This window comes from Pinus tabuliformis, chromosome 6, assembly GCF_031772625.1.
Source record: "Pinus tabuliformis cultivar Carrire ecotype Pingquan chromosome 6, CPIR1, whole genome shotgun sequence".
Lineage (NCBI taxonomy): Eukaryota > Viridiplantae > Streptophyta > Pinopsida > Pinales > Pinaceae > Pinus > Pinus tabuliformis.
Genome location: NC_142292.1, coordinates 467,394,580 through 467,466,668, shown reverse-complemented (window position 1 = coordinate 467,466,668; position 72,089 = coordinate 467,394,580). Strand labels below are relative to the sequence as shown.

The 72,089-nt window shown below is 35.3% G+C and overlaps 2 protein-coding genes and 1 pseudogene across 3 annotated transcripts; all 3 read left to right on the top strand.

Annotated features, from left to right (window-relative positions):
• Positions 1–8,170: 8,170 nt before the first annotated feature.
• On the top strand, positions 8,171–8,982 carry LOC149259342 (G2/mitotic-specific cyclin S13-7-like). The gene is made up of 4 exons (XM_089453915.1): positions 8,171–8,272; positions 8,387–8,548; positions 8,748–8,807; positions 8,902–8,982. Exons 1-4 carry the CDS (start codon positions 8,171–8,173, stop codon positions 8,980–8,982), a joined length of 405 nt encoding a protein of 134 aa, XP_089310041.1.
• Positions 8,983–9,883: 901 nt separating this feature from the next.
• LOC149259341 (serine carboxypeptidase-like) lies at positions 9,884–11,309 on the top strand. Its single transcript, XM_089375522.1, has 4 exons — positions 9,884–9,985; positions 10,127–10,385; positions 10,550–10,683; positions 10,770–11,309. Exons 1-4 carry the CDS (start codon positions 9,962–9,964, stop codon positions 10,917–10,919), a joined length of 567 nt encoding a protein of 188 aa, XP_089231648.1. The 5' UTR covers positions 9,884–9,961; the 3' UTR covers positions 10,920–11,309.
• An 8,224-nt stretch (positions 11,310–19,533) lies between these two features.
• On the top strand, positions 19,534–23,938 carry LOC149259340 (CSC1-like protein ERD4; annotated as a pseudogene). Its single transcript, XR_016247144.1, has 6 exons — positions 19,534–20,176; positions 20,543–20,700; positions 20,792–21,067; positions 21,798–22,627; positions 22,780–23,035; positions 23,243–23,938. The product of XR_016247144.1 is annotated as a CSC1-like protein ERD4 (transcript).
• The last annotated feature ends 48,151 nt before the right edge of the window (positions 23,939–72,089 follow it).

Genomic DNA, 72,089 nt, shown 5'->3' with positions numbered 1-72,089 from the left:
GAATATTCAGATGAACAGGAAACAAGACCTACTCCAGGTACAGATGAATACTTCAATGAAATGATATATTGCAGTTGCAAAATGTGCCAAAATAGGAAACTAAAGAAGCGAAGGCTTGTTGGTATCCATAGATTGGAACATGGAGTTTATATAGAAGAGGTACATTATAAGTAACAAATTGTTATTCTTATAATAAATAAATATGCACATTATTTAATACATTATTATTGATCATTTCATTTGATTTTTTTATTTATGAAAAGCCGCTTCTAGTTCCCAATATTCGTGAAGAACCAATGGATGATATTGATAATAGCGACTCTCAAGATGAAGGACAAGACACATTTATGGAAGAAGCCACTTCGCAGATAAATGAGGCTGGTGTCAATGAATTTATCCAAGACTTCTACACATCTTTTGAAGAAGTTGTTGATTCACCCCTAGCTCATTTGGCTAGGACACCTCTTTATGCAAATGCTGAATCTTCTATATTGGCGACACTTATGTTGTTGTTGAACTTGAAGGTTACACATGGACTGACAAACACATGCTTTACTGATATATTAAGGTTGGATTGATATTCCTATAAATTAATTCTCTAGATGTCTTAAAAGTTTTGAATATTGTGTATACTTATAAAAATCATTTGTTGCACTATGCAGACTTTTGGCAAACAAAATACTTCCAAAGGACAATAAGTTGCCTCATTCTCATAGAGAAGTATCTTCAATAATGAAAGACATTGGAATGGAGTACAAGACATATGATGCATGTCCAAATGACCATATATTGTACTATGGAAATAATGCAAATTTACAACAATGCCCAAAGTGTCACACAAATAGGTATCGTCAAGATCAATTATCCAAGAAAAGTATTACGACACATTCCACTAAAGCCAAGGTTTGAGAGAATGTTCAAATGCAAGGAGTTGGAAAAATATATGGATCATCATGCACAAGGGAGGAGCCAAGATGGTGTCATGCGTATGGTTGCGGATAGTAAATGTTGGAAAGATATTGAGGTAAAATGGCCACATTTCAAAAATGAGCCAAGGAATGCAAGAATTTCTCTAGCAATGGATGGCGTAAATCCTTTTGGAGATCTTAGAACAACATATTCTGTTTGGCCAGTGTTAATTATAAACAACAATCTCCCCCCTTGGATGGCAATGAAAAAGGAACATGCAATGTTAACTCTTATCATACCAGGTACTAGAACATGTGAATGCAATGTTTTCTTGAAGATTATATAAAAATATTTCAATTCAGTTAATCCTAATAAATAACTCTTTGTTCACTTAGGGAAATATCAGGTAAAGGATATGGATGTATACATGGAGCCCCTCATTGATGAGCTTCGTGAATTATGGGATGGTGTAAATATGTTTGATGTATCAAGACCTATCAATGATAGAAACTTCCTATTTCATGCGATTCTTATCTGGACAATTCATGATGCCCCGGGGCTCTCTATTTGTTGTGGTAATATAATATAAATTACATTTATAATTATTATGTTCATTTTAGCATTTACTAAATATGGGTTCCAATCTTATTTTAGGACTACAAACAAAGGGGAAACATGGCTTTCCATCATGTGGGCCAAAATTGTTGCATAGGCAGTCAAGGGATCTCAATAAAACTGTCTATGATGAGTATCGACAATTCTTACCACAAAATCATCGCTATCGAGTGCGTGATAAACATATGTTCAATGGAAAGGAAGTGGAAATGAGGAAGCCAATAAAGATGAACCCTGCTAGGTGGAAAGCGATGTATGACAAAAAAGAAGGGACAGGCTTTCCCCTAGGAATGAAAAGACTCTCTATTTTCTACAAATTAGAATATTATGAGAGCTTGCCAATAGCCCACCTATTTGATACTATGCACATCGGGAAAAATGTGGCAGAGTGCTTGTGGAAACATCTAAATGGAAATAACATTGAAGCACAAATAAAGTTAAGAAAGGACCTTCGAGTTGCCAATATCATGCCGAACATGTGGTTGCACGAAGACAACTCATATGTTCATGCTCCATGGACATTTACATCAAATGAGAAAGAAAACATAATTTCTACTATGAAAAGCATAAGATTTCCTTTTGGCTTTGGTGCGACATTAAAAAACTTATTCACAAGAGATGGATCAGAGTTCTCAGGCCTAAAAACACATGATTGGCACAATTGGATAAAGGTAATGTTGTCACATGTTATATTTGTTGGAAACTTAATTATAAAATTGTATATCCTAGTGATAATATCAGTTCATGCATATTTGAACATGGTTATTTGTTAATAGACATGCTAGTATAGTGATGAAATTAGTTCATGCATATTTGAACATGGTTATTTGTTAATGGTCATGCAGTATGTGTTTCCTACAGCAATACCAAGTACTTTTGACCACACTGTCACTTTGACTATTTACAAATTATGTAAATATCTGAGGTATTTTTCAATCCATCATGCATACTCTTCCATTACTCTTATCATTTGAAGTGCAACATTGATTATGCCTTTATATGAGTTTCTACTTTTGGTTTACAAGAAATAACAAGTCTTTATTGTAATACTTGTAGGTGGGTCTCATCTAAAGAGATACATCAGGATGACTTGAAGTATTGGAAGAGGAATGTTTCACTTTTGATGTGTGATATTCAAATGTGCTTCCCTCCAAGCTTCTTTAATTCTCAAGAGCACTACCTTGTACACCTAGTAGAAGAGATTGAACAGTGTGGTCCTATTCATATTCGAACAATGTGGCTCGTGGAGAGATATATGAAGGTATTGAAACAATTTGTGAGGCAAAAGGCTCGACCAGAAGGGTCCATAGTTGAGGGGTACATGGTTTTCCAGGCCATGGTTCATTTGAGTGAGTACTTACCTCAATTGCATCTTGAAGCTCCGCGATTATGGAATTATAACCAATCTCAATCATTTGAAGGAGAAAAATTAGAGGGAGAAGGGACTTCAAATAGGATAAAAGGTATTAAAAAATGTTAGGAGTTATTTGTATCTTAAGTTTTACATTACATGGCTTTAACTAATTATTAATTCATTGAACGAAAAAAAATTTCATTGTAGATGCGAACGAGTGGGAGGCATTACATTTGTATGTTGCATACAATTCTGACTTTATGTTGGAATGGATGGAGAAGTACGCTGAAAAAAAAATAAATAAATAAAAATAAATAAAAATGAAGATGAAAATGCATGGGCCAATATATATAATAGACATGGTCAAAACACTACTCGAGCATTGCCTGCAAGCCATAAAAGAAAGTGGCCAGAGAGATGCTCGTGGAATTGGCTAAAGGCCAATATTGAACATGAGGCAACAAAAGGGAATAATAGAGTAACACAAAAACAATTGAATTTCATTAAAGGATCCATAAATGGGGAGGTGATATATATTAATATATTGCATATATTTAATAAATTTTTTGTTAGATTTCATATCCTTGAATCTAATTAGTTGATATTTATATGAATTTAGGTAAGATATTACAAAGGAATGTGGAATTTTGGTCATCATTTTCGCATCAGAAAAGTTGATGAAAAGAGAAAAACTTATGATTGTGGAGTTTCAGCATCATTTGAGGTGGAATGTCGTTCACATGCAAATGATAGACAACCAATCACAAGAATACTTCGCTACTATGGAGTGTTGGAGGACATTATTGAGCTTGATTTTATGTCTTTCAAGAAAGTTATTTTTCGTGTTGAATGGTACAAGCTTATTGAAGTGGGAGAAGAAAAAACTATCTTGCTCCATGATAATGGATTCCACATGATCAATACATCTAGGTTTGAAGCCACTTCTGAACCTTATGTGTTTCCAAGTCAATGTGACCAAATTTTCTCATTCCAAATTTAGAACAACCTGGTTGGTCATTTGTGATTGATTATGATCCAAGAGGACGAAGAGTAACATTTGTTCAAGATGTAGAGGACCATGATTTACTTGAAGATGTAGAAGTTCCCCCTGAAGACATAGATGGCCAAGATGGAGATGATGAAGAATTTATTGTCAATGATGCATATCACCAAGATGAAGACCAAGACGAGTTTATTGAATTTTTTTAAGGACATGAGCAACCACATGGGCATCAAATCCATGAAGATGATGAATTCATTGATTTTAATTTACCTGTAGTTGAAGGTGATGAAGACTATGAAAATGATGGTATTAATTTATTTGTGGATTTAGGGTCTATTAATGATGGGGTATATATGCCATCAGATAAGGAGATTTCATCCGAGAATGACATTTTATGATCACTATGTATACTTTAAGATAGTTTTAAGGATTCACTACAATATATTTTTTCTTTACAAGTTAGACATATGAGTTTTTAATTGTAATGAACATTAAGTAATTTGAATGTTTAATGTTTTACTTGTGAGGATGACATTTTTCGATCACTATGTTTACTTTAAGATGGTTATAAGGATTCGCTGCAATATAATTTTTCTTTACAAGTTAAGTATTGAGTTTTTAATTGTAATGAACATCAAGTAATTTGAATGTTTAAGGTTTTACTTGAAAGACATATATATTTGGTGTTACCGATTCTATTTTCTTATCAGTTTTTTGATTAAGGTTTTCTTATTTTTACTTGTGTCTTAATTCGAAACTAAGACTTCTTCTTGGCTGCCACGAAATGGATTTTGTTTGAGTGAATTATTTACCTAATCAACTACAAGGAAAATATTCTCATTGGACCTAATAGACACAGGATTCAAGACACAGATAGGAATAAAACACATAATAACATAATAACATAAAAATAAGAATGGGGGATTCAATGATATTCACTACTTTTATGGAAATATTCTAATGATATTTCCATAAAAGTAGTGAATATCATTGAATCCCCCATTCTTATTTTTATGTTATTATGTGTTTTCTTAAGAATGTACCCATGGGTGTTACTGATGCTACTATGGGGGATTCAATGATATTCACTACTTTTATGGAAATGTTAACAAATGCACGAGGGCAGGACGCTGCTATGATGATGCATGAGGTAAGCTTGAATATTGTCTTTTATATGTTCAATTATCTTATATTCCTTATTGTATTATCTAATTTATGTTTGTGGAATGCAGGCAATCGCTAAAGTCATTCCAACCCCTATAACACCTTATAATACATCTAAGGTAATGATAGTGGTAAAACTTGATCAATATTTTTGTGCATTTAGTTAACTTATTTCACTATATATATTTATTAATATTTGTGTTTTTACTAAGCGTGCATTTTGTTGGCATGCAAGATTCATTTATGCCCCTCAATACAACCAATGTTGGCATGCATGTTTCATTAATGCCCCCATATACATCTAATGTTATGCAAAATGTAAGATTCAACCATTTATTTGTGTGAGTTTGATTATGTTATTTGTTGAGAAATCTAGGGAATATATTTAATAAAGTTTTTGCACAACGACTCCATGATTTATGAGGTGTTACGAAGAGCTACATCATGCCTTCAAATGGATCACCCCATCCATTCTTTTCTTCTTGGAAATACAATATTATTTTAACAAGTAACCCAAGCAATATATTATTCCAAAACATGATGTCAAGTTACTTTTCTAGGGTTTTTATGTAATCAAGAGGCCTTTTTGGGGTTTCTTAAATTCAAACCTTAGATCATACGCTTTTCCCTTTATGTCATTCTAGAGTTTATCCCATGCCCTAGAAATCAAATCATATGGAACAAATACTTAAGATTAAGGTTTCTAAATACTAGGGTATTTCTTAAAATATAAACCCATAAATTCAACCCTACTACATCTTATGATGGATCCTTTAAAAGAAAATTATTATACATACCTCATGGACACCTATCTGTACTGATTAGTATTTAGTAAACAACACATGGTAAACAACAGAGGCCCCTTCATAAAAACCACTTACAGCCAGTACTCCCCTCCGCTAACAGCTTGTGGTTTCAACATACAGCTGTTACAACTCAAGGAGGACAGGAAGTTGTAAATCCATGTGGTCAACCAGAAATAGCCCAGCTTATTCATCGTGATCCTAAAAGGTGTGCAAGTGTTTAGCTAATCCGACATCAAGATGTTGACAACCGTAAGGTTGGAGGGCCATTGTTGCTCAAATTCATCAATGTAGATATGTTGATGAGGGTATGACCAGAGCTTACTTATATTGAAGCATGTGAAGGGATTCAAGGGAGAAATGGTGACCAAATCTTCCATAATGTTGGGTCTTGAAGAATCTGATAAAGAGATAAAGCAAACAATGAACGACACATGTGCTGTGGGTGTTGATATCCTTACAATGGAACAGTATTTGCAGCCCATGGCTTTCAAAGAATGAAATTTGTTTAGTATTGTTGATACAGGCTCTGGAAAAACAATGGCATATCCTTTACCTGCTATTGTTCATGTTAATATGCAACCTTATCTAGCTTCAGATTCTAAACCCTGAATGCGAGCATTCTTGCATTCATAGTCGCTGCATTATTATTTGCAGAAGCTTACGCACACCTTTCATGAAGAAAAGATTATGGTGTTATTACTATTGAGGAAGCTAACTCCACGACAATCTCCTGATTGTTTTGATTCACATCGCTGATTCTTTGGGTGATAGTCAACAATTTGGATGAATTTCCTAGCGATAGATTAGAATCTAGATAAATATGATGCCAAAAAGAAACTACTTTGAGCACATTGTAGCTAAACTCCAATTCATGTGTAAATCACACCAGTTCTGGATCGAGGATTGTGAAAGCAGGTTTACTATGGAATAGTTTCTGGTGTTGAATCATTAGGTCTCAAAAGATACAGGCCTGTAATATTGGTTAAGAGGTGCCTCAATTTCCACTATTTTGGACCTGTAGCACTCAAAGGAAGACATAAATCATGCCAAGAATATTGTGGCCAATAACACTGGATGGGTGAGGAAAATTGCACAAGTATAAACTTGTAATGTCAATAGAGAAGGGGTTAAAATATGTAGAGTGCCCCAATATAGATCCACCGCATCTATTCAGCTACCACAGCTTTATCACACAGGCTACTCAAAAGAATATCTCAAGTAAGTCTTCTAGTTCTCAAGGCACCATGCTTAATGAGTTTAACCTTCCAAAGGATACTTACTCCTAAATATCTTAGGAATTTCCATGAATTACACAATCTGTAGATTATATATCCAAAACCTAGTGGACCTGCTACAGCACTAATTTACTGGCAACCTGTCTGAAATTGTATATAATTTTACATATGGGAAAGATTGACAAATGTTCACATCAAACTGTCTGGGGTGTGTGCACATTTAGTTAACCCTGTGCATTGTTAAGGAATAATATTTGATTTACTTGTTCCAGGGAATGTGCAAACTTCATGGTTGACTTCCACTTAAGTGCAGGAAGAAATGAGCTGAGATATGTTCATGAGAAGTATTCAGATCCATGTCATGGCTATGTTGCTTTTTTATGCCTTGCCAACTTACCCAATGATGACAGTTGCACCACCAGCAATGACGTTGTCATTTGTATTAGTGATAACATCGACTCAAGTGCACAAGAAGGGGGATTAGAAAGACCTAGCCAACTGAAAGCCAGGAAACACACTGCACCATCATTGACTACAATGCTAACATCTCAAAGTGAGGTCTGTGTCACTCTCTTATACTTTTCTTGTTCTTGTTCAACAAATATACACAAACCAAAGACTGCAATGCTAACATCTCAAAGTGAGGTCTGTGTCACTCTCCTATACTTTTCTTGTTCTTATTCAACAAATATACACAAACCAAAGAGTATCCAAGTCCACTCCAAATTACTAGCAAGTTTTATAACCTTAAGATAGCTTTGTCTTTAGTCATGTTGTAAGTTGGATGAAAATGATTAGTTATCTTGATAGCCTCAAGTTAGTGTTGTGTTTATTTATGATGTAAGTCGGCTGAAAATGATTAATAATCTTGATGAATGTATTTCAGGATGCATTCAGGGATTCCCATCAGGTGCTTCCTAGCATTGATGATGGAAACATTGAAAACCAATTGGCAGTTGTTGAATACGTTGAAGATATATATAAATTCTACAGGACAATTGAGGTATGTTTCTCTGTCAATGATTGCAGTTTCTTGTTAGGGTGAAGGTAAAGTTTTATTTTCCTTAACTAAAATTTTGCATTCATGTATGCCCAGGACGTGAGTTGCATACCTCCAGATTATATGAGAAACCAGGTTAAAATCAACGCAAAGATGAGGGTAGTCGTGATTGATTGGTTGGTGGAGGTACAACTTTGTTCCTATGCTAGTTCCAACTTCCATTTGCTGTCAAACTTAGATCTAAAAGAGATTTATATGGTCTATCTCTTAGGCCTGACATCAAAATCTTAAAATTTTCAGGTGCATTTGGAATTGGAATTAATGCCAGAGACGTTGTATCTCACTGTGAACATCATTGACAGATACCTTTCTATTCAGAGTATTGCAAGGAAGAATTTTCCATTACTTGCTATCGCTGCAATGTTTATAGCTAGCAAATATGAAGAAGTCTATCCTCCACAGGTAGGATGACTTGCTGACATCTGTAAGAAAGGATGTGTATATATCTAATTAAAAGAACACTTTGTTGGTTGTATAAAAGTACATACACCAGCAATATCTACTCCTACAGAAGATTACGCTTTATGCTGGAATCAGCACAAAAATTATATTATAATAGGTAACACAATATTGATAAGAGTTGGTTTATACTTGGCTACAGGTCAATGACTTCATCCGCATCTTCCCAAATGAATTCACGTCAGAACAGATAGTGGCCATGGTAATTAGCTCTAACTGATAATTCTTTGTCATTGATTGCAACATAGTCTCCAAACATTTAGATTGACTGATCAATTGATAATAACTCTTCGCAGGAGTTTAAATCAATTGAACTTCAAGCTTACAGTTCCCACTCGACCATATGTATTCCTCCTCAGGTTTCTAAAGGCAGCTGATTCCAACAAAGTGGTAAATCTTTGAATGACACCACTTTTTAGATTGTTGAAAGCAGCCTGTGTGGCATTGATCAAATCTACTTTCGAAAATGCCTCATAAAATCTAGCATTCATGTTTTAAATTACTTTTCTTTATTGTATTCCTAATAATACCCTGCTGTACTTACAAGTCATACTATCTATTATTCAGATGGAAAATCTAGCATTCTTCTTGGTTGAACTGTGTTTTCTTCAGTACATAATGAGCAAGTACAATCCATAAAATTTGTGTTAAGGGCTTTGAACACTTATCCGCTATGGAAGGCTTGTTTGTTGATGTGGTTTTTGAAATATTCAATGTATTTTTTAAGTTGTTTGTGCAAGCGTTTTCCATAACAGTAGTGAAGGCTTATCTAGATCTCAAAATATTGTGCATAGGTGATGCTTTTCCCTCCTCTAGTTAGTTCATTCTTGTTTATTATGTGTTTTTACAAACATTTTGCAGTATGGTCCACTTTTTATCGTTTTTGATATTATATCTCATGTATTTGATTCTTGTAGACCTTTAATCCATAAAAAACAGCCCAAAAATCTCAGAAATAGACACCTATAAATATAAACTAGTCATCAAATTTCAAGGAATATTTTTTCATGGGGCTGAAATCCTATTAAAATTTGGAACAAAATGCATATTTTCATATTTATGAGATGTATACTTTGTTTACTAAACTAGATTTGTATGTGTTCATATTGAAATCTTGTTACTATGTTTTAAATTGCGAGAAGCTTGATGGCTAAATGTTGTTTGCTTTATGATCCTTAGTTACCATTTGTGAAGTGTTTTAAGTAACTGGTTACGGCTGATGTTATGCTGGATCCTTTATCGAAGGTTCTTAATGTAGGTTCTGATTATAGCCGGTGTGATAACTTGCCAGGTACCGAAGGGACTGTCACATGCTTTGCATCATACTTGGTGTGCACCTCAATTTTCAATTCCATTATGGCATTAGCTGGGAATATCAATGTAAGACTTAAATTCTAAATACTGGACAGCCAGACATTATGTTTATTTTATCAGCATTTTGTATCTTAAAATGTAGTTTGTCATCATTGTTTTATATATCTTACGATATTAGTTTTCATTATTTTGTTTTATATTTTGCAGTACTATGATGTTCGGAAGGAGTGCAATGGTGGCCTATGCTATGATTTTTCAAATATGGAGAATTACTTAAACCAGGGTTCCGTTAGGGATGCCCTGGGGGTTGGCAGCCGAAAATTTGTCTCCTGTAGCCCCTTGGTTTATGAAGCTATGCTTACTGACTGGATGCGGAATATGGAAGTTGGCATTCCAACACTCTTGGAGGATGGTGTTAAGTTGCTAGTTTATGCAGGAGAATATGATCTCATTTGCAATTGGTTAGGTAATGATACTGTATACATATAACATATTGTTTTTGTTTTGGAGAATGACTTTATGATTTAGGTGTTAAGTCTGTTATTAACTTATTTGCAGTTGTGTTTTTCAGGCTTGTCAGTCTAATCTTCAAAATTGAAAAGTTAATTGTTCAAATTATGTGTCTTTCAGGCAATTCAAGATGGGTGAATTCCATGGATTGGTCTGGAAGTGAGAATTTCAAGAAGGCACCTACAAAATCCTTCCTTGTAGACGATAAGGAAGCAGGTTTAATAACCAGTTATGGACCACTCAGTTTTCTCAAGGTAAAAGGCACTCGATGATCATCTTTGATTTCGTTGTACAAGTAGATAATTTCTTCCTTACGGAATCTTCTATTTTGCTGCACCAGGTTCATGATGCAGGTCATATGGTCCCAATGGATCAGCCAAAAGTAGCCTTGGAGATGTTAAAATGCTGGACACAAGGAAGTATTACTGACGACAATTCTCAAATTTTAAAGACAGTGACGGAGATGCCAGAGAAGAATTTCGAGAGTTAGTTATCTGCTTAACTAGGAGAATTGCTCTCTTCACCTAGATTAATGTAAATATTTCTAGATTTGCAGTAGTGTGCATCCCCAAAGATGTGTATTTTCTGATTTGGCAAAATAATTGTGCATTGGGACCATCAGTCTTGCTAACTTGTGTCAAATCTTTTGATGGCCACTTTTTAACTGTATAGAAATAGTGCTTCTTATTGCTTACCAAGCCTTGTGGAATTATGATTATACATGGTGTTAAAGTTATATTCAAGAACATGAATAGTATGTCCTGTGTTCTTATTCCAGCATGTTCTGATGTCCTAATGGATGAAAGAAATTGTAAATTCAACAAAAATATTTGGTTAGAGTCTCGGGGAATTCAAAGCATGATGCTCTTAGCCTACATTCAATTTTATTGACAATGACATGAAAACATTTATGTTGTTTGCAATCATACAACGGATGCCAGTATTGTCTACTTATATTTGAATTGGAGGCTATGTGGTTTGGCTGTGTTTCACTTCTCGTTCGTTCTATTATTTTATTGTTGAATATGCATGTTTCCTCTTTTTGCCTCTTATCCCTTTATAAGCCTCTTGGACATTAAGTGCTTGGCATGGCAAGATATGTCCATAAAGCGCATGGACTATCTACAGTCCATCAATGCTTGTTGCTGTTGCTGTCTACACTGCTCGATGCACTTTGAGGAAGGATCCATGTTGGAACAAAACACTTACCCTTCATACAGGCTACTCTGAAGCAGACCTGAAGTAAGCCTTAAAAATTTTGAAGCATCACGCTTTTACTGATTTTACCCTTCTAAAGAAATCCTACTGCTAGACATTTTAGATTTCTTCATCAATTACAGGCAGGCATTGTTGATCAGCTACGGCCAGAACATTGTGTCTTGATCAACTATATGTTGGAACTCAGCTACTAACACCCTGTCTGAATTGAATCTTTATCTAATACTAATGCGCATACTAAGCGTTTGGAGGCATATGCACATTTTGTTAACTCTGTACATTGAGGTAATAACATTTATGTGCATTGTTCCAGGGAATGTGCGTATTTCATGGTTGATTTTCACCTAAATACGGGAGGAAATAAGCTGAGAGTTGTTCATAAGAAGTATTCAGATCATTGTAGCAAGTCTATCTTTTAGCAACTCTCAGAATTTCAGAATGAGATTGCATCACATGACATCGGCTGACATAATACATTTTAAATGGTCTTTTTTGGATTGCAGAACTGATGCTTATGGGATTCATCTCGTTTCTACTGACCATTGGAGAGAAGCCCATTTCTAAGATTTGTATACCGAAAGGAATGGCTTATAGTATGCTTCCATGTCAAAAGGAATAATCAATGGCTCCTGCTATCGATCATTGTTCTGAGGTGGACACCAAACTCTATGTTGCATATTGGAATTTCCCAATGCTATTAGATATTACTGAGATCGTGTTATCCATTTGATATGATTCAAGATATTTATGATAGTTTGATAATTATTCATTCCCTCTTGATTCAAGGGTAAGTATCCTCTGGTCTCCCTCACTGGCATGAACCAGCTCCACTACTTCATCTTTATGTTGGCAACTGTCCATGCGTTATATAGTGTCCTAACAATCGCCCTAGCAAGAGCAAAAGTAAGTGCCATGGGAAATAACTGATCTTCTCCCATGTCATTCAGTTTAAATTTTTTCTCGGTTTGAATTTGCTTTCATATCTTCATGCGTTCGAAACATCTTTAACTCAATAGTTTGAATTATGGACATTTATTTTTTTTTAAATAATTTTTTATATTGTCTCTAGAGAGACAATAGTTTGAATTATGGACATTTATTTATTTTTAAATAATTTTTTATATTGTCTCTAGAGAGACAATAGTTTGAATTATGGAATTGTCTCTAAAAAGACAAAAATGTAATTGTCTCTAAAGAGACACAAATGAAATTGTCTCTAGAGAGACAAATCAAATTGTCTTTATAGAGACAATAATAATATGTGTTCTATATTGTCTTTATAGAGACAAATTTTTGAGACATTATATTTTGAGACACCCGCTTAGAGACAATATTTAAGACAATATTTGAGTTTCTTTTTGTCTTAACTTAAGACAATTGACTCAAATATTGTCTTAAAACCCCCCTACATGTAGTAGTGCTACCATCGGGAACAGAGAAGGAGAGCCAAATTTTATATGCCTCACTAGCGTCATTGTTCTCTTTCTTATACACACTCATATAATGTGAACACTGCAAATCCTTCAAGCTCTGTTTCCTAGCCTCTGGAAATCTGTGGCGCAACAACACAACAAGGAAGAGGGTCTTCGAACCTGCTCCCTTAGCCCACCAAATGCAGTGCAAATCCCGTATAGATCCTGGCAATGGACAGAAAAAGGTATTGGTGAGTACTACACTGGATATGCGTTAAAAAACTTTCAATCTAAATACCTAGATAGCATGGATCATGAACTAATGAAGTAGAAGACAATGTCACAAGAAGAGGGCGGCCAGAGAGGAGCCAGCGGCAGTTGACCTCGCTTTGTAGCGCCGCCACGCCAGTTGGATGGCAACGGCCGCCCATGCCCATGTCCTCCACTAGGGATAGTAATACCTCGTTGTTCCCTTCAGCCTCTCGCTCAGAAACTTGTACCGGAAGTGCTGTGTCAGTGTTTTTACAGAGGGAGCAATTGAGAAGAAGAACGGTATTGTGGGGAAGGATAGAATCTGGCGAGAAAGATGAATGATATGAGTTGGGATTGAAAGAAGAGCAAGTAGACATGAGGGATCTGAAATTGTCATATCTTCTGATAACTGCTAGTATATTTCTGTTCTCCTGTTAACCGTCCTGATCCTTTTTCTAATGAACCTCCTCTTTTTACAGGATTAATTAACTGTATAACACAAAATATTATTTCGCAGCACTAGAGATGTTAATAATCCAATGGATGATATTAACTTAATCATCTAACACAATGATCGAATGGCTCACGACTGCACACCTAGGCATGAGAGGGACTTATTCTCAGAGGGAATGCCTTACGGCGTAATTATTATTATTAAATCTAATATTCATATTAATATATTATAATATTAATATTATTACATTTAATAACTTTGGATTAATACAATATTAAATTTGTTATATTATAATATATATTGACTCTGGATATATATGGAGGGAAGAGCAAAGACATAGAGTGATAGTGGTGGAGAGATAGGGGAGTGACAAGGGAGAGATGGAGTTAAACTAAAGGAGAGGGGAGGGGAGGATTGAACAGAGAGAGAGAGGGAGAGGAGTGAGAGAGGTAGAGAAGGGTAAGAGTGGGAGAGGGAGACACAAAGATGGAGGGAGGGGGGAGGGGGGAGAGGGACAGAGATAGTGAGAGGATTAGAGGGCAGAGAGAGAGAGGTAAGAGGGAAATGGAGAGAGATGAAGGACAAGAGAGAGGAGGAGAGTGATGGGGGAAGAGAGAGAATTGGAGGGAAAAGAGAGAGAGAGAGAGAGAGGTGGGAGAGAAAGGGAAAGAGAAGAAGTTAGAGAGAGAGGATGTGAGAGAGTGGAGAGAGGGAGGGAAAGAGAGATGGAGTTGGAGGGGGAGAGAGAGGGAGGTAAGAAGAAATACATAGAGAGAGAGAGAGAGGGAGTGATAAGGAATATGGAGAGAGAGGGAGAGAGGACAATAGGATGGAAGAGATATAGGAGAGAGAGAGAAGGGGAAACGAGAGAGAGAAAGAGAGGGAGAGGAGGAGAGAGGGATAGATATATAGATTAGAGAAAGAGAGTGTATGTTTTGGGGGTTATGTACAGAGATAGAAGGAGATAGATATATAGATGGAAGGTGAAGAGAGGGAGGGATAGATATATAGATTAGAGAAAGAGAATGTATGTTTTGGGGGTGATGTAGAGAGATAGAGGGAGATAAAGATATAGATGGAAGGTGAAGAGAGGGAAGAAGAGAGAGATGGAGAGAGGGAGGGATAGAGAGATTGATAAATATGGAGTGAGAGAGCATGTGTGTTTGGGGGGGTGAGATAGAGAGACAAAGAAGGAGAGATAGAGGGAGATATAGATATAGATGGAGGGGGGAGAGAGGGAAGAATATTTTTTTCACTAAATGCATTGATTTCAGTGTAGATGATGATTTCTAATCTTATTTGATTGCTTGCACTAGATGCATTGATTTTAATGTAGATGTTGATTTCTTATGATATTTGATTGCTTGCACTAGATGCATTGATTTCAATGTAGATGATTTCTAATGCTATTTGATTGATTGCACTAAATGCATTGATTTTAGTGTAGATGGTGATTTCTAATCATATTTGATTGCTTGCACTAGATGCATTGATTTTAACTTAGATTTTGATTTCTAATTATATTTTATTGCTTGCACTAGATGCATTGATTTAATTGTAAATAACTTCTAATCCTATTTGATTGCTTGCACTAAATGCATTGATTTCAATGTAGATGATGATTTCTATTCCTTGCTGGCATTAGATGCATTGATTTCAATGTAGATGTTGGTTTCTAATCCTATTTGCTTACTTGCACTAGATGCATTGATTTGAGTGTAGATGCTGATTTCTAATCCTATTTGATTGTTTACATTAGATGAATTGATTTCAGTGTAGGTGTTGTTTTCTAATCTTATTTGATTGCTTGCATTAAATGCATTGGTTTCAGTGTAGATGTTGATTTTTGATTTGATGTAATTGGATGTATGATGATAAATTAGTTTTAAAGTGATTGGATTAACAATGTGCATTGATTTCAGTGTAAGCACAAAATATTATTGACAATGTAAATTGATTTTTGTGTTATAGTAATTCAACCTATTAATATTGGGGAGGAAGAGAGGCAAGGTATGATGTTTACTACAACAACTCAAGCTAAAGATTTAAATGGCTTACGCTTTCAACTGTCATTTTCATATAATCAATATGAAAAGATGACAAAACTAATGAGAGTGACAATAAGAATTGTAGAAGAAAATAGTTTGAGATGGATCACAATGAGACTATTTGTAATTAACTACATTCTTATTATTCACATTTTCTATCATTCAACACTATTACATTGTGACTTTGAATTCCAAAATTTTATTTCATCATTTTTCATCATTAAAGTTATTAACAATATTTATCATCTCAACAAACTGAGGTAACTAAGCTCACCAGATTAATCTCAGACATATTTACATATTATTGATAAAATTAATCATATATTCAATAGATTTTCCTTGGCAGCACACGACTAAAACTAGCCTAGATACATCTTAATTCTGGGCCTATCAAGCGCTGAGAGGGATCAAATATCTCGAGGTACAAACCTTTCTTCAAGTTTTGCACTCAAAAAAGAGGTTTACACCTCAAGAGATTTGATCTCTCGGCACTTGATAGATCCAGAGTTAAGATGGATCTAGGTTGGTTTAAATCCTTACCATTTTTTTAATTTTAATTTTTAAATTACTTTTCATCATAAATATTTCATTTTATTTGATTCAATTCGTTTTATTTATCCCCTTCACTTTGAGTGAGCCTAATGGTTAAGAGCATGTGTTTCCTCCTAAGAGGTCACAGATTCAAAACCAGAGGGGGGTAAAGTATGTATGCCTTCGTAGACTTAGCAGTCAATTCGCTGCACGGAGGTGAGTCCCTTGTCCCACAAACAAGGGGGTCTCATACACCAATTTGGTGTCTGACTTGGCCCCCTTGTCCCACAAACAAGGGGGTCTCATACACCAATTTGGTGTCTGACTTGGTCGTGACCTTAAAAATGGATATATCAAATCCATGCTAATTATTAATGGTGTAGGCTAACCATTTTTCTGGTTAATTTTAATCAAAATCCGATAGAGATTTTTAAAAACTTGAGTTTAAATTGTTTAATCTCCATAATTTGAGTGCCCTAGGGTTTTTCAGGGTGCTCAATCCATTTATGCATTCAAAAATGTATTTTAAAGAACAAAATAATCTAGAAATTGTATTGTCTGATTTTGGTGAATTCCGTAAAAAGGCTATTTCGTCTTTAAGTTAGACTAAGCCATTATTAATTGTTGTTAATTTGTTTTTAGTAGTTAATTTATTTCCTTCTTTGACTTCTCCCCTTCCATTTTTATTTTTTTATTTAAATAATTGAATTATATGTATATAGGACAAGTCTAGGAATTGTCGCACGGTCAAAACTAGTTGGAATCTGGGTTAAAAAATTTCAACAAATCTTGCAAAGCAGTGTTTAAATCATGATTTTGAAGGTGGAAATGGATTCAGCACCATCAAATACTTTTGGGGCACCCAAAATCTTGAAGTTTGACAAATATAACTTGGATTTCTTTGCCCGAATTTATCAAAATATTCACTAAATTTTCATGATTTTCAGGCAAATCATGTTTTTGAAGGTGGAAATGGATTCAACACCATCAAAAACTTCAGGGGCACCCAAAATCTTGAAGTTTGACAAATATAACTTGGATTTACAAAAATCTTTGCCGGAATTTATCAAAATATTCACTAAATTTTCATGATTTTCAGAGCAAAAAAACAGTCTTTGTTAGAATATCGCTATATAGATATATATATATATATATATATATATATATATATATATATATATATATATATATATATATAATTATAATTTTTAAAATTTTGTTCTTTAATTTTAATTCTAATTTTCCTTTGAATTTTAATTAAAATTACTTATTTAAGTTTTAAAATGTTACTTTTAATTGAATTTTTTGTTTCATTATCAAAAATCTTCTTTAAACAATCTCCTTTTTGACTTGGCCTGTAAGGATTCTTTTAGATTTTATTAATTTTTCCCAACAGCTAAATAATTGAATTATTTTCTATTTAAGACTTTTAACACTTGCGTGTCTTAGTATCATTCAATATTCTCTAGTCCGTGATGATAGGTGGAGGGTTCACCTCAAATGTTGGACAAGATATTAATCCTCTACATAGTTCCATCCACAAATTTTCTTAAAAACTATGAAAAATAATATAATAATATATTTTAAATTCTTACGTTATAATGAATTATAAAATTGCTATTAATAAACACAAATCAAAACATTCAATACTATAACCAAAATGGTGGGTAATTGTTAGTATTTTTCTTTTTTCAAATCATATTGTTAAAATTATTGGATAAGTTATTGTTCATTATCTCCATAGATATTTTTAATTTAATTATCCATAATTGTTAAGTGAATGGTAGAGATTTAATCTCTATAGAACATATGTGGGAAAAGATGCTTTACAACCTTGTATCCTAGGGATGTTATAATTGTATGCAAAAATAAAACATTAAATCAAATAATAATACTAAAATCCTAAGTCGTCCTGTTCCACAAACAAAATTGGCAAATCTCAAGCTGAATATGGACAAATCTCAAGTTGAACATAGACATGAACAAGCCAAATAATAATTTCACAAAATTCTTCTAAAAATCTATTGAAATTCATTTCATGTTTATAAGAAATTCAAAGAGATTCATTATTAAAAAAAAAAATGAAAAACAATAAAACCCTAAAAGCTAAAACCTACTTGCTTCCAGTTACCTACACTAACAAAATGCTATCTTTGAATGTCAAACTTGACAACTAGGGAGTACACTAACATAATGTTTTCTCTGAATGAGAGACTCCACAACAAGAAAAAAACCAATATATATAAAATTAGCTTTAAAATGAGATTAGGAGTCATGTTGTTAATGTATATAAAACACAATTTTTTTTTAAATAATATTTTTAATTTTTATTTGTTTATTTTATCTTCACAATTTTATTATATTATTTTTTATTTATACAATACACTCTTAAATTATAAAAATTATATATTTATAAATAATTATAATATAAGTGTATTATTTTTATATCATGCAAAAATTAAACATATAAAAAACCATATCTAAATTAATTAATTAATTAATCTTTAAATTATATATATATATATATATATATATATATATATATATATATATAATAAGTAATATTTTAGTAAAATGTTAAATATATAAATAAGTAATATTTTAATAAAATCTTAAATATATAAGAAACATATACGTATATTAGAAAAATATTTTAATTTTAAATTATATATATTAATTATATAAATTTATGTATTTATAAATTATTATAATATTTCAAGTTTAAATAAAAATACATTGAAAATATATATTTGTTGGTTCCAAAAGTTTTACTCATATGATTTCATTTCTACCTTAAAAAAAAATTAATATAAAAAATTCTAAATAATATATAATTAATTAATTAAAAAAATTAATTATATGAAATTTTACTATACTTTTTCAAATCTTATATATTAAATTGTTTTAAAATAATTAATATATTTATACGCAAAATTCTGGCTTTCGTCGTAAAACTTCCACCGAAAATTCGAAAACCCAAATTAAATTTCCATTATAAACTCATTCCAATATTGTTTTTGTTGTCTTTCGAATTATTCCATCCCGTCGTCCTGACGAAGAATTGCAGCACTACTTGCAGTACAAACTGACGAAGAATTGCAGCACTACTTGCAGTACAAAATGCCGTTACAAAACTTCCAACAGAATTCCAAAAACACAAATTAAATTTATTCCATTATAAACATTCTCCAATATTGTCTTTTTCCTTGGGTTGTCTTTCAAATTATTCCTTTCTTGCAGTACAAATGGCGAGCAAATATACCTGCACACTCTGTCAGGCGTTAGGACACCGTTGAAGCGTCTATTACACAGAGACCAAGAAAGTTCATAAAACTTCCCTAGGAAGCTCTGGGCAAACACACAAACCCCACATTGAATCGAATGTAATTCTTTGCGTGCTGGACAAATCATAATTTCAGTCGTAAAATAAAACAGGTACAGGGGCAACTCCGTATTAATGAAATAAAATTTTGTTGGACCCATTGAATAGCAGTTAATCAGTACCTACGACAAGCTCTTTCAAGCAGAAGAAGCGCATTCAGGCAAACAAATTGAGTGTCTGGATGCATCATGGATTTGAGTTCTTTGCTGACATCTCTGATCACTTCATTTCTCATCTTCCTGGTGCTGGTTTTGGTGTTCTCATGGCTGTCCAGGAAGCCTGAGAACCGGTTTATCTATTTCCCAAATAGAATTCTCAAGGGATTCGACACGCCGACTGAATCTCGCAATCCTTTCACCTGGATTGTGAAAGCCTGGCAGGCTACTGAAAATGAAATCATCTCTATGGCTGGTCTGGATGCAGCTGTTTATCTCACATTCATCAAAACTGGTACGTCAATATATTCCGCAATATATTTCAGGGTTTGTCATTGTTATTGAACATTTAAGTAATTTATATTACTAAATAAACGCTACGGTAGATTAGAAAAGCATTATCATCTATAAATGAAGAGCACCCTTGAATTCCCCTTTTAATTTCTTAGGATTCCCTTGCTAGTTTCTAAGAATTGCTCTCCTTGCATTCTTTGAAAACTGTAATTCTATTTGTGTTATAGATTTGTGCCTCGCTGTATGTAGCTAGAAAGCCGTGGAACTTGAGAATGGAGAGCCCAATAACCATAACCATTAGAGCAGTTAATGCAGAGCTTAGACTTATGGGGACTAAAGTTTTTGTTGATGGCTTGTTCCACAACAGCATGGACGATCATGGCATTATCTGCCGGAGTTTGCTTACCTCTTCTTCTTCCTCTGAGTATAACCGATATTAATTATAGACTATCGTGGGAGAAGGCAAACAACAAATCTGCTGCCAGTTATAATGAACTTGACAAGCTTGCCATGGGCAATATTCAGGTTCCAGGCAATCCCTTTCCCTTTGATGTTGTTTTGACTTCCAATTTTGTAATCCAATTACTAAGGCCTGGCTAAAAGTTGTGTCTTGCAGAAAGCGAGCAGGCGATTATGGGGATTTGCCATTGCAGCGTACTGGGTATCCTTTGTGACATATTATTTTCTGTGGAAAACCTATAAGCATGTTCTTCAACTTAGAGTAGACCAGGAAACTTCGCAGGAGTCTAAACCAGAACAATTTGCAGTCCTCGTTCGAGATATTCCTCCTGTGCCAAGGGGGGAAACACGCAAAGAACAAGTGGACTCTTTCTTCAGGAGGTTGTACCCGAAAACTTATGAAGGATCCGTGATTGTCACTGACATAGCAGAGGTATTTGAAATTTCAGATAATCTTATCCTTCTGATTGATGATCTTGCTAACAGTTTTTAGAGCGGCCAGAAATTCTTTTCCTACTTGGCAAGAATATGTGTTGTGTATGATTGAATGGAATAGACCTCTCAGGAGGCCATGCGAACTGATTGAAGAATTAGGATAAAGCCATTTAACCTTAACCTTGAATCTATATGTATAAACTTTCAACCTTTTTTAAAATTTGACTTAGTTTAGCAAAGATTCAGCACAGCAACTAACTTCTCTAGGTGAAATTCAATTTGCTCAGAACTTTTTAGTAGCTCAGCTAGGCTTTGGATCTATTGATTCATGTTAAAGTTCAAATCAGCCAGCTGAACTCTGAATTTAAGTTATGTGGTTAAACCCTGGCCAAAACTCATTGACTCATTTTTTATTACAGTTTAGTTTCGGCTTTCTACCATGGATGATGAATCTAACAAGTTTGGTCTATGGATATGACCACCATTCAAAGATGAGGAGTGCCGTATTCCTTGCCACAAAAATCTTGGTTGATGAGTTGCTCAAAAGCATGTCTCATCACCAATCCATCTTCCATTTGAACTTTTCCCCTAATGCCTTCCTTTGCCTTGTTGGTAGCTTAAATGGAAGTCTTATGTGCTCAATGGTTCACTGTTCAATCAAACACTTAGAGATGGGTGGAATTATTGGATTTTCTTTTAATTTTATTTTTTTTTATCGTCTTGAACAGGCTGATAAGATGTGGACAGAACTAGAAGGCCACAGAAAGAAACTAGCTCGCGCTCAAACTATATTTGAAAACTCTAAGACACTGAACAAACCAGAGGGGACACAGCCATTGCGCAGGTCAGGAACTTTGGGATTGGTGGGCACAAAGGTTGACTCTATACATTTCTACAGTGAGAAAATTAAGGAGCTGGAAATGAAACAGAATACACTCAAAATGAAGGATGTAGCAGCAGCCTTCATAATTTTTAACAGTAGGGCTGCTGCAGCAGCTGCAGCACAGGTTGTGCACTCACAAATTGCAAATACATGGTCTGCAATGCCTGCTTTCGAGCCTCGCCAAGTAGTGTGGAAAAACCTTGCCATTCCCTTCTACCAGAGGATGATTCGACAGATCGTTGTAAAAGTTATTGTGTTTCTAACTGTTGTCTTCTACATGATTCCCATCACCTTTATCTCTGCATTTACAACCGTTAATAAACTAAAAAAGCTTTTTCCGTTTCTGAAATCTATTGTGGGTAAAAAAGCAATTGAAGGCATCGTTGAAGCTTACTTGCCTCAGCTTGCTCTGATTCTCTTTTTGTATTTCTTGCCTACGATTCTCTTGATTCTCTCCAAGGCTGAAGGTATACCTTCAGAAAGCCATGCAGTGAGAGCTTCATCTGGAAAGTATTTTTACTTTATAGTGTTCAACGTCTTCTTGGGAGTTACAATAGGTGGCACCTTGTTCGAGACCCTCAAGCAGGTTGAAAAGCAACCCAACTCAATTGTGACGCTGCTTGGCAATTCTCTTCCTCCCAATGCTACCTTCTTTATCGGTTTTATTGCTCTCAGGTAAGCTGGGTTTCTGTTCTCTTGATTTCAATTTCCTGAAACTATTCTCTAGTTCTTAGTCTCTGAAGTAAGTCGTTGTTGGTTTCTTATTGATAAGATGGGTTTTCTTCTTCTGGTCTCAATGTCTCATGGCTGATTGTCCTTCTAAACAGATTTTTTGTAGGTTCAGGGCTTGAACTTTCTCGCTTGGTGCCGCTAGTGATATACCATTTCAAAAGGATATATCTTTGTAAGACTGAAGCAGATCTAAAAGAGGCGTGGGTTCCTCCTAGTCTTGCTTATGCTACCAACGTTCCAAATGATATGTTGATCATCACCATTGCTCTATGCTACTCTGTTATTGCTCCCATGATCCTTCCTTTCGCTATTCTGTACTTTTCTGTGGGATGGTTTGTGTATCGGAATCAGGTGAATCTCTTTCTCTTTAAACCTTGTTTGTTTATAACAAATGGAAATTGATGCATCAAGATCCGTATGAAAGAGATATGTGAATTGTGATAAAGAAGAGAAGCTAAGGAAGGAATTGGGAGAAGCACATATGCACTGCTGTAAAACAAATAAACAGTAATTTTGAGGTGTTGTGTAAGCTGACAACCTCCTTTTTTTTGTGTGCAGGCCCTGAACGTGTATGTTCCGTCTTATGAGAGCAATGGGTGTATGTGGCCTCATATGCACACCAGGATTCTGGCAGCTTTGCTTCTATCTCAGATTACCATGTTTGGGTACTTTTCAATTAAAAAGTTCTATTACTCACCCTTGCTCCTCCCACTGCCCTTTGTATCTCTAGCATTTGGCTATGTTTGTAGAAAATGCTTTTACGCTTCCTTTCATATCACTTCCATGGAGGTGGCTTGCAATGATGTTAAGGAAGTTCCAAGCTTGTCATCAGTTGTGAAGGCATATACTCCTCCCTGCCTGTTGGTGGAGGATAAATCTGATGATGTTGAACAAAAGTAAGGATGTTCAGCCCACCATTTCCTCGAGGACAACTTCAATTGCTACATCGAATGCTTGACCAACCGCACCTGATTCAATTGCTCCATTTCATTATGTCGAAACGAGAAATGAAGGTTAAGAGTCTATTGCTGCTTTTCCCTTTGTTTTAAAAGTATTAAAACGGTTTGTTTTGTTTTAAATCACCAGAGAAGCATTCCAAGATCCCCAGGTCGTGCTTTCTATTGTAACATAGTTTAGGATGAAAGTGAAGCCTAGATACACAGGGTTTTCTGTTCATCTTCCAAGTCCTCTGTGCCTTTTTCATTCTATTTTTGTATATTTCATATGAATATAATATTGAATAGTTGTTATCTATTTTCAAGTGTTTGGTAGGGTTAACGCAAAACATCTGTTTGTGGTTTTTGGCTAAGCTTGAAAGGAACCATTTTCAGTAGTGTATATTTATTACCTTTTCCTGCAATGTTTCTTCAGATTAATTTGAAATTGTTCTGCTGTGAGTTTCCTTCATCAGCTTGAGGCAATGCTTATTCTTTGTTCATGAAATAAGGTTGAATATTCTTATGTGCTGATTACAGGATTCAAAATATGCAGCATTCTTTATAATTGTGGAAAATATTCCAAGCTAATTTTAAGTTAAGGCTTTCTCAGGGCTGTTTTTCTGAGTCAAAAAGATAGGTATTTTAAGATGCTGCCAAACACAGTAATAGTTGATCACAGATCTCTAAACGCAACATATTTTTTTAATAGAATAATATGCAAAGACAAACAAATTACTTCTAAACTTGGTTTAATTTATGATGACACCTGATTGAACATTTTCATCCAGACATGTTCAATGGTATGAAACTTTTATTAGAACCGGGACTTCCGTTGGACCTTTTTTGGAAAAATGACCTCTGCTAACCATAGAAAGGAAAATAAATGAAATTTTCGAGCATTGGGAATGGTGCAAAAATCTTTACAAAATAATCCTGTGAACGGAAATTTGATGATAGCTTCTGGGGAACTAAAAGCTTATTTAAGGACATCAAATTTATATTGGAAATGGGAACTAAAATAATCCTTTGTTAGCTGAAAATATCTAGTCATTCAAGCCTTTAGAAAGTCCTTTGCAAATAAGTTTTTCATTTTAAGAACATGTTTGACTTTCTTATTTCCCTGAAAGAGGGAGCAAATTAGCCAGGAATCTTTGTTTTGGGAAATTATTATTTTAGGAAATCTGGTTTGTAGATAGGTATTATACTTGTATTTGCTATTATATATTTAACAAAGAAGTTATTAATTACATAATTGAGTAGTTTTTCATAATAATTTCATAGGGAAGTAATTATTTTGTCTCAATTTCATAAATATGAAATAATAATTATTTCATAATTGAGAAAAACTCATAATTGAGCATGAAACTGAGAGGGGAAATTAGTATTGATGGGGTGAATTAGTATTGATGGAAATTTTAACAATTTTAATCCTTTTAAAAGCTGAAATAATTGATCAGATGATACAACATTAAGAGCACAATCATCATAACACAAATATATAAGGTGGAAACCCTCAAGGGGAGAAAAACCACAATATTGCTTTGTTGCTTCTCTTTATTATATTAATCAATCTTCTCCTTTACATTGATATGCTAGCCCCAACTAGCTAGGAGCAACCACTCTTCTACAAATATTTGTTGGCCTCCACCAGCTAGGAGCAACCAACCCTTCAATAACTTAGCAAGCCCCCACTTGCTTGAGGCCTCAACCTCTGCAAATATAATTCTGAAAAATATTTCCAAAGGAAGTGTAAATTTATCTATGGACTGATACAATAAATGACATATAACAATTAATTAGAGACCTTACAAAAACCCCTTATTCTACCTCTTTGAGATGCCTCATCAAAAACTACAAGATGGAGAGCATTCTTTAGCACTTTCTCCACTCCAAAACTTTGCACCCTACATAAAATATTGAGTGTGACACACTCAACAATATCTGTAATAATTTTGATCTCCTAAAGCAAGCTGCTACAAGCATTGTGGAATGTTCACTCCTCTTACAATTTGCTCACAATGCATTACAATATCTCACACTGTCAATGGATCAAACCTCTACTTTACAAAGCTTTAGCATATAAATATTTTTTGGAGGATTATACAATAATTACTCATAAAAATGGAGAACCAATCACCCTTGTTCATACGATGTTGATCCGTTCCAATACATTGAATTACTAATTGACTCAATCCACCATCTCTATCAATAAATAAAATACTTCTTCAATATTAATCACATGTCTTTGATGTGGTCTAACATGCATTGACTTAGTGGAGTGATTACCATGGGAGATTTTCAAAGAAAATGCATGTGGTTTTTTTTTTTTTTGGTTTGGTTTGGTTGTTGTGCGGGCATGTAAAAGAAAGCCAAAGAAGTTACATAAGCCAACTGAAGCAGGGTAACACATATTATGCAATCTACAACGTCTTGAATCGACAATCCAAAGCAGATGTTATTAAGCTTGGAAAACTCAAATCCATCAACCCAAGCCTGCAACTTAGCTTCAGACCATCAACACCTAATCCCAGACACTATCATAACCATGAACAACATTACATTAAATTCATTACAATACATTACATCAAGTGTTTCTTGTTGACATCAATGCCAGCAATCTCCTCCTTTAGCATTGATGGCAACCTACCAAGCCAACCTGAACTTGATATCCACCTGAAACAAAGTCTTCCATGATCTCCTCTTTGTCTCCCCCCTTGACACAACGAAAAATAACAATGAAAACAATATAGTGCTGATAAAAATGAGTGTACTCTCCCTGAGCTACTGAACACTCTCCCTGTGCATAAGTAAATATCATTCTCCTTGAAGAAGAAAAAGGAAGAACAAAAAACATCATACATTACATTGAGGCATGTAGGACCAAGAAACCACCGCCATCTTGGTAACCATTTGTAGTTGATTGAGGAAATATTTGATTAACTTCCAACTTCATATAAACTTCTTAATTCCTTTGAAAATGTAACAATACCAGTTGTTGCATTACATTGAGGCATGTAGGACCAAGAAACCACCGCCATCTTGGTAACCATTTGTAATTGATTGAGGAAAATTTTGATTAACTTCCAACTCCATATAAACTTCTTAATTCCTTTGAAAATGTAACAATACCATTTGTTGCTTGAGATGGTCAAATAATTCCCTTGGAAGAGGCTCGGAAAAAATATTTGCAATTTTCTCATTAGTGGCCACATACTCTTATCTCACAACTTGATTAGCAACTTGATCTCATTGAAAATGATATATAATGCAAATGTGCTTTGTTTGGGAGTGGAGAACAAGAGTTTTTGAAATGATAATCACACTAGTGTTGTCACACATTATAACAATGGGATCAACATATTCATCCTACGTATCTCTGAGAGTATGCTTCATCCAAAGGATTTGAGTGCAACATGTTGTTTCTTCCACGTACTCAGCTTCAACAATAGATAGAGAAATAAATTTTTCTTCTTACTTGCCTAAGAGACTAGACAAATTCCCCAAAAAGAATGTTGCTCCTGATGTGCTCTTCTTGTCATCAATGATACCAACCCAATATGCGTTAGTATAAGTCACCAAACTAAAATACTTACCTTTGGGATATCAAAAACTATAATCAATGGCGCCTTGGAGATTTTTGAAGATCCTCTTGACTACATTTACATGACTTTCTTTGGGATTAGACTAAAATCTTGCAACCAACCCTACAACTTGCATGATGTCAAGTCTAGAATTTGTTAAATACAAGAAACTACCAAACATTTACTGGTAAGTGGACTGATTTACCTCAAGAAATTCATCATCCTTGCTCAATTTTCATTTAGTCACCATGGGTGTACTAACCGGTTTGTGATCCTCCATACCAAGAATTTTCAACATTTCTCTTAAGCACTTGGATTGAGAGATGAATATACCTTTGTCTATTTTTGTAACTGGCAACCCAAGAAATAATGTCATCTTGCCTAATGCAGAAATTTCAAATTCTTTTTGCATATCTTCAACAAACTTGTGACTTGTTTGTTCCAAATCACTTCCAAAAATGGTGTCATCTACATACACAACAATAATTAGAAAAATACCATTATCAAATTTAATATATATATTGTTGTCTGTTGACCCTCTCTTGAATCCTTGTCGTTGTAGGTGTTTCTCCAACTTTGCATACCAAGCCCTTGGAGCTTGTTTCAACCCATAGAGAGCCTTCTTTAATCTGCAAACTTGATTTTCTTCACTAGATAACTGAAATCCTTCTGGCTATTTTATGTATACCTCTTCTTCCAATTCACCATTTAAGAAGGTTGACTTGACATCCATTTGATAAACCTTGATATTATTATAACATGAAAATGCCAAGAACATTCTAATAGCATCTAATCTAGCTATCAGAGCAAAGGTTCTTCAAAATCAATGCCTTCTACTTGAGTATACCCTTTGCATACCAGCGTTTCCTTGTTTCTTACCACTTGAACTTCTTCATTCAACTCGATTTTGTAAAAACATTTGGTTCCAATGATATTCTTGTCCTTTGGTCTAGGTACCAGCTCCCAAGTGTTGTTCTTTTATATTTGGTCCAACTCCTCATTCATTGCCTTGATCCAATTTTTATCTTCACTAGCCTCGCTAAAATTGTTTGGCTCAACCTGGGACAACAATGCAATGTGTGTTTGATTTGAAGTGGCTATCAATATTCTCCTTGTTTGAACTCCTAGCTCTTTATTCCCAATGATTTGGACCTCGGGATGATACTTTCATATATGACTAGGGGGAGCCTTGCTTGATAAAGGAGTATTTTTTTGTTCTTCTTCTGCCTCATCTAATACTTCTTGATCTTCATACTCTATGAAATCATAATCTGCATCCACTAGTTCTTTAGGCTCTTCTAATTTTGGAAAATATCTCATCCACTTTGATAGCAATGCATTCCACTATTTTCTTGGTCCTTTTGTTATAGCACTTGTAGCCTTTGCTTTTGAATGATCAACCAAGAAAGATGCCTTCATAAGCTCATGAGTAAAAAATTTCTAGTTTTTCATCATTCATTTTTATATAGAATTTGCTTCGAAAAACCTTGAGATGCTTTACTAATGTAGGCCTCCCTTTCTATAGCTCGTAAGGTGTCTTGTCACCATCTTTCCTGAGTAAAATTCTGTTTGACAAGTAAATTTCTACTTGAGCTCCTTCTCCCCATAAAGTATGTGCAACATTGGCTTCATCCATCATTTCAATCCCTTGAATTGACCAATTCTTTCTCCTCTTGGACTTTGTTTTCTTGTAGGCCCATAAATATCAATATGCACTAGCTATAAAGGTCTAGAATTCGAGTACTCTTTCCTCTTGAAGTGCACCCTTGCTTGTTTTCCAAGCTGACAAGATTTGTATATGATGTTGTCTCGTTTTGTTAATGTTGGCAACCCTCTGACTGCTTCAATTTTTTTATCTTGACTATGTTGTCAAAATTTACATGACTCATTTTTCTGTGCCACAACCATGATTCATCTTCCTTGCTCAAATAACGTTTAATTCTAGAATCATCAAATACATATACATTGTTGACATTTTAGATTACCTTTCCTACTAATTTTCCAAATCTAACACTTCTAATTTTGCAATCTTTAGATTTGAAAGTTACATCATAACCATTTTCACACATTTGACTTACACTTATAAGATTGTGCTTTGATCCATCCACGTACGACACATTTTGAGCCTTGGTTTTATCATCCAACCTTACAATCCCTTTTCCTTTGATTGGAGCTAGAGCATCATTTTCGAAACTAACATTTCCCTTCTCTGTCTCGTTCAGACACAAATACTTGCTCTTATCACCTGTCATGTGCTTGGAACACTTGTTGTCAACAAGACATTGCTCGTATTGATCATGAGCTAACAAGCTAATCCACATTTTTCAGATTTGTTAGATTTCTACTTCCATTTCTTTATCACTTCTTGCCAAGTTGATTTCTCATGAGTTTGCTACCCAGGAAGATTGATAAATCTATATATGTAATCACTTGCCTTATGGCCAAAATTGTTACATTTAAAACACTCAATTACACCCAAAAGAGGAGGGAAATAATTTGTATTACCATCATGTGACCCCTTATAGTTCTACATAGGTCTTTATCTAGTAGCTTCACTTATGGAAAACAAATGTGTCCTTCAATTGATGGATTCATGTGCAAAATTATGACATGAGAAACAAAATCCATAAAATAGATTTGGATACTTTACATTACTTCCACCATGAAGGATTAGATTTGTTGTTCCTTTGCTACTTTTCTTGCTAGTCTTTAGGATTTCCTTGAAGATCTTCAATTGATTTGGCTAGATCCATATTGTTCTACTTTTTCTTCTTGTTTTCTAGAGTATTAACATGGTTTCTTTTACCCTTTAGTGCATTCACATAGCTAGTGCTTGTCTCACCCTTTATGTATCGTTGAGAAGTCTCATAGCCTAGGCCAGTTTTGAATTATGGAGATCTTTGCACACTAAGAATATCCTTATAAATATTTTTATCCTTTCACAAATTTTAGATTCAGATCTGACTGAGTTTTTGCTTTCTTTAGATCTGATCTCAAGGCTACAACCTTTGCCTCGAATTTTTGACAATTTTTCTCCCATTCTCCCAGCTGACTAGAAAGTACTTCATTCTTTCTTTTTGCCTCCTCCAATTGTGTTTTTAAATTGAGCATGTCTTCTTCATAAGCACTTGGAATTTGAAACTCAGATAAATTTAACTTGAGATATTCATTCTCATCTTCTAATTTAGCTACACTCTTTTGCTTATCCTTCAACTTCTAGATCTGTAGGTTTTAACCTCGTACATAAATTACATGCATACGAATTCTAAAACACAGAAAATAAACAATGTGATAGCATAACACATAAAACACATATACATAGAGATTTTCCCCTGAATCCAAAAACTGGAACTACCAAATTGATTTTTCATTATATTTCTTTCAATGTTACAATACATATTTATACATGCCGAAGCATCCAATACCATGGACCGAAAACCATCGCACCCTAAACCATATGTGAAAACCATCACGCCCAAAACCATGTGCAAAAACCATGCACAAAACCATAGGTAGGTTCGCCCCACCTAATATAGGGTCCAAAAAAAAAATTCCTTGGGGCGCTGCCCCAAACCCTGTAGAGGGGGCCTACCCACTCCCCTCAAACCCTTTGTGACCACCCCACTACGCAATTGGCGCAACGAAGGGGGGGCTTAGCCCCCCCTCTAACCCCACAGTTAACTAGGGGGGCTAGTCGTGGAAAGAATATAACACAACCCAACATTCTCCCACCTTTTGTTTTCTTTCCACTGGGGACCACAAGAGAGCTTAGTCATTTATCCAGCCCTGCAACGTCCATTGTTTCTCTACACCAAGAGAACTTCTCAGAGCTCACATATTTTGTCAATGCATCTGCAGTATTCTTTAAAATGTCCACCTTTACCAATAGCACATTTTTGTCTTCTATCACATCCCTCACAAAATGATACTGAACATAATGTGCTTTGTCTTTGAATGATAAGCAAGGTTCTTTGCTAAGAAAATTGCACTTTCGTTGTCACGGCCTATCCTTATAGCTCCCTGTACTAACCCCATACTTGAACACAATCTCTGCAACCAAACTGCTTCCTTGCTTTCATGAGTGGCTACTATGTATTCTGCCTCTGTAGTTGATAATGCCACTACAGATTGTTTCTTACTCATCCAACTGATTGTACCTCCAAATAGGTTAAACAAATACCCACTTGTAGATCTTCTTTGATCCAGATCTCCAACCCGGTCTGCATCAACAAAGCCATGGATATCCAAAACTCTGTCCAATCTTGGTCTTCCTTGGTAGCACAAACCATAATCACTAGTGCCACACAAATACCTGAAAACCCGCTTCACTATTGTCCAATGCTCCTTTCCTAGTTTTGACATAAACCTGCTCAATACTCCCATTGGATGTGCAATGTCTGGTCTAGTATAGACTATTACATACATCAGGCTACCGACTGCACTTGCATATGGAACACGGGACATGTCCTCTTCCTCTTCTTGTGTCTTGGGACACTATTTAGCATATAACTTTACACCAACAGGAACAGGAACCTTCACCGGTTTACTATCCTGCATATTAAACTTCTGCAGTATTGTCTCGGCATACTTCCTCTAGTTTAACCAGAGCTTCCTCTTTGCTCAATCTCTTTTAATTTCCATGCCCAAAATATAGTTTGCAACACCAAAATCTTTCACGTCGAATTTGGAGGACAATTGGGTCTTCAAATCCTGGATAATTTCTTTGTCATTTCCAACCAGCAACATATTATCCACATACAAGACCAGATAAATAACACGGTCACCAATTAATTTAAAATACACATAGTGATCTGCTTTGCTTATGGTGAAGCCAAGTCCCTGTATAAATGTATCAAATTTCTGATACCACATCCTTAGTGATTGTTTTAACTCATACAGAGACTTCTTTAACTTGCATACTAGTTTTTTCTTACCCTTCACCGCAAAGCCTTCAGGTTGCTTCATGTAGATCTCCTCTTCTAGATCCCCGTGAAGAAATTTTGTCTTCACATCCATCTGTTCTACCTCAAAATCAAAAGTAGCAGCAACAGATAAAAGTAATCTAATAGAATCTACCTTGGCAACAGGAGAAAAAATATCACCAAAATCAATTCCCGACACCTAGGAATAACCTTTTGCTACCAACCGAGATTTGTATTTCTCCATCTTTCCTTCTGCATTTGTCTTCTTCTTGAACACCCATTTTCTGCCAATGGATTTCCTTCCAGCCAACAACTCCACCAGATCCCAAGCCTCATTTTTGTGCAAAGATGCCATTTCATCAACCATGGCCTCTTTCCAAAGTTTGTCATCCTCTGAATCTACTGCTTCCTTCACAGTTCTAGGATCATCATTAGTAATAGATAAAGAAAAATTTGAACAGAAAGCAGATGGACAATACCTTTCTGGCTACCTTATTTCTCGAACTAATCTTCTCACAACTGAAGTTTGTGGCTTTTCATCTTCTGATTCCTCTTCTGTTGTAGAATCTGATTCTTTTTCCTTTAGCTCAAACTCTATCTTCTCAGTTTCCTTTGATAGCACCTCATGTTTAATAACATCTTTCACCTCTCTAAACACCACAACTCGGTTGTACACAACTTTCCTTCTTACTGGGTTCCAAAGCTTATAACCCTTTAAACCATCCTTATACCCAATAAAGATGCACTTTTCATATTTACTATCCAACTTGGTTCTTTACTCCTTTGGAACATGTACATACGCATCACATCCAAATACTCTCAGATGTGAGAGAGGGTTTCTTGCCAGTCCATACCTCTTATGGAAGCTTATCCTCCAACGATGATGAAGGTGATCTGTTGACCAGGTAACATGCTGTCTCCATCGCCTCTGCCCGAAATTCCTGTCCTAAACCGGCACCACTGAGCATGCTTCTTGCCCTTTCCATCAACGTCTTGTTCATTCTTTCTGCAACTCCATTTTTCTTAGGTGTGTATGGAGTAATCTTCTGTTGTGCTAAAACACTCTTCTTACAGAATTCTTCAAATTCATTGTTGTAAAATTCTCCGCCATTATCTATCCTCAACACCTTTATCTTCTTCTCTGTGTGGTTTTCCACTAAAGCCTTAAATTCTTTAAACCTGTCAAAGACTTCATATTTATTCTTGAGGAAATATATCTATGTATTCCTTGAAAACTCATATATAAATGATACATAGTACACAAACTTACTCAGTGATGGAGACTTCATAGGTCCAAACACATCATTGGGCGCAAACTCTAATATATGTTTCGCCCTCTTACCACGAGAGGGGAAACTCACTCGATTTTGCTTCCCATATACACAATTTTCACAGAAATCAAAATCCAGAGAGCTATTAGTCATACCTTCTACCATACCTTTACCATGAAGTATTCAAAGACCCTTCTCTCCAATATGTCCAAGCCTTTGATGCCATAGCATGGTATTTTCTCCAGAGACCACTATATTTTCTGCTCCACTTTTAGGAACCATAGAATTGTTGCACCTATCAATAACAGTGCTACCTTGCAGCTTGTACAGAGTTCCAATCTGAACTCCCCACATCAATACCAGTGCTCCCCGAACCATCTTGCAGGTATCTTTCTTGAACACAATTTTTACACCTGCATCATCCAGCTTGCTTACAAAAATCGGATTTATGGCTAATGCAGGAATATGTAGAACACCTGGAAGTGTTCTAACCCTTCCATCTTGCAACTTCAACTTTACTTTTCCATGACCAATGATTCTAGCCTTCCTATCATGCCCTAGGTAGACATCACCACCATCATACTTCTCATACTCACAGAACCACTCTCTATGGAGATTGAAATGAAAGGATGCACCTGAGTCAATCAACCATGCCCCATGATTTACATGTGTATTTGAAGAAGCCAAGTATATATCCCCACCTTCATCTGAGGTGGTTTTCGCCTCTACAAAAGGAGCATCATCAGATATCTTTCCTTTGTTATGAGATTTAAATTTACAGTCCCTTTTGTAGTGCCCTTCCTCTCTGCATTTCCATCACACCACCTTTATAGGTTTTCCTAAAGATTTAGATCTCCCTCCAGATTTAGATATGTTATGAAACCAGCTCACAAAAAGATAGAAAAGATAGTTGAACGCCTTAGAATTCAGCCTCTTCGAGGGGACAACCTCTTTTACATTACACAAATGAGCAATTCTTCGATGATACAAATGACAAAACCTCCTTTCTATATATAGGAGTCTAAGGGGTCATAATATAATTTAAGTCGACATAACAATAATAATGTAAGGGCACAATAATAACAATAGTGGGCTTTTATTGGGCACAATAATAACAATATGGGGACTACAGGGGCACAACAATATAATAAGGGAGTTGTACTAATAACAATAAGTGGTTACACTAGTAGTATAGGAGCCTAACATGCCCCTATCCTTCAAAAAGTGTTGTCTTCAACGCTTAAGTAATTCTTGATGCTTATGTATAATATTCTTGTCCTCCCATGTGAAATCTTCGGCGCGTAAGTTCTTCCACTGGATGAGATACTCTGAAATTGATCGATTTCGTAGCTCTCGGGTTCTTATTTCTGTGACTGCTCCAGGTTCCAATATGAGTTTTCCTTCCTCTTCAAGTTCTGGCAATATTGTTTGAATTGGGATATTCTTCAACTTTTGAATGAGTGGCCACACTTCTTTGTCCTTCTTCCATTCATCCCTTGCCTCGTTTATCCATTCTGGTTGGATAATAGAAATAACACAAAACAATGCTTCCACATCCTCATCCTTTCTTGAGAGTGCATCTGCAACAAAATTTTTCTTCCCTTTTTTATAGATGATGTCAAAGTCATAACCCAACATATTTGTGACCCATTTTTTCAGTTCTTCTAAAGATAATAGTTGTTCTAAAAAGTATTTAAGACTATCATGATCCATTTTTACCTTGAAGTGTCTTCCCATTAGGTAAGGCCACCATTTCTTAACTGCATGTAGTATTTCCAACATTTCCTTCTCATAAATAGCTTGCTTGAGATGTAGCCGTAAAAATACCCAATCACCTACATCAAAACATTTTTCACTGCGATGTTGACCTACCCGTTGTTTCATTCGATTCTGCACCAAAGTGGCGTTATCCTTTAAAAGTTGGAGAACTTGTTGTTGATGCTCGATGTCATCTTTCACTACTTGAACCTTTTTCTTCTTGATATGTCCTTCTATATTTAGAGTTTAAGGAGTGGTAATTTCTTCCAATTCTTTACAAGATATGGTCGGATTCATTTCTTGATGCTCGATGTGATCTTTCACTTCTTGAACATTTTTCTTCTTGATATGTCCTTCTATCTTGATATTTTGAGGAGTGGTGTTATGAAACCAGCTCAAGAAAAGATAGAAAAGATAGATCAACGCCTTAGAATTCAGCCTCTTCGAGGGGGCAACCTCCTTTACATTACATAAATGAACAATTCTTGGATGATACAAATGACAAAACCTCCTTTCTATATATAGGAGTCTAGGGAGTCACAATATAATCCAGCCGACCTAACAATAATAATATAAAGCCACAAAAATAACAATAGAGGGATTCTATGGGGCACAGAAATAACAATATGGGGGTAATAGGGGCACAACAATATAAATAAGGGGTATAACTACAATAGTAATGGGGTAATCACTAGTATTATAGGGACCCAACATGCCCCTCTCCTTCAAAAAAGTGTTGTCCTCAACGCTTGAGTAGTTCTGGATACTTCTGCATAAAATTCTCATCCTCCCATGTGGAATCTTCAGCGGATAAGTTCTTCCACTTGATAAGATACTCTGAAATTGATCGATTTCGTAGCTGTCGAGTTCTTGTTTCTGTGACTGCTTCCGGTTCCAATATAATTTTTCCTTCCTCGTCAATTTCTGGCAATATTGTTTGAATTGGGAGCTTGTCACCTATAACCTTCTTTAAACATGAAACATGGAAAACTGGGTGCAATCGAGAAGCTGCAGGAAGCTCCAATTTGTATGCCATAGTACCAATCTTTTGCAACACCTTGTACGGACCATAATACTTTGGTGATAATTTATTATCCTTCTTAGCTTGCTTTAGGGACATTTGCTTATATGGTTGTAGCCGTAGGAATACCCAATCACCTACATCAAAACTTCTTTCACTGCGATGTTGATCTGCCTGTTGTTTCATTCTATTTTGTGCCAACACGAGGTTATCCTTTAAGAGTTGGAGGACTTGTTGTTGATGTTCGATGTGATGTTCCACTGCCTGAACCTTAAAATTTTCTCTTAAATATGATGTGATGGATGGTGGTTGATACCCATAAAGTGCCATAAATGGGGTCATTTTTGTTGCTGTATGGAAGGAAGTGTTATACCACCATTCAGCCAGAGGCAACCATTTGACCCATTGTGTCTGTTTATCAGATACAAAGCAACGAAGATATCCTTCCAAACATTTGTTTACTATCTCAGTTTGCCCATCAGATTGAGGATGATAAGATGAGCTATGAGCTAACTGAGTACCAAGACAAGAAAATAATTCTGTCCAAAAATTTCCAGTGAAAATGGGATCTCTGTCACTTACAATAATCTTTGGGTTTCCATGTAGCTTTTGAACTGTTTCCATAAATGCAGTAGAAACTGTACTGGCTTTAAATGGATGTGATAATGCACAAAAGTGTGCATACTTGGTAAGTCTGTCAACTACCACCATGATGACACTCTTTCCCTCAGACTTGGGTAAACCTGTGATAAAATCCATTGAAACCTCCTCCCAACGTTGGCTTGGAATGGATAAAGGTTGTAATAGACCCGGTGTCTTAATTGTTTCAACTTTATTTTGCTGGCAAACCAAACATTCTGCCACAAACTTTTGAATATCTGATTTAAGGCCATCCCAAAAAAATTCCTTCTTAACCCTGTGGTAAGTTTTTAAAAATCCTGAGTGCCCTCCTAAGGGAGAAGTGTGCAATTCCATAAGAATCTTTTGTTTTAGCTGGGAATTCTTACAGAGGTATAAGCGATCTTTGTACCATAACGAATCATTTTTCCAGCTAAATGTATCAGAAGTACTGGAATCTTGTTGTAGCTTTCGAATAAGTGCCCACACTTCTTCGTCATTCTTCCATTCCTCCCTTGCTTCGTTTATCCAATCTGGTTGGATAATAGAAATGGCACACAACAATGCTTCCACATCCTCATCCTTTCTTGAGAGTGCATCTGCCACCACATTTTGCTTCCCTTTTTTGTAGATGATTTCAAAGTCATAACCCAACATCTTTGTGACCCACTTTTGTTGCTCTTCAGAGGATAATCTTTGTTCTAAAAAGTATTTAAGGCTATCATGATCCGTTTTTACCTTGAAGTGTCTTCCCATTAGGTAGGGTCGCCATTTCTTAAGTGCATGGAGTATTGCCAACATTTCCTTCTCATAAATAGCTTTGCTTAAAAACTTTCCCTTGATTGGACGACTTTCAAAAGCAATGGGTCTTTCATCTTGCATTAGAACAGCACCAATTCCATTTCCTGAAGCATCACATTCCACAATAAAGGTTTTTGTGAAGTCCGGTGTAGCTAAGACCGGTGCTTGGCACATTGCCTCTTTAAGATGTTCAAAGGCCTTTGTTGCTTCCGGAGTCCATGAAAATGAATCTTTCTTCAATAATGTTGTTAGAGGTGCTGCTATTCTCCCATAATTCTTAACAAACTTGCGATAATACCCTGTCAACCCAAGAAATCCTCGCAGATGCTTTATGGATGTGGGGATTTTCCATTCCTTAATGGCTTTAATTTTGCTAGGGTCTACCTTAACTCCTTCATGAGATACAATATGACCCAAATATTCCACCTCCTGGACTCCAAAGAAACATTTGGATCTTTTTGCATATAATTGTTTCTCCTCCAATAGTTGTAGCACCCTGTCAACATGTTCAACATGATCCTTCCAAGACTTGCTGTAGATTAGTATATCATCAAAAAATACTAACACAAATTTTCTAAGGAATGGTTTGAAAATTGAATTCATCAAACCTTGAAATGTTGAAGGTGCATTGGTAAGGCCAAAAGGCATGACCAAAAATTCATAATGACCCTCATGAGTTCTAAATGCCGTTTTCGGAATGTCTTCAATCTTCATTCTGATTTGATGATATCCCGAACGAAGATCCAACTTGGTGAAGTAAATTGATCCATGCAATTCATCCAGTAATTCATCAATAACAGGAATGGGGAACTTATCTTTAATAGTGAGCTTGTTGAGCTCCCTATAATCCGGACACATGCGCCATGATCCATCCTTCTTGTGCACCAATACTACTGGAGCTGAGAAAGAACTTTGACTCGGTTGAATTATACCAGCCTCTAGCATTTCTGCAACCATACGTTCAATTTCACTTTTTTGGACATAGGGATATCTGTACGGCCTGATGTTTGGAGGAACACTTCCTGGAATCAGATGAATAGCATGATCATGATCACGCATAGGTGGGAGACCTTTGGGAGTCTCAAATACCTTGGAATGATTGTCCAAGACTTTTTGGAGATCTGGAGAAATAGATGATTCCAATGTGGAAACATCTAGCGAACATAATTGTGCAATTACACCTCTTTGCTCCTTTTTTAGAAGCTTTGTCATACCATTAGAGCTGATTATCTTTCCTGGTTTCCCTGCAATACCCCTTAATTCAACTTCCTTTCCTTCCGTAGAAAATTTGATGAAAAGTTCTTGAAAATTAAAAGCTATTGTACCCAAGGATTGTAGCCATTGGACTCCTAGTACAACATCAGCACCTCCCATTGGAATGGAAAGCATTGGGCTAGTCAATACATATTCTCCCATGGATAGCTTGATATTATGGCACTTTCCAGAGCAATTTATTGTTCCTCCATTTGCAATCATCACTTGACACTCTGGTGCTGGATATAGGAAGCAATTCAATTCTTTTGCTACCCTACAATGAATAAAATTGTGGGTGCTTCCTGAATCAATCAACACTATTACCTTTTTCTTCTTGATTTGTCCTTCTATCTTGATGGTTTGAGGAGTGGTAATTCCCGCCAATGCATTACAAGATATGGTCGGATTTATTTGTTCTTCATCTAGGCTTTGTTCCTGAAGTATATCTTCTTCTTTTGACCTTTCTTGCTCCTTTTCTTCTTCCTCTTCACAATCTATGTAGAATAATTTCTTCTCAGCACACTTATGACCTTTAGTGTATTTGCTATCACAACTGTAACAAAGCCCTTTTGCTCTTTTTTCTTCCAATTGTTGTGGTGTCAACCTTATAGGTTGTGGAAGACTAGGGGCAACAACACTTCCGTCTTTATAGTTGTGAGTGGTATGCTTCCTGGTTGCCATAATTTTGCTTTCCATTTTTCTTGCTAACCTGAATGCCTTCTCTAATGAATCAGGTTCCCAAAGGCGAACATCATGTTGGATATTATCCTTTAAAGACCCTATGAACACATCAATCCTATGCTCCTCTGGAATATCTTTTACCCTTATGTTCAATTTTTGGAACTCCTCAATGTGCTCCATTACTGAACCCTTTTGTTTGAGACTTATCAATTGGCTAAAAAAAGTGTTGCTTTTTGTATCTTCATAATGTGCTATCAATTCTTCCGTAAAAATTGCCCAAGTGATAAATTGTTTACGAGAGCAAAGCCATTGATACCATACAAACTGATTTGGTTCCAAATATACAGTTGCCATACGTACCTTTTGTGCGTTTTGCACATTATTGAGATCGAAGAATTGCTCCATCTGTAATATCCATGTGGCGGGATCCTTGCCATCAAACTTCCTCATATCGATTTTTGGAATATGGTGATTCTTCGATCCAACATTAGCGTCTATGGAATCATGATTAACATTTCTTTTGTTCTCATCATGAGTTTCCTTTACTACCTTTTCACCATTAGTGACCCTTTCTTGTAGCAACTTCTTCAATTCTTCCATGTCTGTCTTCATATCTATCTTCAAATCTGCCATGTCTCTCTTCAAATCCGTCTTCGAATCATCCATCTTAGCTTCCATGCCCTTTATCTTAGATTCCACGCCACTTATCTTAGCTTCTGTTAGCTTTTGTGAGCGTGACATTTGTTGCACTTGTTCTTGTAATTTTGATATATCATGTAGCATTTCTTCCTCTTCTTCATGAGTCATGCTAGAGCTTTCAGGTTCCTTACTAGGTGTTTGCATTTTCTTTCCTCGGGGCATCAGTTACCGATAATAATGCTTTACTATGCCCTTTGAATTCCGTTAAACCAAGCTTACACAAAAATTTAAAAAAAAAAACTACACACCTTTTTTCACTTTATAGAAGCTTGATATTGAATCTGATGTATCTCTGTAATTTCGGATCATCCAATTCTGAAATTGCTACTTGTAGTAGCCTTCTGTGTCCTCTTTCCAATGCCACAAGTCTGAGCCAAATTGGATTCTCCAAGGAAGAGTTATGTGAAATCTCCCACAGTGACCTGTTTTTAGACTAGTTCAGTAGAGCAAACTTGTATGACGTGCCACGAGTCACTGTTTTAACCTTTGAATCTGAAACACACATACAAGAAACTACAGTCCGTCCTCTTTCTGTACCTTCTTACGAAATTTCAATCCGATCCCCAGAGAGAAAGTTATGACGATTTTCCCCAGGTCACCTGTTTTGAATGTAATTCAGGAGTCTGCAAAAAGACCAACTTCCTCAGATCATATCTCCGCAAATATCGCGCGAAAATCTCTGAAATTCAGACCCAAGGTTCAGCGCGATTTCTTCTCAAATGGGTTTTTTTTTTACTTCTGAAACGTCACAGAAAAAAAGTTATAGCAAAAATGCCACGATGACCTGTTTGGAGCAGCGAAACCCTAGAATCCAAAGCTCTGATACCAAATGTTATGAAACCAGCTCAAGAAAAGATAGAAAAGATAGATCAACGCCTTAGAATTCAGCCTCTTCGAGGGGGAAACCTCCTTTACATTACATAAATGAACAATTCTTGGATGATACAAATGACAAAACCTCCTTTCTATATATAGGAGTCTAGGGAGTCACAATATAATCCAGCCGACCTAACAATAATAATATAAAGCCACAAAAATAACAATAGAGGGATTCTATGGGGCACAGAAATAACAATATGGGGGTAATAGGGGCACAACAATATAAATAAGGGGTATAACTACAATAGTAATGGGGTAATCACTAGTATTATAGGGACCCAACAAGTGGTAATTTCAGCCAATGCATTACAAGATATGGTTGGATTCATTTCTTCTTTCTCGATGGGATCTTTCACTTATTGAACCTTTTTCTTCTTGATATGTCCTTCTATCTTGAGAGTTTGAGGAGTGGTAATTCTTGCCAATTCTTTACAAGATATGGTCGAGTTTATTTCTTCTTTCTCTGGGGTTGGGTCTTGGCGTATATCCTCTTCTTTTGATGTTTCTTGATCATTTTCTTCCTCCTCTTCATACTCTATGTAAAATAATTTCTTCTCAGCACACTTATGAACTTTAGTTCATTTTATATCACAAATGTAACAAAGTTATTTTTCTCATTTTTCTTCCAATTGTTGTGGTGTAACCCTTGTAGGTTGTGGAAGGCTAGGAGAAACAACACTTCCATCTTTATAGTTGTAAGGGGTAGACTTCCTTGTTGCCATAATTTTACTTTCCATTTTGTAAAAAAGCCCTTCATCTCCTTTTTCTTCCAATTCTTTTGGTGTTGCTCTAAAGAAGGTGTTGTTCTTTGTATCCTTATAATGTGATATCATTTCCTCCGTGAAAATTGACCATGTAACAAGTTGTTTATGAGAACAAAGCCCTTTATACCATAAAAATTGATCCGGTTCTAAATATGAAGATGCAATACATACATTTTGTAACAATGGTACACCATGTAGATCAAAATATTGCTCCATCTGTAGTATCCAATTTACCGGATCCTTGCCATCAAACTTCCTCATATCGCCTTTTCTTGATTTTAGGAGCTCGATCTTGAAACGACTGTAACTCTATAATTTCAGATCTTCCAGTTCTGAAATTGTGACCTACAGTAGTCCTCTGTGTCCTCTTTCCAATGCCACCAATCTGATTGAAATTAGATTCTCCAAGAAAGAGTTATGCACAATCTCCCAAGATGACCTAATTATACACCTTTTCATAATAGTGAACTTGTATGACTTGCCACGTGTCACTATTTTGACCTTCGGATCTGAAAAATACACACAACAAACTAAATTTCGTCCTCTTTCTATAAATTCTTACGAAATTTCAATCTAATTCTCAGAGAGAAAGTTATGACGATTTTCCCTAGGTCACCTGTTTGAAATGTAACTCGGGAGTCTGCAGAAAGGACAACTTCCTCAGATCATATCTCCGCAAATATAGCGCGAAAAGCTTTGAAATTTGGACCCGAGCTTCAAAACGATTTCAGCCCAAATGGGTTTTTTTTTAGCATCTGAAACGTCACAGAAAAAAAGGTTATAGCGCAAATTCCACGATGACCTGTTTGGAGCAGCGAAACCCTAGAATCCAAAGCTCTGATACCAAATGTTATAAAACCAGCTCACAAAAAGATAGAAAAGATAGATCAACATCTTATAATTCAGCATCTTCGAGGGGGAAACCTCCTTTACATTACACAAATGAACAATTTTTGGGTGATACAAATGACAAAACCTCCTTTCTATATATAGGAGTCTAAGGGGTCATAATATAATTAGAGCCGACATAACAATAATAATGTAAGGATACAATAATAACAATAGTGCACTTCTACTGGGCACAATAATAACAATATGGGGACTACATAGGCACAACAATATAATAAGGGGGTTGTACTAATAATAATAAGGGGTTACACTAGTAGTATAGGGGCCTAACAAGATATCCCACTTGATGACTTATTTTTGTTTCTGTTCTAGGACCGTCCTCGTACAAACAAGGCATCACCATTATGGCTCTCCATATTTTTCCATTTCATCTCCTCCGTCAAAAAGGATGAGACTATTTCATTAAACTGCAAGGCAGTTGCATTGCTACTTATTACAATAACCAGACAATCCCACGAATCTGGTAGAGAACACAACAAACTGATGCACTTATCTTCATCTGAAATTTTAATATCAACAGATAATAACTGACTTACCACAATATTAAATGCATTCATATGATCTGTCACCGAGTCTCCATATTTCATCGGGTTATAATTTTTTTTCCATAGGAACAGTTTATTCACCAGAGACTTAGATTGGTACAATGTCCCTAACTTGTCCCACAAAGTCTTCACCGTAGTTTCCCTTGATACATTCAACAATACTGAATCTGAGACACACAATCATATTATGTCTTTGCCTTCCAATCCAACTTCTTCTGTTCTTCATCGAACACTCCTGTTGGTTTAGCACCCGGATCTAACGCGATCCCTTGATCTTTATCCACCAACAGATCCTCCATCTTGAGTTTCCATAAATCAAATCTCTAACCATTAAATTTCTTGATCTCTATCTTTCCACTGCTTGCTATCTTCTTTCACCACCAGAATCAATCTCGTAGATTTCCCACTGAACAGGGTCTACCACAGGCCCGAGCGAAACCCCTCAGCAACAAAGGCATCCCCTTGAAGCCAAAACAACTCTGATACCAAATGTAGGTTTTAATCCCGTATAGAAATTACCTACATATGAATTCTAAAACACAGAAAATAAACAATGCGAGAGCATAACACATAAAACACATATACACAGAGATTTTCCCCTAGATCCCAAAACTAGGACTACCATATTGATTTTTCATTATATTCCTTTCAGTGTTACAATACATATTTATACATGCCAAAGCATCCAATACCATGGACCGAAAACCATCACGCCCAAAACCATGTGCGAAAACCATAGGTAGGTTTGCCCCACCTAATATAGGGTTCAAAAAAAAAATTCCCCTGGGCGCTGCCATGAACCCCGTAGAGGGGGGCTACCCAGCCCTCTCAAACCCCCTTACCCCCCCGCAACGAAGGGGGGCGGGCTCTGCCCCCCTCTAATCCCCCGATTAACCAGAGGGGCTAATTGTGGAAAGAATATAACACAACCCAACAGGATCAAAATCTCTTTAATTATTTAACCTTTTCTAGTTGTGCTTTTAAAGATTCATCAACAAAATGATACATTCCTTCTTTCATTTTCAGTGGTTGTTCTTTTAGTGGTTTATTCTTCTTCCTGGCCTTTTTCAGCTCATACATGCACTGATGAGTTCTCCTTCATAGTCCACTACACCTTCAAAATATGATTCATCCTTGGATGCAAGGTCCATGAGAAGACACTCTTCATGCTCCTCCTCAAATGAGGGATTGCTGCTAGCTTCTAGAGAATCACACTCTTCTTTGGAATAAAATATTTTTTTTCTTTTGAGCTTTACCCTTTTGATACTTTTGGAACTTACTCTTGGGATTCACTTCCTCTTGATTTTCCTCCTTCTCTGCTCTTGTGGAGGGGCAATGTGATGAAAAATTTCCAACACTTCGATAATCAAAACCTTTGAAAGGGAGTTTACCCTTGTATTTTCCAGACTCCCTTTTCAACTTCCTAACGAATTGGGCCATTTCTAGGTCTAATTCATGTTAATCCTCGAATTTCTTAGATACCTTGAAGTTTGTTTCTCTAGATTTTGATATTTCTTCTCCAATTCACATCTCATATGCAATGAGGGTCCCAAGGATTTGTTCCATAGTGAGGGAATTTAAATCATGCACTTATTCAACGGACGGAATTTTTGCTTTGAACCTCATTGGCAGGGATCTCAAGATTTTCTGAATGACCATTTCATCTTTGAGCTCCTCATCTATACCTTTGATCATGTTTGCAACTTCCTCAACTCTATGAAAGTATTCACCAATAATTCCATCTTCTCTCATCTTCAAGCTCTCAAACCTCATTCTGTAGGTCTGAATCTTTTCCTCCTTCACTTTTTCATTTCCTTCATAGCTATTCTGGAGTTTATCCTAGATGTCCTTTCTTGACTTGCAATGCATTACTTTAATGATTCCATTTTCATTGAGTCAAGTCAGAATGACATTTTTTGCCTTCACATTATTTATATAGACCTTCTTTCCATCAAGATTTGTAGGAAGAGTAGAAGGAATTATATATCCTGACACAGTAGTTTCCCAGACATCAAAATCCAAATTCATCAGATATGCCTCCATCCTCAGTTTCCATAGATCATAGTTTTCTCCAAAAAAAATAGGCACTTTGGATTCTTGAGAGGCCATGATCACCTTTACGTCTCCTTCCAACGGTTAAGCTACATTGGAAGGAGCTAGCTCTAATACCAATTGTTGGGATCAATCAATACTAAAAGGATGGGGGGGTTAATCAGTATTGATGGAAATTTTAACAATTTTATGCTTGCTAAAAACTGAAATAATTAATCAAAAGATACAACATTAAGAGCACAATCATCAAAACACAAGAACACAAGTATATAAGGTGGAAACCCTCAAGGGGAGAAAAACCACCGTACTTATTTTATTCTTCTCTTTATTATATTAATCAATATTCTCATTGACATTGATATGCTATCCCCAACTAGCTAGGAGCAACCACTCCTCTACAAGATTTGTTGGCCTCCACCAGCTAAGAGAAACCACCTCTTCAATAACTTAGCCAGCCCCCACTTGCTTGAGGCCTCAAACTCTACAAATATAATCCTGAAAAATATTTCCAAAGGCAATGCAAATTTATCTCTAGACCAATACAAGAAACATCATATAACAATTAATTAGAGACCCTACAAAAAACCATTCTACTACCTCTTTGAGATGACTCAACAAAAAATACAATATGGATATTATTCTTCAGCACTTTCTTCACTCCAAAACTTCACACCTTGCATAAAATATTGACTGTGACAACCTCAACAATATCTATAATAATTTTGATCTCCTTCAATAAGCTACTACAAGCATTGTGCAATGTGCAGTCCTCTTTTTCTCACACTACATTATAATATCTCAAACTCTCAATGGATTGAACCTCTACTTTACAAAGATTTAGCATATAGATATGCTTTGGAGGATTATACAATAATTTCACAGATAAACAAAGAACCAAAACCCTTGTTCATACGTTGTTGATCCAGTCCAATACATTGAATTTGCTAATTAACTTGATCCACCATCTCTGTCAATAAATGAAAGACTTCTTCAAGCTTAATCACACAGCTTGGATGTGTTCTAATAGGCATTGACTTAGTGGAGTGATTACCATGGGAGATTACCAAATAAAATGCCTGTGGTTTTTTTCATGCATGCACATGATCATGGGTTCTCCACCTATAGGAATTTGTGCACATAAAGGAAATCCAGAGCAATTACATATGCTAAGTGAAGCAATGCAATGCAAATTATGCAATCTATGCAGTCTTGAAGAGACAAGCCAAAATAGATGTTGTTAAGCTTGGAAATCTCAAATCCATCAACCTAGGCCTGCAACACAGCTTGAGACCATCAACACCTAGTCCCAGACACTTTCATACCATGCAAGACATTACATTAACTTCATTACAATACATTACTGTATCAAGTGTTTCTTGTTCACATCAATTCCTACATGAGAAGCCTAAATAAAGAGATTGTTCCAAGAGGAGAGACAATTAACATCCTTTTCTTGGTGAATTTATGGGAAACACTTCCCTATATTGCTATGTTGAGCATGATCATATCCAATTAAGCCAATGAGGACAAGAATCCAAGGAAACTGAGGAGGAAAATCTTACACCAAGGTATATTTATAGACAATTGTCATTTTGTTTACACGCACACACACACACACACACACATATAGATATTCATTCTAGTATTGTGTATTATACTTGATGATTGGATATAAATGTGCTCTCATGTTATAGCTAGCTCAATATTATTCCTCTAATAATTTTTCATTTGGAGACGAGATGTTTCTTGTTTGATTGTTGATGTGTGTGGAGTATAGGAATTGACCACATGAGTATGATCTCTTAAGCTAGGGCAATGTCTTCCATAGCTAATTTGGTTGAAACCCACACCATCAAGCAATGATGAAGGTATGCCAATTACCCACTCATATTTTCCATGAATATGAATTGAATGATGTAGAAGATTTAAGGAAATCTTATAAGCAATGTTGCATAATTGTCTCTTATCTAGGAGCAAGATCTATGGAGAAACAACTCCTTTTCCAAGAGAGAATTTTATGCAAACAAAATTGACGGACATACTAGGGATTTGTCCTCAATTTCTTAGTAGAAATTGGTTTGTTTGTTTTTTTTTTAGTCTTTCTTGGTATTTTCTGTCTTTTTCCATTGTTTTTGAGCTAGATCCACCCTTGATCCATTAGATTTATGCCTTTAAAATTGATTAAAAAACAAAAACAAAAAACGGAAAAAATAGGTCGCACATTTGAGATCAAATTATGAACTTTTTGTCTAATGAAACACAAACAAATGTAAATTATCCTTGAAATTTCAGCCTAGTTTTAAAATAAAATTTCCAAATGATGTCTGAATCATCGAGATATTGTTGATTGAGAATCACCTATTTTTCTCATATTGCATGACAACAACATAGATTTAATATGTTTTGATAGGGACCTCTAATCCCCATCAGACCAAAACGGTAGGAGAATTTATTATCTTTCTTTTGATATATAATATGACATATTTTAAGAGATATTTAGTGCTCTTATGCCCTCAAAAATTTCTACTCTCAATTTTTTTACTTTCATTTGAATGAAAAATGAAATTATTTTTCCTCATCAACAAAAAGTTTGTTTATTGCTTTTGATTGCTTTTGTTTTGCAAGTTTCATTGGTGCTCTTGGATTGAATAAACAAAATAGTGATTGGTTTATTTTGAAAAGTCAGATGTCTTGAGTGACCATGGAGAGAGTATGATGTTGCTTTTATCATTTAGAAAATGCAAAGACCTCTCTTATTTTTCTTAAATACAACTCTTTCAATTATAAGAATTACATCTTGCATGTAGTATCCATTTTTAGGATTGGTAAAGAATCTTTTAAAACACAATAAAAGTCTCCCTCTATATCCTCTGAGTAACAACAACCATTAAAATATAAGTTCTAATAAGAGCTATTTATATCATCTTTTGTTTATAACAAACCAACATAGTTTAGGGTGTAGGGCCTTGAAATAGGATTGGAGAGGAAATCCTCAAAGCCACAAAACTGTAACTAGATATCACTAGAGAGTGAAAAAACACATTATTGCATAGATTGTTTGTTTGGAATCTCCTCTAACACAGGAGTTTAGTACAAGATTTCATTGGGGAAAGTGGAGAGATTATCCCCTCTTCATTTATTTTTTGGTGCTTGTTGAATTATGCATGTCTAGGAAGATCTTAAGGGGATGGGTTCACTGTGAATAATCTCTCATATAGTTTTAAAGCTTAGTTTCCTTATCCATGCATGTGGTTTTGACCCACAACTATCCCTCCATTCATTTGGTTGTGAAGTGGTACCTAGTTTCCATTCTCTAGTGATCCTACCTAGGTGATTGTGATGGGAAGTGCCTGAGTACTAGAGATAGATTGATATATCACCATATTAATACTCTAAGGGTTGACACTTGATATCATTCATAGGACATCACTTATGCTGGTAAAGGTTGGTATAGGGAGGTTAAGATAATTATTTTTATTACCTTCATTAGTTGGACCTAGGCTTTGATCATCCCCAACTGATCTTTGGAAGGCCCCTGTATCCTTTGGTTTTCATGTTGTTATCTCTTATATTTTTATTAGAGATATGTTCTTTGTTTTGATTCTAGTTGGGCATAAGGGTGTCTTTTTTAATTAATTAAATTTATATTATATTCATCATGGCTTACCAAATTGTTTTTTAATCTCAAAAACTTCAAAACACTTCCTCTAAAAGAGGAAGGCCCACCACCATAGAGACATACAATAAATCTGGAAATAATAGATCCTATGAGGGTTGTTTTTAGTTCGGAGAGGGAAGAACATGTTATTCTTGAAGTAGTGGACGAAATTATACTAGGAAATGAAAATCCACCTTTGACTTATCCTCTAGACACTACACTCATTTAGGTGAGTGCTAACCTTCAAAATCCTTTTTACTTATTCTCTTATCTGATGGCTAGTGAGAGTGGAGCCTCAACAATGAGAGAGGTTGAGTAATATTTTCCATATGACTTAGGGATATCTATTTTGATGTTCTCATTTCCTTTGACTAGTGTGATTGGTCCAACTCGTTCCACATATTTCACATCCCCATTCTCTATTTGGGGCATAACACTGGTTGCTTCTAAAACTCCAGTTAGTATCCCTAGTCTTTCAGTGTCCCTTCTCCCCATTGAGTTTGTATTCAGTGTGGAGGAAATTTAAACATTACAACCTACATTTGGGTGGTTCTTGCCTAGTGATGCCATCCCTACAGTTAATATACCTTTCTCAAGTTTGAGAAATTCATCTACAAGGAATCTTCCTAAGGGGCCTATGCATGTTCCCAATATATTTGGAGGTGGCAATGTTTTCAAAGGGTTATATATAACCCCTTGGGGTAATACATCATTAGGAGGAATGACATTCCCTAGAGGCCAAGCGACCTCTATGGGGTCCCAACTCTTAGTGGGTAATGTTCCCGCTAGTACCACTTTTTCCACAAATGTTCCTACATATGGGGTTTTTTTCACTTTGGGTGCACTTTGGTAGGTCCTTCTTCTAGAACCAAATATATTCTCTTACATAACCATGTTTTTGGGATTTCCTTTGTCCCTAGGGGAAATAATCCCTTTTACACCATGTTTGGTCTAAGGCCACAAAACCTTGGGACTACCCATCTTTTCGATAATACCTCTAGCAACTATGACCCCTAGTGGGTATTAAAAATTTTCCATCTTGTTTGGTCTAGGGTCTCAAAACCCTAGGACTACTCATCCTTTTGATAATAACTCTAAAAACTGTGCAATGGGGGAGGATCCACAATGTCCATCTAGAGTACACTTTTTACCTCCAAACCCATTTGATCAAAATTGAATTCCATTTCTTTCTTCTCTCAATTTGATAGATCTGGAAAAACTTACAAATGACCTCATTTTCCATGACCCATGGTGGCCATCAATGCTTGCTAAATTACCCTATGACATTCCAAAATTTAATAGAAAACTAATAGAGAACTCAAAAACACATGATACCGCATACCACTTGCGGTGTTCATCCAATTCTTTGGTTGATGGCAGTATTCAATTGTGTCTCTTCCGACAAACCTTAATTGGTGATGCTACTAAATGATATATTGAACTTGATATATGGACATCTTATCATGATTATGTGACCTTGGCACAAATATTTATAAATCTCTTCCAGTTACCTTCATAACAAGAGATCAGTACCAATCTCCTATATACATTTAGGTAGGACACTTCCAACCACATTTCTTATCATATTCATGAATGGAGGAAATGTAAGTGATTGATCAGGACCAATATTGCTAATTAATTGTTGAAATATTGGTTCACCTTATCCATGATACGTCAATTCACTAAGGATGTCACTATGGCCAAGGCTTCTACTAAGGACCAAGATATTTTACATGCCCAACATATTTACTTCATTTACTCCTAGTCAGGCACCTTGAATGACATTATCCCAAATTCTCCCCTCCCATCAACAAATCTACCTCATTTAGAATCATGACCACATGCCATTGGTGTGGTTGGCTCCATATCCACAAACACTTTGAGAAATTTAGTTGCTCAGTTGGGACAAATGATTGTGACCTAACAAGCCCCAACTATTGTGCCCAACTCCTAATAAGCTACATATACCACCAAGGTGTATTCAATGCAATACACACGACTGGAAAATCTTGAGCCACGTAGTGGTAAAAAGAAGAGTAAATAGAAGAATACTTCCAAAAATTCTCAAGGGAATATACAAAACCAAACCATCACAAGTGGGGGCATGAATGATAAGAAGCTAAAGGTCAAATTCCCATGCAATATTTTCCAAGAATACCATCTTACTCATAAATGGCCACATATGGATGAGATTCATTACTTTTTCACACAACAACCCATTAGGAAACAACTTGTTTCTTTGAAAAATGCATTCCTTTCCCAACAAAAACAACAAATGATTGCAAACTACTCCCCTCCTCCACCTAGGTGCATGGTGGGGAAAAATACCCAAGGAGAACCATCACACATTCTTATGTGCAATGAGGTAGTGAATTTGACAACAAGAGTGAAAATTTATGGGACTCATAAGAGTAGTTATTCATCCAAGGACTCTATCATCCCCACTCCATCTAATGGAACTCGCTTGATAGATAATCCTTTAGAGATAGTGATTTTCCCACCTAAGGATGTTCTCCATCAGTTGAAACACAATACCAAAGCTATGACTACTCAAAACTATAGTATTGTCAAGAATTTAGAACAAGCATCACATGCCATGCCCACCTTGGAGGTTTTGCAAAGTTGTCATGTCTAACACAAAGCCTTGTTGACTTCCATTAGAGGGGTTGATCCGTTAGAGTCTAATATGATTACAATTGATGTTAATCCAAGTTGATACCAATTATCCCATCAATAAGGATATTTACTACACTCTCGTGGATGAGGGATCCTCCACTTGTATCATGGCCTCATCTTATTAGAACACTATTGATTATCTGGCACTTTTTCAATCAAACAATACGCTACAAGTTTTTGATGGCCACACTTTTTTACCTAAGGGAGTTCTCCTAGTATTTTTCATTGAGCTTGGGGGGGTAATCATCTCGTTGATGTAGAGGTAGTCAATTCCCTACTTGAGTATAATCTGCTCCAAGGAACAATTGGTATTATGCCATGATTGTTATTGTGCAATCAATATTTCACATTTTTCTCTTTTCTCATAAAGGAAATATAGTTATCATTGATCAACTTGCATATTGCATGAATATTAGGGCTACCACTGCTAGCACTATGGTGTCATTTGTTGGTGATACCCATTCAAACTATTCAACTGTAGGTGTGGGTCTATTTAAGAACTCATCGTTGATGAGAGCTTTTCTCAATGGCCCCACCCAATAATACTACTACTATTTTTGTTCCCATGCATATTATCTATTCCATTACCATTGGATCCCATCAATTCAATGACCCCTAGGTGGTGCCATATCCTTTGGATGTAGACTCAAATAGTAAGAAAATGCTTTTCCTAGTTGATTTTTCGTATCGAGAGTCTAGTTGACATATGCTAACAATGATTTGAGTGTCATTCAGGTTTAAGATCTCAATGATTATCCCTTTTCCATTTGGGTAATTTATTCTCCACATTCTCATAACCTCCTTAGTCATAAAATTCTTATTGATGAAGCTATCATGGAGGTATGTCGGTCCAAATCATCCTTGGGAGGAACTTCATCATTGATTGTTGTTACTTCCCAGAGTGGAACCATTGTATGACTCACAAAAAATATTGGTATCTTTTGGCCTTGTTAAGTGGTGCTAGTCCCCCATCATACCACATGATGTTTTATCAAAAGGGAATTTGGAAAATATTTTGAAAACTATACCCATCAGGATTTCTTTGAAACCAGATATCATGAAACATATCCTAATAGATTTGGATTGTAACCCTTGAGAAATTAAAATCTATACCATCGCATTCAAATAATTCAATGATTTGTTCGCTTGGTCCTATGGAGAGATGTTGAGAATTTACCATCATATTATAAACAAGATTAAAGCATATGATAGATCCAAACTAGTTTGACAAAGGCTCAAGCTAGTGCACCCTCGTAAGGAGACTCTTATTAAAGCAGAGGATGAACAAATTTTAAAGGTTAGCTTTATTTATCCATTTCCCTTAACAAAATTTGGTATATAACGTCATTTTCATTATGAAAAAACATGGTACCATTAGAAGTTATGTTGAATATAGGGATTTGAGCAAGGCATGTCCTAAGGATAATTATCTAACCCCATTCATCGATCAAATTATTGATGAGTGTGTCAAGATTGAAAACTTATAGTTACGAATGGTTTCTATGGCTATAATCAATTACAAATCAAACCAAAAGATCAATATAAGTTTATTTTTGTCTACCCTTTGGGTATGTTAATTTGTAGGAAATTCCTTTTGGCCTTGAAAATATTGGAGCCACTTTCTAATAGGCCGTGTCCTACACTTTTCATGACATCAAACATATAGTGGATGAATATTTGGATGACCTTGTTGCTCGTTCACAACAATGTGAGGATCATCATTCCCATCTATGAATGATGTTTCTTTGAAATCAATTCTATAACATTCATTTGAACCCACACAAGTGTGTATTTTGCATGGTGTTTGAGAGGTTATTTAGCTTCATTGTGTCCAAGCATAGGATCATGGTTGATTCCTTGAAGGTCGATGCAATCATCAACTTGCATCCTCCTAATACTCTCCACCAACTTCAAAGTTTCTTTAAAGCATTGCTAACTATGCTTAGATAATGAAAGGATATTGGTAAAAGATGCACCTTTCATGTGGAATGGGCAAGCACAAAGATATTTCAATGCTTTAAAGAAAGCCTTGTTGTCTACCCCATTATTGATCCCTCCTAACTATACTCAGGACTTTATCTCATAGCATATAAATCAACCGTTGGTATGGTTCTCATCTATGAGGATGAGATGCATAATGAACACATCATTTACTACTTTAGCAAAGGCCTCCTAGGTCCCAAGCTTCAGTGTTCACACATTGAATTTTTTTCCTTGGAAACTGTTTATGTTGTCCAACATTTATGGCATTACATAATCATGCATAATACTAACGTGATCATAGATTCCAACCCCATTTAGTACATTCTTAGCCATAAAATCATTGGGGGTAAATTCTAAAAAAGTATTGTTATCCTACAAGAGTTTGATTTGGAGTTTATCGTTTCCAAGTCTAAGAAGTATTTAGCTATCATAAAATTAAACTTGATATTTCTTGATCCTTTGAAGGAACCATGATTGATGTTTCATTCTATGATGAGTCATTATTCCTCTTTAGCTCAATTGACCCTTCATATGTATATGTTTTATTATATCTCCAAACTCAATGCTCTTAGTATCAAATATATTATGATGAGCATTAGTGTATACATCATCAGGATAGCCAATATGTTATTATCAACGATACTTTGTATTTCCACGGAGTTAATTTGATATTGCATCAATGTGGTACTCATCTACTTCACTCCATCCTATGGTTGTTATTGGACCTTTTCCTAAATATGGCATATATTTTATGTAGTGCAAGCCTACTTCGGCCAATAAACATGGGTACATCATCCTTATCGTATACTGCTTCACTCAAGGGGTTGATTCTATATCTACCTTCTCTAAATATGGCACTACCACATAAATTTTCATCTTTAACCATATCATTTCTATCTTTGGCATTCCCAAGATGATTTTTATGGACCATGGATCCTACTTTCACAACAAAATGATGACATAACTAGCAGCCAAGTTTGGTTTTTGTCATGAACACTCAACACCCTATTATTTCCATGCTAACAAGTGGATGCTATTAATCATGTAATGAAAACCATGATATTAAGGAAGGTCGATAATCACTAAATTAATTGGAATTTAATGATCATTTCCACATTATGGGCCTACCAAACCTTAGCGAAAACAACTATTAGCTTCACACATTTACACTTGGTCTATGGAGAATAGGTTGTAATACTAGTTGAATTTGAAATTTTGTCATTAAAACCTATTGTAGGACTCTTACCCATCACCTCTACTAAGGAACAACATCTCTTATATTTGACACATCTTGACAAACAACATCGTTATGTAGTCATGGCCAATGAGACTAATAAAAAATGTGTGAAAGCCTAATATGATAAGTCAGTTCAACCTTGTGTCTTTGTGGAAGGTGACTTGGTTCTAGTATATGATCAGGACCATGACAAATTAGGTGTAGGAAAGCTAGAACCTTTTTGACATGGACCTTACATTGTTAAACATGAGCTATGAGGGACCTATGAATTAGCCAATTATAATGATAATTCCTTATCATAGCTTCACAATGGGCTCTATTTGAATAATTACTATGCATAATTCACATTTTTGCATGGTTCTTATACATATTATATATATATGTGAGAAGTCTATATAAAGATACCCTATTAAGGGAAGACATGGTTAACATCCTTATGCTAGTGAATTCTCCCTTCTTAGAGAGATTGATGTAATGATTGGGTTTCCCTTGCCATCCTCTGTGCCATCTTACTTAGGGCGGTTCCACCATATTTGAAATATATTACTAAATGGAGGCTTTTGTGAGTAGAGTTAATTTGAGATATATATTCTGGATCCATCACATAAAGATTTTGAAACTCCAAAAATAGATTCTTCCAATTTATACCACTCTTTGTTATGAAACCAGCTCAAGAAAAGATAGAAAAGATAGATCAACGCCTTAGAATTCAGCTCTTCGAGGGGGAAACCTCCTTTACATTACATAAATGAACAATTCTTGGATGATACAAATGAAAAGACCTCCTTTCTATATATAGGAGTCTAAGGGGTCATAACATAATTAGAGCCGACATAACAATAATAATGTAAGGGCACAATAATAACAATAGTGGGCTTCTATGGGGCACAATAGTAAAAATATGGGCACTACATGGGTACATCAATATAATAAGTGGGTTGTACTAATAACAATAAGGGGTTACACTAGTAGTATAGGGGCCTAACATGCCCCTCTCCTTCAAAAAGCGTTGTCCTCAACGCTTGAGTAGTTATTGATGCTTCTGTATAAAATTCTTGTCCTCCCATGTGGAATCTTCAGCGGGTAAGTTCTTCCACTTGATGAGATACTCTGAAATTGATCGATTTTGTAGCTGTCGGGGTCTTGTTTCAGTGACTGCTCCAGGTTCCAATATGATTTTTCCTTCCTCTTCAATTTCTGGCAATATTGTTTGAATTAGGATCTTTGCAACTTTTGAATAAGTGGCCATACTTCTTTGTCCTTCTTCCATTCATCCCTTTCTTCGTTTATCTAATCTGGTTGGATAATAGAAATAGCACAAAACAATGCTTCCACATCCTCATCCTTGATGAGTCTTCCCATTCGGTAAGGTCTCCATTTTTTAAGTGCATGTAGTATTGCCAACATTTCCTTCTCATAAATAGCTTGCTTGAGATGTAGCAGTAAAAATACCCAATCACCTAAATCAAAACACTTTTCACTACGATGTTGATCTACCTGTTGTTTCGTTTGATTTTGCTCTGAAGTGGCGTTATCCTTTAAAAGTTGGAGAACTTGTTGTTGATTCTCAATGTGATCTTTCACTGCTTGAACCTTTTTCTTCTTGATATGTCCTTCTATCTCTAGAGTTTGAGGAGTGGTAATTTCTTCCAATCCTTTACAAGATATGGTCGGATTCATTTCTTGATTCTCAATGTGATCTTTCACTTCTTGAACGTTTTTCTTCTTGATATGTCCTTCTATCTTGATAGTTTGAGGAGTGGTAATTTCGATCAATGAATTACGAGATATGGTTGGATTCATTTCTTCTTTATCGATGTGATCTTTCACTTCTTGCACCTTTGTCTTCTTGATATGCCCTTCTATCTTGAGAGTTTGAGGAGTGGTAATTCTTGCCATTGCTTTACAAGATATGGTCTAATTCATTTCTTCTTTCTCTGGGGTGAGGTCCTGGCGTATATCTTCTTCTTTTGATGTTTCTTGATCCTTTTCTTCCTCCTCTTCATATTCTATGAAAAATAATTTCTTCTCAGCACACTTATGACCTTTAGTGCATTTTCTATCACAATTGTAACAAAGCCCTTTTTCTCTTTTTTCTTCCAATTGTTGTGGTGTAACCCTTGTAGGTTGTGGAAGGCTAGGAGAAACAACACTTCCATCTTTATAGTCGTGAGGGGTATGCTTCCTGGTTTCCATAATTTTTCTTTCCACTATGTCACAAATCCCTTTTACTCTTTCCAATTGTTGTGTTGTTGCTCTAAAAAAGGTGTTGCTCTTTGTATCCTCATAATGTACTATCATTTCCTTCGTGAAAATTGACCACGTAAAAAGTTGTTTACGAGAACAAAGCCCTTCATACCATAAAAATTGATCCGGTTCTAAATATGAAGATGCAATACATAACTTTTGTAACAGTGATACACCATGTAGATCAAAATATTGCTCCATCTGAAGTATCCAATTTACCGGATCCTTTCCATCAAACTTCCTCATCTTGCTTTTTCTTGATTTTAGGAGCTCGATCTTGAAACGACTATAACTCTGTACTTGCGGATCTTTAAGTTCTGAAATTGAAACCTATAGTAGCACTTTGTGTCCTCTTTCCAATGCCATCAATCTGATCCAAATTGGATTCTCCAAGAAAGAGTTATGCACAATCTCCCAAGATGACCTGATTATAGACCTTTCCAGAAGAGCGTACTTGTATGAAGTGCCACGTGTCACTGTTTTGACCTTTGGCTCTAAAAAATATATACAAGAAACTACAGTCTGTCCTCTTTCTGTACCTTCTTACGAAATTTCAATCCGATCCCTAGAGAGAAAGTTATGACGATTTTCCCCAGGTCACCTGTTTGGAATGTAATTAAGGAGTCTGCAAAAAGACCAACTTCCTCAGATCATATCTCTGCAAATATAGTGCGAAAAGCTCTGAAATTCGGACCTGAGGTTCAGCGCGATTTCTTCTCAAATGGATTTTTTTTGCAACTTCTGAAACATCGCAAAAAAAAAGTTATAGCGAAAATGCCACGATGACCTGTTTGGAGCAGCGAAACCCTAGAATCTAAAGCTCTGATACCAAATGTTATGAAACCAGCTCAAGAAAAGATAGATCAACGCCTTAGAATTCAGCCTCTTCGAGGGGGCAACCTCCTTTACATTACATAAATGAACAATTCTTGGATGATACAAATGAAAAGACCTCCTTTCTATATATAGGAGTCTAAGGGGTCATAACATAATTAGAGCCGACATAACAATAATAATGGAAGGGCACAATAATAACAATAGTGGGCTTCTATGGGGCACAATAGTAACAATATGGGCACTACATGGGTACATCAATATAATAAGTGGGTTGTACTAATAACAATAAGGGGTTACACTAGTAGTATAGGGGCCTAACACTCTTTCTCCAAGATAAGATTCCTTTGCATTCTTCTCATGCTCATTAAAAACAGAAATATGACAAGCTTACTCTTCTCCATTTCTCTCATTCATTAAAATAATGAGAAGGATACCATTCTCAATTGGGGTTATCTCGAGTTGTTGAGTGTAATGGTTGTTATCTTCCCCACCTAGGTTGAAATCCCTGCTAGTGACATGATGAGCTATAATTCCTTGATGAATATTGTTGTAATGGTTTCAAGCCTTGTGAAATATTAAGTGAGTATACCTGTGGGTTGTCCTAGTACTAGAAACCTTACTCTATCCCTTGAGCTTAGAGGGAGGTGGATTTCATTCCTTGGAAAAGAAATAAGAAGGATACGAAGCATACTACTATATCTTTCCAAGCTTGTTAAACCATGAAGGAGACACTTCACTAAACACACGTTTACCTCTTTTTTCGGGCTTGTTAAAACCTTACAAAAGGGACACCATATTGAGTATCCTTTTATCTATTTCTCAGGCTCGTTAAAACTAAACAAAAGGATAGTATCGATCATTCTTGTTTTTTTCTTTTGTGCTCGATAATATTCAAAAGATATACAAAGGAGTGGAATATTATAGTGTATTTACAAAACATTCTAGAGGCAATCACATCGCCCTTGAACATGGAACCTACTTGCATTATTATCCTACACATAGGTTATAGCTTTCCTAAGATCCATATCATACATATGCCATATTTTACTCCTCCAAATAGTTATTCTTCCAATCATTATGGAGCACACTTCAATGCCTCATGTATTGTCAAATGATATCACATGGTGCTCATCAGTCAATGCTTCCAAGTCACTTTATAACCCTTAGTTGATCATATATAGTCCTTTTTGACATTTTATGTTGACCATTCTTGCACCATTTGTACTTGAAAACTTCATCTCTTCACATCATCTCTCAATTTGTTTCGTGTCAATTGTTGAGAGATACATCAAGGCCCTCCTTCGATGAATCTCCTCCTATTAAGATCAACTCATTAGCTAGGACTAGGGTCTAGAAAGAAATATTACCTTGGAGCTTGCAATTCTCAGTGATAGGTTTCCTTGCGATCAATAGTGATTTTTCCTCATTGATTCCTGACCAATCAAGTCCATGGGTGTTCAACATCAACTTATCTATTCATTCTCAATGGATTGTGCTAGGTAGCTTAGGGATCATTTTCATCATGAGTGGGTCCCCTTGCATTTGATAATGGTCTATATCACTGACCAATAATTCATTATGGTGGTTGTTGACATACTTTCCAAATATACTCTTTTTTGCGCTCTACCACATTTACCCCAACATTGGTGGCTCAAGTTTTCATGGACCAAATATTCACACTGCATGGCATGTTGACTTCCATTATGTCTGATCGAGACCCCACTTTCATCAAAAAAATTTGGTAGGAAATTTTCAAGCTACATGGCACACAAATCCAAATGAGTACAACTTATCATCCCCAAACCGATGGTCAAATAGAAGCAGTCAACAAATGTTTGGAGACCTATCTACGATGCTTCACTTCAAACAAGAAAAATCAATGGGTATAGTGATTGCTTTTAGTTGAATGGTGGTATAATTCTAATTATCATGAAGCTATCGATGATGCCATATGAGGCAATGTATGGCCAAATCACACCTTCACTGGCTTCTTATATCCCCAGATGTTCCAAAGTACAGGCAGTTGATCAGCTTCTGCAGAACCGTACTGCCATGATTGCTCATCTCAAAGATAATCTACATCAAGCTCAAAATCAAATGAAGCAACAAGCCGACCAACATCGTTTCGAGTGGTCATTTCAAGTAGGTGACCAGGTATTCCTGTGACTCCAACCTTATAAGCAGACCTCTATCAAAGAAAAGGGTTGCCAGAACAAGCACCAAAATTCTATGGGCTTTATCAAGTACTTCAACGAATAAGAGAAGTTGCTTACAAACTGGCCCTATTGACTACTTCAAAAATCCACCAAGTCTTCCATATATCTTGCCTCAAGAAAGTTGTGGGGAACAATTGTAGGGTTCAAACAAGTTTACGAGAATTGCATGAGGAAGGTTCACTTTGGCTCCAACCCGAACAGGTCCTTGATACTCACAAAAGACATATTTGTGACCGCACGATCAAGGAAGTCCTCATCAAGTGGAAATTGGTTATCCACATTAATAATAATTGTAAGTGGTTGACCCACATTATAGAAAAGGGATGAAAATTAGTTATAAATGGGCCATAGTTAATAAATAAAGTAGTTAACTCATATTATGCAAGGGACTAATAATAGTTAGGGTTTTGGATGTCATAAAGCTATAAATAGTATTATAGCAAGGGAAGAATCATTGAGTCTTATTGTAATTAAGCTCTGCTCTATTGGAGGTTTCCCCCTCGAAGAGGCAAGTGAACATTGTAATATGCTTTTGAATAATAAAATATCTTTGCAGCTTGTCTCAATTCATGTGATATTTTTGTGTTTCTGGCAATATTGTTTCGTTTTTTTGGAATTTTGTTATTCTCGCAGGTCAAGTGCATAACAAAGTTCAAATTTGACAGGTGCAGGATAGGGGTGGTTGAAAATCCCTTTCTTGCTAAGAGGGAGTGTTGAGAAGTGTAGCAAGAAAGTCTCGAATTGACTTTGCCTTGGTCAAATTGAGAAAATTCAAAATTTCCAAATCAATAGACAACTTGGAGGTAGTTAACTGAGGTGACATGGCTCTTGTCACTTAGTTAGCTCAGTAAATTTGAGTTAAGGGCTTGGAGTTTAGTTATGCATGTGTGATTGCTAATTTGTAGCAATCCAGTTCAATTATTTCTAGTTGTATTTAGTCAAACTAGTTCTAACTCTTGATAGAACTATAGTTGAAGGTTAGTTGTGTAGTGGGACAATAGTCTAACTCAATGATCATCTAGTTAACTGATCAATCAACAAAAAATAGCTAGTGCATGGAGAGAATTCGAGTTCCCCTGCGGTGGTGGAGATTCCAAGGTAATGTAACATCAGTTGTAGACTAGTTCTGAGTATACATGTGTTGCATGCAATCAACGACCAATCCTTGGGAATTGCACAATCAATTGGAGGGAATTCCTAAAAAATTGGGGCCAATCTCCTTAGGATTTGTGCAAGGTAATAGGAGCTCAAGTGGAGGCACAAATTGACTAAGTATGGGTCAGAGCTTCTCATTGAGTAAAGAGAACAATTATTCACTTATAGGTTGAGCTCAAAACAAGCAAGCAATTGTAATACATTCTCTATTCATTTGGTTAATACAAGCAGGCTTAAGTGGTTTTTACTAGTTGATTTCCCCTAGATAAATATGTGTACTTGTGTATGTGATTGATGCATGTTATTTTGTCTCTTGATTTAGATTAAATTTCTTGGGAAATTGCAATTCTATCACCATATTTCTACAATATGCATAAATAGGTTTAACAGGCTGAATAACTCTTGATGCACTCAAAATTGCCCCAAAAACAACCATTTCATCTATTAGTTAGACTACGAAACTAATTATGTACTAAGAATTAAATGAATTAGACATCTCTCTTTTATACTTTTATGAGGTAATGAAATTTTTGACTTTCAATTACTTATTTTCTTTATGTATTAAAATATTTTATTATAATTAATATTAAATATTTTTCCATTTTCTCTCTATATATATGAATTTTATATTGAAATAAATAAATTAAGATGGATATTCAAATAGTTTATTTGAAACATTTTTAAAAATTATAAGAATTATACTACTTTTTTAAGCTCAAAAGTAAGTATTGCACACACATGAAAGTGAAATATTTTTACATCTCCTTCATACTGGGTTGTATTATAAAAAAACTAACTAAGTGAGCACAATGAGAGCGAGACTATTAATGTTTTATAAAGAAACATACATTTTTGCTTTTTATTATAGTCAACATTATTATTTTATCCAAAGATATTTTACTTTTATTTATGTTTCAATTCGAAATTGAGCACGAAAGAATTTACACATCTTCTTTATACTGAATTATAGAATACACCTTCGATGCAATAAATATATTTACCATATGATAATTTTAAAATATTAGAAAAAACAACTTATTATTGATGAAATATATGGATAGAGAAACCCATATAACTTTAAATTTGTGACGTTATAAGATGTTCCTAAAATTGAATTGGAAGCATAATGCATAAAATTTCTAGGAATTTAACTCTATGAAACAAGTGCTACATAGTAACTAGTACCTCCCACTTAGTTTAAATATAGCGAAATTAAAGTAAAAATATTGAATTCAAGTTAGTGTTAAGGTTTAGAATCCAGTCAATTTAGGTTTTATTAATGGGTAAATTGAGGTATTTTGTTAATTGTAATTATGCATTTTGACCGTGAAGAATCTAAATCCTACCTAACAACAATAATAATGTCTTATTTTAATGATAATATTTTTGTTAAGAAAGTTGTCTAAATTTTTTTTTTTTTTTTTTTTAATATATATATATATATATAAAATAGTTATTCTTGCCAAATATTTTTGAAAAATAAATAAATTATATTATTTAAAAAAATATAAATATTAAAAAATAATTATTTAATTTACTAAACAATTTAATTTATTATTAATATTTTTTACTTATTAATATTAAATAAAATTATATAATTTAATTTATTTATTAAAATTCATTAAAAAAACACTAACAACAATTAATATAATATTTTTTCCGTTATAATTCACATTAAAATATTACTTAAAAAGCAACCAAATAAAACTTATTATTTTTTTATTTGCCTAACATACTTAAATTCTTAATAAAGATATTCTGATAAATAATTTAAATCCTTAATTTAGCAAAGCGTCGAAACAATGGTTCGTCTTTGTAATAAACGTGGCGACGAGGGATAACTATATTGATGAACTTGTCCACATTTTCTATCTCTGTAACAACACGTGTTATTATTATTTACGGAGCATCCATTTAACATGAATTCGTTTTAAAACCAGACTTAAATGCATACCATGTGGCAACCTATAGATGTAAATATTAATTTGATGATGATTTGGGTGTTTTTTTTTTAAACATTAATATATTTAGTGTTTTTTTTTTTTTCCGAAGGTGGCAAAACCTATCAAACTCAGGTGTCAAACCAACAGCGAGGACAGCCATCTCTGGCTGCTATCCGCGAATGTCGGTTTGACTCATCACTGTTATCAAGGAAAACCACGCCACCTGTAATAACCCGCTGGTGGTCCGTAAGGGAGCAGGCTTTCACTCCTGCCAGATGCCTCTGGGTCTTGGGCCGTTAACCTGTTTCCTTACGTCCGAGGAAGACGAGCTCTTAGCCAAGCAGAAGCAGTTTTACGGCATACTCCAGGCCGAATATATTTAGTGTTATCATAGGAGTAAGATCATTTAACTATTATAATTTAGAAATTTAATTTAATAAAATATTTTAATGTCATTATGTGTTGTATGTACTCTAAAAAATAATAAAATAAATTATATGATTATTTGTTTAACTTTTTTTATCTAGTATAGATAACATAGAAGACTTCTATCATAATTTTACTACAACCCTCTCATATTCTATTAACAAATTCTCAATTGAAGTTTCAAATAATAAAAGCAATAGCAAAACCAATTCATGGTATGACAAAGATTGTAAAAGTGCGAGGAGAGCAATTAAAGAAGCTGTTGATGAATCTCTTAAAATGGACAAGATAAAAATATACAAAGTCCTAACTAAAAGGAAAAAGAGGCAGTACATTCGTCAAAGACAAGAGAATCTCTTACACCTCTCTAAGGTAGCTCCTAAGAAATTTTGGAGGCTGATTCTGACTAGGAAGACTAAAGATAATAATAAAATTGCTCTTCACGATTGGAATTCCTATCTTAAAAATCTTTATGAATCTCCAAATGTCATGGATAATTTGGAAACCCTACTCACAACGAAAGAAGTTTTCTCTTTAGAAGACATTAAGTTTGGGGTTAATCGCCTTGCTAATGGGAAAACTAAGGACATTGAAGGTTACCAGGCGGAAATCTTAAAAATTGGAGGTCCTGTCCTCATCCCCCACATTCACAAGCTTTTCAATCAAGCAGTCAAGCAAGGGTTCCCTAAACCTTGGACTGAGAGCCTCATTATCCCTATTTTTAAAAGTGGGGATACAAATAACCCCTCTAATTATCGGACAATTATGATTAGCCCTCTCTTAGCCAAGTTATATGGTAGTATTTTGGAAAAGAAGTTAAGCATATGGCTTGAAAGTGAAGGTAAGCGGGCTAAAGGCCAAGCAGGTTTCAGAAGGCATCACTCAACAACAGACCACCTCGTTACGCTTAGGATCATTGCAGAGGAATGTCGTAATGATAAATCCAATTTATTTTGTTGCTTTGTGGACTTTAGAAAGGCTTTCGATACGGTTCCTAGATACAACCTTTGGAATAGATTAGAAGAGCTAAAGGTTCCTCTCAAGTTGAGAGCTGTCGCTATAAGGTTATATGAGAATGTAATTGCCAAGCTAAAGAACAATGAGGGGTGGTCGAAAGATATTAAGTGTAACATCGGAGTTAAACAAGGTTGCCCCCTCTCCCCTACCTTATTTGGCATTTACACCGATAAGCTTGAAGGCTATTTAGAGGAAGCAGGATGTGATGGCACGATCTTAGCTGGGATAGTCGTCATCCTTCTTCTCTATGCTGACGATATTGTTCTTTTGGCAAGGTGCTCATCTGATCTTGATAAGCAACTTAGGCTTCTTAAGGATTTCTGCTTTACCATGGGTATGACTATTAACACTGACAAAACAAAAGTTATGATTATCAAATCCAAGAAGGACACTTACGCTAATTTTATGTATGACAACAATAACTTGGAGGAAGTGTATTCTTACAAGTACCTAGGAATTGATATTCATCACAAGCTCAACTGGAACCATAGCATTGAGAAAAGGATTAATGGGGGGTGGAAATCTTATTTTGGTCTTGAAAATAATTGTAAAACAGCAAACCTCGTAATGTGGGATAAAAAGAAGTTCATCTTTGAAACTTTAGTCACTCCTGTTATCTTATATGGCTGTGAGATTTGGGGTTGCAGCATCTCCAAAGAATCACGCAGAAAGATTGAGCAAATCCAGAAGCGTTTTATAACTTATAACCTGAAAATTAAAAGTAATACACCCTATCCTATTCTCCTTATAGAAGCAGGTCTTTCCCCTATTGAGAGCCTAGCTATGATCAGGTTTCTACTGTACAAGCACAAACTCAATAACATAGACAATCATAGACTTCCTAAGCTAGCTTTAAATTCCAGCCAAAACCACCTAAGGCTCAATCGGGGGTGGCATAAAGACACAAGGGCCTGGCTAAACTATTGGGAGATCAACGAGAATGATGCATTGCTAAACATAAATAACATTAAAGATATTGTTACTTCTAAGTTCAAAGAAAAAATGTGGTGTGAGAAATATTTAGCGTCTAAAAGAAAATTAAGTTATTATAAGAAGGTATCAACCCCACCCTCGAAGATCAAAAGTATCTCTCTATTTTAACTAGCTGAAAGAAGAAAATTAATATAGCAAAGATTAGAACGAATTCTCATGAGTTCCATAGTGAAACAGGTCATTGGGCAGTTCCTAAAACGCCATGGATGGAAAGGATCTGCCATATATGTGAGAATAGGAACATCGAGGATGAAAACCACTTCCTCTTAGAGTGCCCCGCGTACAACCACATTAGATCTTAGTTTCACAATCTTTGTTACAATACTGACCTTCCTAGCCTTTTACAATGTCAAAATTATAGTGAGCTCGGGAGGCTTCTTTCCAAGCTTTTTGAGCATAGGAATAAAATCTTAAATCAAAATAAATAATTTGTTTCTTTAGGTCCGATAGACCAATGTTTGGTCTCAATGGACGTTAACCATCATCATCATCATAAAATTGACATTGAATTGAATGATAACAAGTTGATAATTATTTATTTAATATTGAATGATGACAATTTTTTTATTTAATGTTCATATTATAATACACATATAATGTCATGCCATTAGAATATAGATTGATATAATGAGAGTTGTACAAATTGTACACATGTTATTTTTACATATTTTTTTCAAATTTATATTTTTAATTTTTTTTTTGTAAATTAAAAAATGAAACCCATAAAAATTGTCTATTCAATACTAGACCAATGAGAAAATTGAATTTTTGAATTTAATTACAAACCATTTGTGTTTATGGTACATAGTAATTAATATATAATGTTATTTTTCAAATTATTTATATTTATTGCACATAGTAATTAGTGATATAGTATATAGTATATATCTTCCCAATCACATTATGGAAAACAGGATGCCCCCTTAAGATCATTTTATTTGCTTGGTTGGTCTTTCATAACAGGAACCTTACTTGGGAAAATCTCCAGAAGAGAAATTGGTGTGGGCCGGCCATATGTCCCCTTTGTAGAGCCAACACTAAGAACAATCTTCATTTGTTCATTCTCTGTTCACAATCACAGTTGATATGGCAGCTTTTGGCAGCCCATTTTGCCTCAACAGAATCTCTTTTCCCTCCATTGTTGATGCTTTTAGATGGTGGAGCGACATGAATATTGACTGGCGGCCCATTCCATTGCTGGCCATATGGGCCATTTGGAAATGGCGGAATGCAATTATTTTCAACTCAAAAATGGAAAGTCACTTTTCAGTTTTTGAATCTATCCTCCATATGCACAATGCTCTATGTCTGCCCAAACATTCCCGGTTCAGAAGTGGGAGGAAGGCTCTAACAATGGATCCTTCGGGGTTTCCGCGTGCCTTTTTTGATGGGGCGGCACAACAGGGAATTTGTGCATGCGGAGTTTATATCATCCCTTCAGATGGGTAGCAGTTTGAAATATATTGGAATGGAGGGGCTGGATCAAATAATAAAGCTGAGGCTATGGCTCTTGCTGGTCTTCTATCCTTCTGTGAATTTCTCAACATACAAGAGCTGAAAATTTTCGGGGATTCTAAAATGATTATTGATCATGTTCGGTCAAAACATGTCATAAAAAATATCAACTTATCGGGATGGCTGAACAGAATTGAGACAATATGGAACCACAAGAAGGATTACTCGATTGCCCATATTGACAGGGGAAAAAACACGGTAGTGGATGCTCTATCGAAGAAAGGTCTTTCTTCTCAACATGAAGTATGGATGATGCGCATCACAGTGGACAATAAATCTTTCCAAATTCAGGAATTTCACATGCCGGGTACTTAACTCTCCTTTCTCATGGCCATCAATCTGGTATGTATCTGGACCCTACAATTTAGAATTTCCATTTTGGATGACTTTCTTCTATATCCTGCCTTTTGTCTGATAGCTGCCTCATATTTTGCCTATATTGATGCTGAACATTATGACCAATCTGAAGTAGACCTATTGTTTCGGCATTTTTTGATCATCCCATATTTATTGGCTTGAATTACATAATTCAGCTATAACATGTGATCTCCATCTTCCTTTTGATGTACAAATTTTCCTCAATATGATTTTATAATAGAAATATAGCTTTTCGTGCCGAAAAAAAATAAAAATAAATAAATAAATAAATAAAATAAAAAAAATTAATAATAGAGTAGACAAAAGTCAATTATTGCCATCATTACACAATAAGAAAGAGATATTTCAATCAATCATATTTGATATAAATAAAAATAAATTTTATTTAAAAATAATAAATTTTATTTCATAATGTTAAACTTTAGATAACTTTTAATTTTTTTCTAATAAAAAAACTAAATGCAAACAACAAACATAATACTAAATAAACAATACCAACAAATCACAATAAAAAAAATTAAATAATAAAAAAATATATAATAAAAAATAAACAATACCAACCAATCATAATAAAAAATATATATATAATTAAAAAAAAACAGTAAAAAATTAAAATTTAACTATAACAAAATCACAATACAAAAAAATAAATAATTAAAAAAAAAAAAACAATAAAAGAATAAAATTAAACCATAACAAAAGTATAATTTTTTTTAAGTTAAAATTGAATTAATATAGTCCATCAAAAAGCTAACGCGTTATATGTGCTCTGGCAGGTATAATAATAAAAAGGATATCAACAAAAAAAGTAATGAATAAGAAATGAATTGAGAGATCTGTTTGGTTTTATTACTTCAAATATGATGGCAAAATAGTGATGATGGTAAAATAATGAAGTGTATTTAAATTTTGTGACAATATAAGATGATTTTGAGATCTAAAACACAAAAATTTTGGAAATTTAATTCATACTAAATAATGAAATGAGGAAACCAAAAAAATAATGTGGGAAAAAAATAATGCATGGAAAATGAATTGAGAAATTTATTTGGTTTTATTGTGTTATTATATAGGTTATTAAGGAGTGTGTTTACTCTCTCACGTTAACATGTAAAGAGTGGAAAGTTTTGGTTTGGTGGTATGTTTTTAGCAACCGGATTTGTCTGTCGATAGTGTCATGGTAGAGAAAATCATTGGCATGCGAAGGTTTTGTGTGGGGTGGGAAGTGGCAGTCCTCCCCCGAGAGAGTTGGCCCCCCACATGGCTCAGCATGGGAAGCGCATGACATGTCGTGAGCTTATACCATGGGCACCACCAAACTCTGATTAATCTTATTAAATGCCACATGCAGGGATTGAAGGAAGTTAGTTGTATTATAGTCTCGGTATTCAAACTAACCCTCGATAGTGTAAGTATGGAGTCTTGCCCTCTGGGCGGATTGGATGTTACAGGTCACAATATTGTTTATCAGGCAATGTCAATTTATTGCATCATTCTGTATCTTTGTCTTGGGATCACAGATCCGCGGAGCCTGGTTTCCACCTGGCTATGGCAAAGGAGATTTAGGGCATCATGTTTAAATTGTGGAGTTTGGGCATGTTAGTCATCCGTTATATATACACAGTCATGTGGAAGCCTGGGGTAGCAAATACTAGGTTCTAGAGGTCTCTACGTACTCCTCTTGCAACATTTTACGTTGTTCTCCAACTTCCATAAGGCTTCCGTGTCGACATCGTAGCGGCTCTCTTCTATTCGATCTTCCCTAGTCTGGTCTATTCAGGTAACACTATTTCCCTGGTAAGTGTACTATGGATTTTTATGTCAGTTCCGTTTTTATATTCCCCTATGGTGTCCATGTTTTTTGTCTTGTTTCTTCATAGCTCAGAGTTAGGGCCTTGTTTTGAGTTGGTTGTTGTTTTTCCTTCAACAACCTCTCAAAATTCTCGTCCCGCAAAAATTTATTTTCAATGTCCTATGTTGGTCGGTGGGGTTTGGTTTCAAGGTACATTCTTGGTTTGTTTTTGATAGTTTTTATGCTCCCTCTTATCCCTTGTCCCACCCTGCTTGTATCACTTATTTAATATTGGTTTCTTCCAAGCTCTGGAACACTGCGAACATACCTGGCTATGTGCTCTGGTCTATTTGGAGGAACTTCTTTTCATTTCAAAGTCTAGTATTTCTGTGTGGGGGTAGTACATATAACACAATTTTGTGTATCTTGTTGATCCTTATATCATTTAGAATCCTGGTGTCTTAGTGGTCTTCGTTCTTGAGGCTCCTTTTAGAAAACCTTCTCTTCCACTTGCAATTGTACATTGGTTAGGTCTATCTTGTAAGGTCGGTATCTAGGCATTTTATCATTTGGTTCCAGTCTGGTTTTTGTGTTTTCTTGGCAAGTTATCAGCAAGGATGGCCCCATGACAACGAATTCCTTGTCGACAGGGTGGTGCCTCAGGCAACTCTTCCTCAAGGCACCATCACCTATTTGGATGGGAGTCTGTAGCCATGTTTTTTTACTTGACCCCTCTTGAAGTTCACAAGGAGATCTTACAACTTGAATCAAGGGAGTTTAGGGACAAAATTTACCACTCTAACTCTGAAATTGGTAGCAACTCTCTGAAATGGGTACCGAACCCGAGTAAGTTCTGGAAACAAATATTACACTTCCTTCACACTATCAAAACTCACCGGTAGATGGAAGCTTTGCTAAGCAAGGTAATAGGAGACAAACAAGTTGATAACTATAAGTTGTTCATTGGCCAAGAGGATATCAAAAGAATTCTAAGGGATATAAGGTATGACATGGATGATATCGTGGTCAGGCTGAACCAGATAGAGAAATATATATTTTCCAACTCAGATACTAAATCAAACAACCACTAGGAAAACGATAGAGTCATCAATGCTCTTCCGTTAAACATGGTCCCTCCATTGAACAATTCAGATGCACCCTCTCCTCCGCTCTCTACAGTGATCATCTTGGACTAACATGTCCATTACGACATTTTTCCTTGCTCTTGTTTTCTAACGATGTACTAAATAGATGGCGAAGGCATTCTACTTGTTTTGTTTATTGGTTTTTGGCTGTCTACTTGTTTTAATATAGAGGTATTTCTTGCTATGGGACACAATTACCTATTGTAATGGGTAGCATCGTTTTTTGTTTTTTGAAGGCAACCTCAAGGCACCTACAACTTTTATCTTTTTGTCTACTAACTGTCTCTCAGTATTTTAGACAGTCCCACGAGTAATAAGCTATATCCATGTAATCCTACTTTTTGATAGTAATAGAAATCTACGGTGGTAATTTATAATAAAAAAAGTATTTACCAAAGGGAATATAAAATAGAAAAGTTATGAATATATGCATAGTTATATCATATTATAATGCAATATTCTTTTTAATGAAAAAAATATTTCTATTTTAGTTAATATAATGTAATAAGTAATTTTAATCTTTTTTTTACCAAGAAACATTATATATATTTATAAAGAAAGATGTATGCATGTATTATGTACATTGTCTTTATTTGACTTTAACATCTTTAGTGTCTTCATCATTACTGTATCTACTAGCCCCAGGAGGCCTCAGACTTAACTTACCATAAAAAATACTTTCCATAAAATGGGATCTAAATACAATTCCAAAAATGTGACTAGGAATCTAGTAGGAGAGGTTTGTCCCCATGGACTCAACCTCCTCCCCATCTAGAAAGACATGATAATTAACAAAATCAATTGGTAATTAATGAGCTTCTTTGGACAAAGAATCAACTTCATTATTCAATTCATGAAGAATATGACAGAAGGAAATGAGTTCAATGGAGTTAATATCTTCATGGATACCATAGAGCAAGGACTCCATGCCAAGTATTCTTACCTCATCCTTTTGGTTTGCCTCATCTATCACTAGTTTAGAATCTCCCATGACTTGAAAGCATGTTACCCCTTTTTCCTTGGCTAATTCCAACAACATCCACAAGGCTACAAACCTTACTTTCTTATTCAATCGTCTTCTTAGCGCATATTTGCAGTGCATTGAATGAGATTGGCTAAGATAGAGGACTACCCCCACTCCACAATGAAGTGGATCACCATAGTAAGCCTCATCGAAAAAACCCTATGGATATCCAAAATCTATCTTGGCATAATCAAATTCTTAAGTTATGATTTTTTTGGATCTGATTTGTATTCATGTACCATCATTGTTACCTTTGCTACACATATCTCCAGAAAAATAAACTTTTTATAGAAAGAAAAAAATTCATGACATATTTTTATAAAAAAAATTAATTATAATAAATAAAAAATAATTATTACAATATAAGTATTTTTATGTCCGAGAGATATATCTTTAAATATGATATTTTTTGAAAATATAAAAAAATTAATCTTAAAAATGCTTTTTATATATGAAAATCACAAATTTAT

Excerpts from the sequence above, each read along its gene's own strand:
- LOC149259341 (XM_089375522.1), top strand. The coding sequence starts at position 9,962 with ATGGCATTAGCTGGGAATATCAAT. Across the intron at positions 9,986-10,126 it reads CATTAGCTGGGAATATCAAT|TACTATGATGTTCGGAAGGA; the intron begins GTAAGACTTAAA and ends TATATTTTGCAG. Across the intron at positions 10,684-10,769 it reads GACCACTCAGTTTTCTCAAG|GTTCATGATGCAGGTCATAT; the intron begins GTAAAAGGCACT and ends TTGCTGCACCAG.
- LOC149259342 (XM_089453915.1), top strand. The coding sequence starts at position 8,171 with ATGTATGCCCAGGACGTGAGTTGCATACCTCCAGATTATATGAGAAAC. Across the intron at positions 8,273-8,386 it reads TGATTGATTGGTTGGTGGAG|GTGCATTTGGAATTGGAATT; the intron begins GTACAACTTTGT and ends TAAAATTTTCAG. Across the intron at positions 8,549-8,747 it reads AAGAAGTCTATCCTCCACAG|GTCAATGACTTCATCCGCAT; the intron begins GTAGGATGACTT and ends ACTTGGCTACAG.